This window comes from Camellia sinensis, chromosome 7 (genome assembly GCF_055761805.1).
Source record: "Camellia sinensis isolate YWXY chromosome 7, ASM5576180v1, whole genome shotgun sequence".
Taxonomy (NCBI): Eukaryota; Viridiplantae; Streptophyta; class Magnoliopsida; order Ericales; family Theaceae; genus Camellia; species Camellia sinensis.
In genome coordinates, this window is record NC_138967.1 from 54,907,579 (window position 1) to 54,979,667 (window position 72,089).

The 72,089-nt window shown below is 35.8% G+C and overlaps 3 protein-coding genes across 3 annotated transcripts; 1 reads left to right on the forward strand and 2 right to left on the reverse strand.

Annotated features, from left to right (window-relative positions):
- Window positions 1–9,260: 9,260 nt before the first annotated feature.
- Window positions 9,261–15,171, reverse strand: LOC145794661 (uncharacterized). Its single transcript, XM_082877064.1, has 3 exons — window positions 14,837–15,171; window positions 10,151–10,567; window positions 9,261–10,063 (listed from the first exon to the last, which is right to left on the reverse strand). Exons 2-3 carry the CDS (start codon window positions 10,565–10,567, stop codon window positions 9,473–9,475), a joined length of 1,008 nt encoding a protein of 335 aa, XP_082733190.1. The 5' UTR covers window positions 14,837–15,171; the 3' UTR covers window positions 9,261–9,472.
- Window positions 15,172–32,379: 17,208 nt separating this feature from the next.
- LOC114298289 (UDP-glucuronate 4-epimerase 6) lies at window positions 32,380–34,405 on the reverse strand. Its single transcript, XM_028242833.2, has one exon. The coding sequence runs from the start codon at window positions 34,056–34,058 to the stop codon at window positions 32,694–32,696; it is 1,365 nt and encodes a 454-aa protein (XP_028098634.1). The 5' UTR covers window positions 34,059–34,405; the 3' UTR covers window positions 32,380–32,693.
- A 3,895-nt stretch (window positions 34,406–38,300) lies between these two features.
- LOC114298293 (putative 2-carboxy-D-arabinitol-1-phosphatase) lies at window positions 38,301–42,242 on the forward strand. Its single transcript, XM_082877961.1, has 6 exons — window positions 38,301–38,471; window positions 38,811–38,900; window positions 39,438–39,543; window positions 39,682–39,898; window positions 40,003–41,067; window positions 41,696–42,242. The coding sequence occupies exons 1-5, from the start codon at window positions 38,446–38,448 to the stop codon at window positions 40,119–40,121; spliced, it is 558 nt and encodes a 185-aa protein (XP_082734087.1). The 5' UTR covers window positions 38,301–38,445; the 3' UTR covers window positions 40,122–41,067; window positions 41,696–42,242.
- Window positions 42,243–72,089: the final 29,847 nt, after the last annotated feature.

Below are 72,089 nucleotides of genomic sequence, written 5' to 3' on the forward strand. Positions count from 1 at the left end.
TCTCTCTTCATTGAAGTTGCTTCCCTCTTCATATCAACCAATCTTTGACGATTCTCAAAGGATTGCATTGAAAATGAATGGGCATGTTGGATAGCCTGAAAGAAAACAAGAGTATCAGAAAGTGTTCTCAGAAAGAAACAGAAGGAAAAAACACAAAAACAAATAGAAATACTTACTTGGGCAGAGTGTTGGAGCATCAGAGCGTAATTTTCATACTCACTGAACTTGGCATTTCGCTCCAAATCATTCGGTAGAAGAAGAACGGTACTAAGGGCGACAGCAACGTTGATATCATCAGTACTTTCACTAGCCATGATAGGCCTGTCCTCTAGAGATAGATCAGGGGCCCATGGGACGTCGGGCTTCTTTGAAGCCGAGGTCGTCGCAGACGATGACCTTGGCCTCTTTGTTTGTGTAGATCTTGAGGGTTGGCCCTCAGCAGACCTTTTGGTTGAAGTAGAGGTCGATTTTTTGCTTTCAGCTAGCTTCGAAATCGGCAGAGCATCCTCAGCCTCGGCGTCTGTAGCCTTGGCCTTAGGCTGAGCCTTTTTTACTCTCTTTTGTTTGGGAGGGAGCGTTGATTGCGCCGGTGCGGCTTCGGCATCAGTTGGAATATCGGCGAGAAGGTCTTGGACGACAGGCCTCGGACGAACCATCTCGGCAGTCTTTACTAGCCTTCGTCGGCGTTTACGTTCAGGAATTGGTATTAAGAAGGGAGCCGAAGTTGATGGAAGATCGGCTGGGTCAGATGTGGACTCTTGATCTGTCCGAGATGCAGAAGCAGTTAAGGTTGTGGCTGTTGGTGGAGAGAGACTCTTCTTCCTTTTTCGAGGGACGTCGGGTAAAATGGATCTGTGTGTGGGGACAAAGTTTAATAATACTGGGGCTTTTCGTTTAAGGATTGGAAGACCAAGAAGTGTTCTCAGATCTGGTCCTGGGAAGAAGGATTGGCGAAAATTTTTCGGTGGTTGATGAAGATCTGCAAAGAATCAGACGTCAGAAACAACAAAAGTATTTAAGTGTTGAATGAAAACAACTAAGTGTTGACTCAGGGCTCTTACTCTTGCCCTCTGTAAGTGTTCGAGGAAGAGGGTAAAGGTGGACATCTTCATCTGGGCCAAATTCCCAATTTCCAGAGGCAATAAGATAGTCATCTCCAGCCCCCTTGTTGGAGTCTGGAAGGTCGGCTATAATCTTGTACTGAGTGGATCTCGGCTTAAGGTAATATACAAAACCCCTATCCTTCAGATGAAGAGGGCACATGGTATAACAATATTGAAGGTCGGCGAGGGTGATTCTGAGGTTTTCTTGCCTAGCTAAGGCTATAATACCATTAATTATCCTATAGGAATTGATAGTAAGTTGCATGGGGTTTAGCTTATAGAAATAGAGAACTTGACGAAAAAGGGGATCGAGTGGAAGCCGAAGTCCACATTCGATAAAAGCAACTACTGGAAAAGGCATTGTATGGTCTGTAGGCACGATAGTGTCATTATCTCCAGCCAGCTTAAGATGAACGTCGGCTGGGATAGAGAATTCTTGCCTAAAGTATTCAAGACTTGTTGAGGTATTTACCCTGTGCCTCCACATACCCATTGTGTCGGCCTAAATTAAGAGGAATATGTTTCAGAAGACGGGCGTTTTTCAGGTTTCCCTAAAGATTAAGGGTTCTACAGACAAATCCCAAATCTACGAACTATTAAGATAAAGATCGAGGGCACAGATCTGGGGCAGATACAAAAAAGAGAAAACAAAAACGAGGTTTCAGATTCAAGAACAAAGGTATAATTTTCAGAAACAATAGAGGTACAGGAAAAAATCAAGAACAGCGGCGAAAAGAATGATGGAAAAGCATAGAGGTTCAAAATATAGCCACAAAATTCAAAATACAAATAAATCCCAGACCTCGAGTAAGATCAGCAATGGCAACAGACTGACAATAGCGCATAAAGAGAATGAAAGAAATTAAAGGAAGGGGACTTACCAGGAGAAGTGAAGCCAAGGCAATACTCGTTGAATCCAGAAACCAGTTGCGACAGCAAAAAAGGCTTTGCAAGAAATACGGGACTAAGAACAGTTCCAGAGAAGAAATTGAAGCAATGGCAGATTTGAAGAGGAAGAACGAGCTTTCGGAAGAGAAAGAGTAAAGAAGATGAAAAGAAAAAGTGAAGAAAAGATAGAGGCAAAAGAAGTTTTGTCAAAAATTTGAAACGGCGGCAAAAATAGGGCAATTATTGCGCCTAGGGTAACGCACGCGTCAGACGGCGCAGACGAAACGAACAGACAGCTTCCAGGCGCGTCACTTACACGCTCCAATAAAGACGAAACACGTGGAAGGAACAGTTAGACATGAATGACAGCTCATGTGCATAGGGGAGTACGACCGAAGCCACGTTCTCCGAAGAGAACACGTCGGCTGAAAAAAAAAAAAAAAAAAAAAAAAGATAATCTTGGCAAAGCAGTCTTCTTGAACCATTATTCAGAAAGGAAGAAAAAATTCGGAATAGGTTCCATCACCTCAGAATGCCGAGGTAATAGAACCTAGGGGGCAGTTGTGGGGACATATTTTTTGAATACCAACACGTGGCATGGTGACGCCGACGTGTCAGCCGAGGTGCCACGTGCCCTGGTAGTTAAGCCGAGGTAATCTCGGAGAAGCCGAGGTAATCTCGGATAAGCCGAGGTCATCTCCGAAGATGTCGGAGTCCGAAGATAAGGGACAAGAGTCCTAAGGCAAAGAGGGGACTTAGTTAAGATAAGGATAAAAGCTCTTAGGGAGTTTATCTCTATCTCTTAAAGAGTCCAGAGTAAGCACTAAGATTGGAGTTCATAGAAGTCGTACTTCTAGTTGGACTTGGATTGAGTATATTATAAAAGAGAGGCACCCCCGTGGGTCTAAGGTATGTGATTCATACTTTGAGTATTCAGTTTAATACTTGATTATCCTTGAGAATCATACTGACTTGATCGTCGGAGTGCCCCCGGGTGGAAGAACCACCGCCGGAGCTTTTCTTTTCTGTTACAGGTTGCTGGAGCCATCTATTCTGCCGGTGCTTAGCTGCTGATCACTAAACGGGCAGTGTGGTCAGATTTTTACCCACACACTTTTTTAATATATTTAATGTTAACAACTTTTTTTTTTTTTTAAGGTTCACAACAGAAACTAAATATACCTTCAATTTTTTTCTTTCTTTTTTAATATATATAATGTTAACAACTTTTCTTTTTTTCTTTTTTTTTCTTTTTTTAAGGTTTTAGCTAAATATACCTTCAATCTTTTTTTCTTTATTTTTTAATATATTTAATGTTAACAACTTATTTTTTTTATTTTTTTTTAAGGTTCACAACAAAAGCTAAATATACATTCAATCTTATTTTATTTTATTTGGTTCAACAACAAAATCAAATACACATTAATTAATTAATTAAAAAGTTTGTTTTATAATAATCAAATATATAATTTTGAGACAATCAAATAAGTTTTAGTAATTGAAAAAAAAATGTGAAAGAACGTGAAAGATTAAAAAAAAATTAAAACCATCTCTGTCTCTCTCACTCTCACTCTCTCCCCTACATGTTATAAGAACCTGTTTACAATGTTATAAGAGCATGTTTGGAGAAATAAAATGTGAAAGAATCTGTTTGAAGAAAGTGTAATAAGATCCATATTAAATTATATCAGGGCATAAATAAGGAATTGTTTGTTAATCTTTTAGCCACGGATATTTTAGACATTAAACCATCTTTCTCTTAGCAAATTTGAACCATTCATTTTAATTTATCCAAAATCTAATTATACCTTTTAACAAATCTGAACCACTCATTTTAAGATATCTATGCCTTATCACACCCAACCCATCCTCCATCATCTTCCTTTAGTCCCCACGAATTTTGTTGTTTGTTACTTTTAAAAAACAAAAAATAATTTTTCAATTAAATTTTTACTAATTTCACAACACCATCACCACTATTCTCACATTCACTATCACACTACCATCAACATAGCCACTACCATCATCACTGCCGCCATAACCCCACCACTATGTCACACTCTCTACTTTCACCTTCGTTCCATCACCACCACCACCAAATATAAAAAAATATTTTTTTAATTTTTTTTATAAAAAATATTTTTCATTATTTAAATGTAGCATAATATTGGAAAACAAGCTGATTTTAGTTAAATCTGCTCATAACTAAGAAAAAATCTTTTATTTTAAAAAAAAAAATTATTTAGTAAAACTTTGTATTCTCTTTTTGTTTTTCCAACAAATAAATCTTTGTACCCATGCTTTCTAACCAATCACGACTCATGCTTGTTTCGATTCTCTACAATTTCCTTATTTTCAAATACATTCATATATATATATATATATATATATATATATATATATTGTATAAATTGTGTAATAACATAAAACAAATAGATTCATACTCGGTAATTAAAATTTCAGAACAATCAAACCATTCTGAAAATTACAATACATAAAAAAATAAAATAACATAGAAAAGCAAACTGAAACCTGCACTAGACAGTGTCCTTAATTTTTTTAAATAAATTTAAAAAATTCTAGATATGCATAAAATTTGACAAGAATAATGTGACAATATTAATTAATATGAATTTGATTTTATTGTTGAGCCAAATAAAATAAAATAAGATTGAATATATATTTAGCTTTGGTTGTGAATCTTAAAAAAAATGGTTGTGAACCTTAAAAAAAAAAATTAAAAAAACAAAAGAAAAAAGATTGAATATATATTTAGTTTTGGCTGTGAATCTTAAAAATTAAAAAAAAAATGGTTGTGAACCTTAAAAATAAAAATAAAAATAATAAAAAAAAAGATTGGAGGTATATTTAACTTTGGTTGTGAATCTTAAAATAAAAAAAAAAGTTGGTTATGAACTTGAAAAAATAAATAAATAAATAAAAGAAAAAAGATTGAATGTATATTTAGTTTTGGTTGTGAATCTTAAAAATAAATAAATAAATAAAATAAAATAAACATATGGCGAAATTAGTGAGTACTCATCCCCAACCAATCCCCTGTGGATATTTAAAGAATATCACTTACCCTATTTAATGAATAAGAAAAAAAAATTTATATATTTAAATTGAATTTTCATAAATACCAACAGAGTAAATTATCCATTGCCATTCTTAAATGACAACAATGTTCGCACAAGAACAATACTTATTACTATAGCCTATTATTAGTTAAGCAACTCAAAGAAAAGAAAAAAGAAAAGAAAAGAAAGTGTGGAATGGGATGTTGGCTATATTATTCTAAAAATATGTGAATTATGTATGTCTTTTTTATTATGTTTGTATTGCTAAAGTGCCTTAGACATGCAGGAACAGAATTAGCAGAATACTATAGAGGACTATGACTAGTGGCAGAAGCACAGTAGAGCCAGGGGTTCACGTGCCCCTCCCCTCCCCCCGGGTTTTGAATTTTTTTTTTTTTTTTTTTTTTTACACACATAAAGAAAATATTTTAAATAAAAAAATTATAAAATATTATTTAGAGTAAAATATCAATAATATTTTTAAAATTATGAGAATAATAATGGTTGTTTTTTTATTAAAAATAAAGATATTACGATAAGTCAATATTATTATTTATGAAAATTTCAATACAATGGTGATGTCTATCATTATTGATATATAATTATTATTAATCTCAATAAAGATATAAAATTTATTGAATTGTTAGTAACATTTTATATTTTGGGTTCATCTTCTATATGTTTCTTTACTATTAGTTGGTGATATCATATGTCAATGATGACGTGATATTACTATTATATTGAATTTTTCCTAAAATTTTGTATAAAAAATTACTTTATCATTGTACAATTTATTTTAAAACTTATATTCACGACTCTTTTTTTTTTATTATTGTTCATGATATACTTGTTACAAATAATATATATATATATATAATGTTTCTTGAAGTCAATTGTAAAAATTTATGTGAAATAATTTTGTAAAAATTTTTAATGTTATAATTAATAAATGCCCTCTCTAATTTAATTTCTTGACTTCGCCATTGGCCATGACCCTGCTGTTTTTATGAAAAATACTGTTTGTCATAGTATTTTAAGAATATATATATCATTTTATATGTAAAATGGTCCTCCAATATAAAAAATATATACATATCTCATTTTTTTCCATCCCATTAGAGATTGCTTCTATGGTATACAATTTTTTTTCTATGTATATATATAATTTATATATCATATTATACATATATATGTATTTGTATATATGATAAAAAAAATATTATTATTCTTTTGGCCCATCCGATAATAAAATTATGATTCCATCCTTGTAGACAGACATGGCACATAGGGTAGCCAAGGCAGCATCCTCACATACTGCCTAGCTGCTTTCTTTTTGTATCTAGTCTTATATATATATATATATATATATATATATATATGCATCTTATCTTTCCTCTAAAAAATAAAAAATAAAAAAATAAAAAAAATAAAAAAATAAAAAATTGACCCCCTAATATTGTAGTTAAAAGTGTACAAGATTGACCAACTGAGATACTCAATTGATATAATTGTTTATACTTCAAGGAAGCAAAATCTTCGTTTGGGAACAGGCTAATTTAGTAATTTTTTGGTTATTTGGTTAAAAAGATAGGTAAAAAAAATTTGTATGTTTGGGATGACTTTTTGGCTAATTACGAAAAGATGTGCAAAAAGTAGAGAGAAAAGAGAATCTTTGACTTTTTGGTATGGATTATTGACTTTTTGGCTAATTTAGTAACTTTTTAGCTAATTGGCTAAAATAGCCTCTTGCCAAACGAGAAAGGGAATTGCTACACAATGTGATAATCGCAAACTAGCATAGCCTTATCCTTGATCACTGCATACACTTCTTTCTTTTTAGGTTGTGTTTGGATCATCAATTTGAATAGAAATTTTGAATGAAATAAAAAAAAAAAAAAAAAAAAAAAGAACCAAAAAAAATAAGTAAAATGTGAATGATTTTTTTTTTCCATTTCTTTTTTTTTTTTTCAAATTCCCTGCAAATTTATCCAAACATGGCGGCTTTAAGAGCATCTCCAACCACACTCTTTATTTTTCACTAGCTAAAGTATAAAAAAATGACACTCTTTATTTTACCTAATTAGTTTAGCTATTGTGTGTTCCAACCATACTCTTTATTTTAGCTAGTCATTCAAACTAATTTAACCAATTTTCAAAACAAAAAATGCTACATATATATATATTACTCTTTTTCATAGAATACCACATATGCACCTACTTTCTAATATGGTTGCCAATGTGACATTTGCGATAATATTTTTAAAAATAATATTTTTTAATATTAGTTTTAAAAATATTATAAAAAATAATTTTAAGTAATATTTAATTTTTTTATTATAAAATTTATAGTATGTGAATACATTTCAACATATGAATTTGGTGGAACCATCTTGAAAGGAATGGAGGGGAAGAATAAAAGAAAACAATAAAGAATTTTTTTAAAAAAATAACAATACAAAGGAAGTTCTTCAATAATTATAGTTTATAAAATTAAGAACCGAAAGAACACAAATTAACTAATTAAAAACCTTACAAAGGTCAATGAATAAATTTCAAAAAAAAATCATAAATAGCAAAGTTAGGAATAAAATTCAAAATAAATAAACTATTTCTAACACTAATTGTTACAAATCTCCATGTAGATGCCACAAATGCTCAACTAGGTCTGCTTGGAGTTTAGAATGAGTTTGTCTATCTCTAATGCGATGATGATTTTGAATGAAGTCATAAAGTTCGGGTGTACGCTCGTGTGACACTGCTGGAGGGAGAGTTTCATCGATTGCATCATAATTACAGTCTATATTTTGTTCATTTCGCTCATCCTCAACAATCATGTTATGCAATATTATACATGCCTTCATAATAACTTTAAGGGTTTCAACTTTCCAAAAACGTGCAGGTCCTCGCACAATTGAGAAACGTGCTTGGAGCACACCAAATGCTCGTTCGACATCCTTCCTTGCTGACTCTTGAGCCTTAGCAAAATGTATTTGCTTATTGCCTCGTGGAGATGGAATTGTTTTAACGAATGTTGACCATTGAGGATATATACCATCAGCGAGATAATATCCCATTGTATAGTCATTTCCATTGATTGAGTAATCAACTTGGGGAGCACGCCCTTCAGTAAGGAGAGAAAATACAGAAGAACGTTCTAACACATTGATGTCGTTGTGAGATCCCGGTAATCCAAAAAATGCATGCCATATCCATAGATCATAGGAAGCCACCGCTTCTAAAATAATAGTTGGTTCATGGATATGACCACAATACATACCTTTCCATGCAGTAGGACAATTCTTCCACTTCCAATGCATACAATCAATGCTCCCCAACATTCCAGGAAACCCACGATTTTTTCCCACCTCTAGTAATTTAGCAATGTCATCTTTGTTTGGTGCCCTCAAGTACACATCTGAAAAAATTGCAACCACTGCCTGAACAAACCTTTGTAGACTTTCTATTGCAGTGCTTTCTCCAATCCTCACATAATCATCTACAGAATCGGCCGCTACTCCATAAGCGAGCATCCTCATAGCCGCTGTCATCTTTTGAAGGGAAGACAGACCAAGAACTCCAATAGCATCTTTCTTCTGGACAAAATAAGGATCATATGCTTCCACCATAGATAAAATACGAAGAAAGAGATATCGACTCATCCGAAACCTCCTCCTAAATAAATTGGGCGGATATATAGGCGTTTCAGAGAAGTAATCTTGATAAAGTCTCTTGTGGCCTTGAATTCGATTACGATAAATAACTGTATGACCTTGAATAGAACCACGACGTAATCCCAATTGCCTCTCATTATTTAGCCGCTCTTCTTCTAAAGCAGCTATTGCAAATATCTCCAATTCATTATCAGAATCAGAGTCATCAATAATCATCTTCATTACACTATTGCGAGCCATGGAAATTAAAAGAGAATGAAGCTGAGTAATAAGCAACTGAAAATAAATATTAGGTTGTGTTTTGCTTCTTAAGCTTTGCAAGTTTCTGCCTAACAACTTCAATTTTCTGCAAAGTCAAATTTATAAAACATATCAAACAACTTCCAAAATCGAAACACCAGCAACTTACATAATCTGTATTTAATTGATCAACAAATAGAAATGTCCTGTAAATAAGAAGCACTCCAATCCAACATACAATAAGAATTTTATTTAGCCATGGAGTACTTCAGCAAGCATTCAACGAGAATTCCACTCAGTAATTAAATTACTACTACTTCAACCATTCAACAATAGGTAGTTCCAAAAAAAAATTAACATATAATAAATAATTCCAACATAAACTGCATAAAAAACATAGTTCTGCCTACAATGGAGAATCAAATCCAACAATAAATAAAGTGAAAAACATAGTTCCAACAACTAAATTTTTTTTGGGTAGTTCCAACAACTAAATCTTTTTTTGGAGAATTTCCATTTGGCGGCGATGAAGGTATTCTGCTTGCAATGAAGGCAAACCACTTGTATCTATTGACATTATTCGCTCTTCCTCCTTCAATTGTTCCATTCGTATCTTCTCTTTCTCATTATCAACCTTTTCTTGTTCTGTTTGCGTCCTCTTTTTCTCATTATCAATCTTTTCTTGCTCTTGAAGATACGACCTTTCATACATCTCTATTTTCTTGTCATTCATTTTCTTTCTATCTTCCTTTAAATCCTCTAATAATATTAAAATAGGTGACCCTCCTTCATTTCCACGGTCTTTATTCTTTCTTTTATTCAAACGTTCCTTTTCAGCTTTCCTACCCGGTGGTCTTTCCAAGTCTACATTGTCATTATGTGAAACATCATGGTCCTCTAAATTGATTGAATCCGGTGCACTAGGAGAACAAACGCCGGGAGTTGCCACTTTTTTTGGTTTTTGTTTCTTCATGCTATATTCCTCTCGCCATTTTGGTTGATCTCTTAACTCATGCCAACAATGTTCAAATGGAAATGACGATTTGTACAACTCTTTGTATAATTTCTTCGCATCAAGAATCTGAATAATAGATAAAAGAACACTAATTATCATGAGATTAGACAATTCCAATGATAATAAGTATAAAAAACTCAATGGCATTAATACCTTATCTTTGTCAGTCTTTCCACTTTGATTCAACCTTTGGATTTGGGCGAAGCACCCACTGAACTTATTTGTGGCAAGTTGAATTGCTGACCAACGATTCATTAAAGAAGTTTGACTACGATTAGATGAAAAAGTTTTGTACTGGTGGAAATACTCCCACACTCTTAGCCAATAAGCCTTTGATTTTTGTTCATTCCCTTGCACTGGATCTAAGCTAATGTTAAGCCACGCCGATATGAGCATACTGTCTTCTTCTGTAGTGAAGTTGCCACCTCGTTGTGGTTTCTTGGTGGTTTCTATTTGAGGAGAGATTGGGGAAGACTGATCCCCTTGGTCAAGAGGTTCATCCATAAATTCATAATCAGTCCCATCATTCATCAAGTTGGTGAAATATGCATCATTTTGTTGCTGACTCATCTAAAGACAAGGTAAAGAAAATTATGTCAACATATATTGGGTTGGAGAAATAACTAAGATTCCCAATTGGGAGCAAATTAATTAATAATTGGAGATCATGTAAATTAAAACAGTAGTTGTTTTGTTGAAAATGATTCAATGATAATTTTAGATAAATAAATGGAGATCGTGTAAATTCAATGAAAAAGAATTCAATGATAGTTGCAACCAACTCTCTATCATTGATAGACAACTTAGATCAGTTCAACATGTGAAGTTTTTAAAGAACATGTGGAGTTTTTTACAAACTATCCATGTCTCTTCCCCACTTTCATTCCCATTCCCAAACTCTTTTTCCACTTTATATTCATAATTTGAGCTAGTCATAATTGGGAGTAAATTAATGTCCAAGTTGAAAAGACATCTGCTCTAAGAGGGACACTACAGTCTACACTATAATATAAGCATGAAATATGAACAATCCAACAAGAGTGACACTACAGTCTTAGACTTTGACAAAAAGATAGCAGATCAATAAGCATATCTTTTACATAAGCATGAAGCTTGAAAGAGTCCATCAACACTCTTTATGAGATATATATTAAATTGGGCAAGGCATGTGCGAAGTGCACCTCTGTCAATACAACAATGACAGCAGATCTTCTATGTCAAAGCAAATCACAAAATTCTATCTTCTTTCTATGCTAGCATTTCATTAATTTTGCATAAGAAGATAGTTGGAGCACCTCTTTAGGAGAGGTCAAGGATTCAAGTCAATTAAAAAAAATAACAAATATATAATGTTTTGATACCATCCAAGTTGATTTCTGGTCCTGTTGGACCCATCAATGCATGTCAAAAAGAAAAATAAAACCAACAATAAAGCCCTCTGCTGGACATCAAACCATAAGCCCAATACACCATTATTCTTGCAGCAGCTACCAGCAGAGGATGAAAAAACTACCAACCAGCCACCATTCATCCAAGCACACAAAAACGCCTATGCTAACACAGGACCACCTTACAACCAAGCCCACAAAACTCCTTTGCTAGCAGAGAGCATATGACACTCAGAAGGCCTCTGCACTGCCTTCACAGACCAGAACCTAGCTGATACATACCATTCTGCAACCAATCTGCATACATACCAATCTGCTAAACCATCTGCTACCAATCGCACTGCTACCAATCAGCAGAGAATGATCTCTTCTTCCTTGTTTCCATCAGCAAACCATATCAGCTAACCAGCAGAGGATGGACATAACCTCACAGCAGTGCAAGACTATTAAACAAAGGCACACAGCCATCCCCCTGGTGGCCAGAAACTCCACCCTACTGCTGCTAGGCAGTAGGACACAGCAGCAGATTTAGACTGAAGGAGCACCTGCAATGTTAGACTGAAGGACACTTCTGTTCAACCCAGATTTATTTAGAGCTAACTCTGCAGCCTATAACCAGAGACAGAATTACAATGTATCAGCTAGGTTCTGGTCTGTAAAGGCAGTGCAGAGGCCTTCTGAGTGTCACTAAAGACCAAGTGATTAATAGAAAGCTCCACCTGGGTTGGTGAGGCTTTGAGCCACATAGGTATATATATCTCATTCTTAATATATATATATATATATACATATAGGCAATTCATACAGTGAAGCCATTCATCTGTACACTGCATTTCTGTAACAAGGACCACATCCAACTATGCCTTGACTCTTCCGAGCAGTCAATTTTCTACAGAAAAAGATTTGTTTATTTCTGGTGCTTAAGTTTTTAGTTTTAAACTACTTATTGCTTCTACCATTATTTGTCACAACAAACTAAAACGACATTATCTGGTACTAAACCTCTAATTAGCTAAAATTAAAAATCCCAGGTAAAGTCATGGACCACCAAGTTTCTTTGCAAGAGCAGAACCAAGATTCAAGGCATCCACAAGTTGCTAGGCAACATGCCAACACCCAAGCAATTGGATGCATCTATGGTAAATGACAACCAAATAGACTGCACAAAGCTATCTATACTCAAACTATATGTAATTGTCAACCATTGGCTCAAAAGAATAACACCCAGGCAAGAGTTCTCGAGCAACAAACAGCAATATTACAACAATTAGTTTATTCCATCTTCCACTCAGATCAAAATCTTTTTCATATGCTCATATCAGCTGTATGTAAAAAAATATAATGTAAAACATCTAATCATTTAAAACCAAATTCTAACTCATCTGCATACCATACTGTAATCCAGTATCTTTTTTAGCAAGTTTCGGAATTTCTTTTGGCAGGTAATACTGAACAATAAGCTGTATGAAAATGGGTCAGAAAACTGGTAGCACACAGCATACTTGAGATCAAACAACCCCCAAGAACAATAACAACGATGATGTGTTTTGCCCTCTATTCAGTCTGTACTTATGAGCAACTAAAGCTAATGACCTTGCCATTTAGTGTACACTTAGATGAGTATAACTGAATAAAGCTCTTTGTTCTAGATCTATGTAATTCATAAGCTTATACTTTCACTTGTTCCTCCTGGGCTATGAAGCACCGACATTTCAAAATGGGTGTCCAAGTTGGACACATATGGGACAATGACACTCCAGAGACACGCATGACACATTTTTTTGCATGACAATTTGGGGACATTTTCACGGACACGCCGATCTTGTGTGGGGTTGGACTTGTATACTCTGGTTTTTTTTTTTTTTTTTTGTTCTTTTTTTTTTCTTTTGGGTGCAAACTCTGTTTTGAGGTGGTTGTGTTTCTTGATAGTTTGGTCTCATGGGGATTTCAATTCAAATTAATAGGGTAAGCCCAAGAAAATGATTTCCTGTTTATGAGGCACTAAAAAAAGCAACTGGTGAAATTAATTAAGGAAGAAAAAATAGGAGGCAAGGCTATGGTGACATATGATTTATAAGCAAAGAAATGACAAGGCTAAGGAATTCTGAGAAAATAAAAAAGGTTAATTAGTTCACCTAACAGTCTTACTCCCCACTGCCCAGGGGCAATTACTCAATGCCATGTTGATCATTCATGTTAAAGAACAACATTTTTGGGGAAGCTTATGATTTCCATGTTTGTTTTGGGAAATTAGCATTACCAGAGTTAGCCAACACCGCATGATTTTTCCCCCTGAGTTTTTGCTAACCCTAGTTTATATAGTGATAATCATTTAGAATCCCCTTACACCAAAAAAAAAAAAAAAAAAAAAACCAACCAACAAACTCTTCCCTCTTAAATCATGAAAATTTATAATTGCATTCCAATTCAACAAATTCCCAAATTTTATATTTTGCTTCTTGATCAGTTCTTCCAAAAAGATTTGTAAATTTATCTTGTAATTTCACCTTTTGTTAATTTCCTTGGAACATATTCGTCTGCAATGCACAATTCAATTTCTGTCTTGGTTTTCTACCTTCAGACTGTAAAGTATCTGATTGCCCCTCACTGTGATCTACATGGCACATGGGGGTTGTTGGCTGGCACGTTCTTTGAGATTTTTGCAGCCCTATGCTTTATTATATATACTTAGTTTGGTCTATGTGATGGAGCAGTTTAGAAGTTAAAGCTTGTTTGAAAGTTAATTAGTGGGATTGTGGGTGTGTTGGGGGAAGCTCATCCTACCTGATTGAATGAAGAAGGCTAAAAGAGCACTTGCATTGATAATATTTCAGTCCTGTCGTCTTCAAAAGAGACAAGATACAGCTTGAACTGAGATTTAATCACCATAGCTAGTTGCTTGTAATGTATCATACATATAAGTATTATGTGCATATAAATGTGTTTGTTCATGTGCCCGTCATGTTCGAAAGATGCATGATACAGCTTAAACTGAGACTTAATCACCACTAGTTGCTTGAATTTGATAATGTCACCACTAGTTGCTTGAATTTGATAATGTGTCATACGTATGGGTATTATGTGCATCTAAATATGTGTTGTTCCTGTGGTTGTCAGTTCTATGATTTAATTTGTTTCATGAGGATAAAATTCTTAGAATATGTATAATTAAGGTCCATCTTGCAAAATCATTCGCAACACAAAAACACAAAACACAAAAACAGAACAGTAAAGTATCAATGTATGCTTGAACTCACAGATCAGACCCTCAAGTACACATATAAATTGTTTACAGATTGTAAAACCAAGAAAATGGGAGAGACCCAGATTACAGAGGAACAAGGAAAGTTTGTGCTATACATACATATATATATATATATATATAGAGAGAGAGAGAGAGGGTTTATGAGTTGCATAGAAGGGGAAGACAGAGAGATAGAAGGATCCATACCTTGAGGAAGAGGTCGATGGAGGGAGTTGCAGACAACGTTGAAGGAGAAGATCAATTTCACTGAAAGAGCAGATCGATTTCGCGGGAGAGACGTGTTTGGAGATCAATTTCGCGCTGAAGAAGTAGATCGATTTCGCGGGAGAGACGTGAGTAGATCGATTTCGCGGGAGAGACGAGTTTGGAGAGCATTCAATCACTCTCCAATTGAAGCCAGCGAAAAAGCCGCGAGGGAAAATAGGAAGCCATTTAGCCAGCCCGTTGGAGTGCGAATATTAGGCTGATATGAGCTAAAATAGCTAACAGTACCAATATACCTCTTCCCTTGGAGTTGCTCTAATAAGATGTTAGCCAGTTTAGTTGTGTTTTGGTATTCTATTTTTGCTTTTAGAAAATACATAAAATTTGGCTGGAAAACTGTTGTTTTTTTTTTTTTTTTTTTGGGGGGGGGGGAATTCTACTAACAGACAAAACTTCTTAAAAATCATCAAATAATTGTTTCAAAATTTTGAAAATTATTTTGGATAAATTACAAATACACCCCTAAGATTTGTTTAAACTACAAATTGTCTCCTGTGATTTAAAAAATTACTAATACCCCCTTGTTAAAAAAAATTATTTAACAAAATTAAGTAAAAAGTAAAATTCATAATTGTTCTCCTATACAGTAATAAAATTACCTAAATTATTAATTGAAACATATTTTTAACATCATTAAATACTGTTAATTAACTTCATGATTTATTAATAAAATTAGCGATTTGTTATGAAATTAAAAATCTCAAGGGTGGAATGTAATTTTTTAGAACCACAGGGGTGATTCATATTTTAATCAAATTTCGGGGTGTTTATAATTTACCCTATCATTTTTATACAAAAATAAAAACAATTGGTGTTTTTAATTTTTTTTTTCCAAAAAATAAAAATTTAAAAATAAAACACCAAAACACCGGCAAATAGGGCCTTAATGACCGACCATATCATAAGAGAACGAAAAAACTTCTAAAAAAAACAAAAAAACAAAAACAAAAAAGAGGGACAAACCAGAAGAAAATGGCACAGAAAAAAACACAAGTTTAAGAAAAGGACAAACTAGAAGAAAATGGCATACATAAAACTAAGTGCAAGTAGAGAATAGGGCCAAAGTACATGCAATTTGATTCATTGTCATAGCAACAACTAAGGTCTCATTGCAATAATTCACCTAAAATTTCGAATACAATAATACAGAAAAAAAAAATAGAAAATTTAACAGAAGGATGTCCAATCTCATTCCAAGGCCCCACTTTAACATTCAAGCATACTTTGAGCATGAAAATATTGAAGAAAAAAAATGGGAGATATTGGTGACAAGTTGAAAAAGAAGAGTGCATGTGGCATTAAGGATAAGGTTAGATCTTTTGAGGATAAAAGGATATTTTTTTTTTTTTTTTTTTTTGGGTACTTGTTAAGTGAAAATAATATTTGTGACAGTTTGTTAGAATTTTCCATCTTTACCTTCACCTACTCCACTACACACTCCACTTCACCTACCTCCACTTCACCACACACTCCACTTCACCTAACCCACTATCACCTCCACTACACCTACTACCACATTTTCTTCTATATATAGATTGTATAGGAATTGTAATCAATTAAATCTTGTATCTATCAATCAATCTGGTAATTACATCAATCAATCAATATCAATAATACATATATTTTTACATGGTATCAGAGCAGGTTTAGAACCTAATTTTTCGCTTCCCCGGCGGGCGGCAACCTCACCTTAGCCGCCCGCCGGACCTCAACCTAGTCCGCTAAAATTCTCTACACATACCGTCACTCTTCTTCACCAATGTCTGATATTGATATTGATTGATTGATGTAATTACCAGATTGATTGATAGATACAAGATTTAATTGATTACAATTCCTATACAATCTATATATAGAAGAAAATGTGGTAGTAGGTGTAGTGGAGGTGATAGTGGGTTAGGTGAAGTGGAGTGTGTGGTGAAGTGGAGGTAGGTGAAGTGGAGTGTGTAGTGGAGTAGGTGAAGGTAAAGATGGGAAATTCTAACAGCCTCCCGCAAACTCAAGGAGGATAGAAACTAACCAACTTGAGTTTGAAGAGGGGAACAAAACAAGAAAATACATAAAAATAAAAAAGGATAGGAGACACTGTATGGTCGTGTCAGACCATTGGTGAAGACACTGAATGGTGGTGTCATAACGTTGTAGAGGACACTGTATGATGGTGTCATAACGTTGTAGAGGACACTGTATGGGGGTGTCATAACGTGGTAGAGGACACTGTATGGTGGTGTCAGACCGATGTAGAAGACAGTTTATGGGGTCATGTCGGACCGTTGTAGAAGACAGTTTATGGGGTCATGTCGGACCGTTGGTGAAGACAATGTTGTGACAGTTTACGGAGTCTTGCTGGACCCTTGTAGAAACTAACCGGAATCAATGTCGGGACAGTTTACAGAGTCTTGTCGGACCCTTGTAGAAACTAACCGGAATCTATGTCGGGACAGTTTACAGAGTCTTGTCGGACCCTTGTAGAAATTAACCGGAATCTATGTCGGGACAGTTTACAGAGTCTTGTCGGACCCATAAAGGAGCTAACCGGAATCAAATGTCGGGACAGTTTACAGAGTCTTGTCGGACCCATAAAGGAGCTAACCGGAATCAAATGTCGGGACAGTTACAGAGTCTTGTCGGACCCTTAAAAAAGTTGCACCCTCAAAAGGTGTGCCCAATTCATAAAAAGGCGGGCCATCAAAAAGCGTGCCATCAAAAGACGTGCCATCAAAAGATGTGTCCACTTTATCAAAAGATGTGCCATGAAAAGGCGTGCCAGTTTGTCGGGCGTCAAGAGGCGCGCGATGCGCGTGGCTGGCCCTGGCTATTTAAAACAAGGTTGAGGCGAAGGCTGTGCATACGAGTCTGAAACCTCTGAACGCTCGGAGAGCTTGTCTCTGCAAATCTTGAAACACCCGGAAACCAACCCTTCTCTGAAACACTTAGCAACTCAAAAACATGGCCTCGTCTTCCCGTCCAGTTACCCAGAACCTGCTCACGCTCTTTCCAGAACTGAACGAGCCCACAAGAGAAATAACTGGTGCGGTGGCCAGTGAACCGCAACCAAACACCTCTGGTTTTGCTCCATTGAACTTTCCGATGCGGTCGGTGGAGCAAAAAATGGCGATGCAAACTGATATTGAGGCTAATCAGTATACTCTGAAGTCATGCGTGGAAACCATGACGGCGGTCACAAATTTGTCGAACCGGCTGCAGAGTAGGACAAATGAGATGCAGCATTTAAACTCCCAGCTGGCTCTGCTCCAACGCATGTATAAGGATGCGCGAGCAGAGATCAGTGTGCTAAGGGCAGAAAACAAAGAGCTGAAGCGGAAGGCCACCGTGATGTTCCGATTTGAAGGGCCGCCATATGCTGCAGTGGAGGAGTATGGGGGAGTGAACGTGCTCGGTGGACAAGGAAACACGGAGACCGGACTGGCACGGGACACCCAAGATAAAAGTAAGAAGAAGAGACCTGCAGTAGAGTAGAGAAGGGAAAAGAAAAAAACCCACTGTGTGGGTGGATGTTTTGTGTGTTTGTTGTTTTGTTTTTTTTTTTTTTTTTTTTTTTTTTTTTTTTTTTGCTGTAAAATGGGGATCGGGGTTGATCCTAGTGTAAAATTGTGATCGGGTTGAAAACCGAGGTGGTGAATGGATTGTGGATTTGTTTTTGTTTGTTTGTTTGTTTTTTTTTTTTTTTTGTTTTTTTTTTTTTTGTGGAATAATAAAAATAAAATAAAATAAAATAAAAATAGATAAAACAATATATATATATATATATGTTAAATTGTTTTTAAAATAGAAATATATTTTATATACTCTAGTGGGATGAAAAATGGTGGGAACAAAGAGAATAAAAAAAAATAGAGATAAGAAAAATAAGCACCCGGATGAGACATGCCCAGGTGGGGTGATGAATAAAAAAATAAAAAAACAACAAAAACGAAAAAGTAGAAATATTAAAAAAATGTGATGGGTATGTGGTTTAGTGGAAAACATGTGTGAAAGGGGCTCACCAACTAAGTGTTGTTGTTAAAGAATAAAAGAAAAAGAAGCACAGGGGGCAGACCCAGTCATGGCGATGATGATGTTTGGTGGGTGGTGGAAAAAGTAAAGTGAGAGAGAAAATGTGTTTCCCGGATTTGAGAGAGGTGTCTGAGGAGTGGAAGAAGGACCTCCAGAAGCTGATCATCATGTGGTTGTCTTGCAGAAAAGGGGATGCATGGAATTCCAGTCACTGGTGGCAATAAGAAACTGAATGGGTTGTTATTAACAATAACTGTTCGGCAGAGATCCTGTGAGAGGCAAGACAGATCCTTCACATCATATACACATATATACCAAGCTGGTACAATCTTCATTCACTTTTGTCACCAAGAACAATAGCAGGTTGGATTGATTCACTTCAGGTCGCGAGTTGATTGCAAAGGTTCGCAAATTCGACTCAGGACTGTGAAGAAGAATCGCGAGTCGCGAAGGAAGCCCCAAGATCAGATCACGAAGGAGTCTAGATTCGAATTTCAGAGTTGATGAAAGGTCAGCGATGTCTGATTCAGCGACGAACTGAGTTGCAGGACCAAACTCTGATCAAATCTTGATCTGCAAAGTCAGATCGCAAACTCAGTTTGTGATTAGATTCACATGCCGACAAGAACAGCTTCGCGAAGAACTCCAGTCAGTTCGCAAAGAGCAATACTTTGATCGAAGGTGTCAATCAACTCGCATGTGGGCTGCAAAACTGATTTGCAAAGAAGGCCCATGAACTGGAACCAAGTTACAACATTGAATATAGGTCGAATCAGAGTGGAACATCAGCGAACCATATGCTCAATTGCTGCGCATGATGAAACCATGTACAGCCAAATTAGGCACAGAATCTCAAGCTCCGAAACCAAATAATAAAGATCAAATTGAGAGAGAGAAGACAAATGCCCCAATTAGGGGTAAAACCCCCAAGGTCTAGAGAGAGAAAAAAATTGGTTGGAGAAGAGATGGCCTTCTGTTTGGTAATGAAGGGTGTCCCCCCTGCATGGTGTGTGTGTGTGTTTTGCCCATCATTGTTGCAGACATGGTGTTCGATGAAATGTCTCAGAGAGATCTGATTGTTTGCAGACATTGGTGAAGAAGAGTGACGGTATGTGTAGAGAATTTTAGCGGACTAGGTTGAGGTCCGGCGGGCGGCTAAGGTGAGGTTGCCGCCCGCCGGGGAAGCGAAAAACTAGGTTCTAAACCTACTCTGATACCATGTAAAAATATATGTATTATTGATATTGATTGATTGATGTAATTACCAGATTGATTGATAGATACAAGATTTAATTGATTACAATTCCTATACAATCTATATATAGAAGAAAATGTGGTAGTAGGTGTAGTGGAGGTGATAGTGGGTTAGGTGAAGTGGAGTGTGTGGTGAAGTGGAGGTAGGTGAAGTGGAGTGTGTAGTGGAGTAGGTGAAGGTAAAGATGGGAAATTCTAACACAGTTTTATCCTTGCACTTATTTATTTGTAGTTTCCACTCTGTAGCTATGACACCACCGACTCTGAAAAATTTGTTAAAAAAGTCACCAATGACAATGAATAGATAGATGAATAGATAAAAATAACATAATCTTTCAAATTATATTGTGTTTATGGCCTCAAAATAATAGAGTTTGGGATTACTCAAAATTGGAGCTTTTCCCCGAGGGTGAAATGTCTAATTAATTTGAATCAAAGAGGTGAAGCAGCACATTCAAGTAGGAATCGACGTCACACCCCTAGTTGTGCCAACTTATCCCACTAATTCATTAACATCCTAACAATAAAAAATAAATAAGTAAATAAGTCTTGCTAACAAATACTTATAAGGTACAAATAAAAGACAAAATATTTGTAAAATACAATACATTTCAATGCACTTTAATTAAAATCGGTACATTTTTTAATATTTTTACATATTTTTAAGAGATTTTTGACATACTTTTTAACATTAAATAATACACATAAGACACTGGTTAGTAATTATCTAAAAAGAAAAAAAAAAAATAATAATTGACAACGACTGGTTGGAGCTGAGACATTGCTCCATAATTTTTGTGCTTCAACCTTAGGAGGCACATCACCAATTTAGTATTGATTTTCAAACCTTGAAATCAGCGTTGAAATTAATCTACTTGTCTTGGTAATGATAATAATGAAGGAAAAAGAACATTAGTTATTTTTCCATGACGAGACTAAATTGCACTGGGAAATAAACGTGGAAATAACATATCAGTGATACTTCGAATTAGGGCTGAGGATTAGGGCTGAGTAAGGAATCCGTGAAATTCGTAATTCGATTCAGTTCAGTCTAATTCAATAGGTTTGGATTGATTTTTTGAATCCGTGGTTCGGTTCAGAATTGAAAAATTAAAAATCCGTAATTCACGGATTGGTTTCGGATTGAACCCCATGGTTCCGGATTGGAACCGATCCGGACAGTATACAAATAGTTTATATTTTTATTATACACCCTCTTGCATAGTAACTTCTTTGATTTCATATAAAATTTAAATCTAAACCTAAACTTACATAGTATCTTCTTTTATTACTTTTGTTTGCTAGTTTTTAGTGTTAATTTATAATGGTCTAAATACTTATGGTGGAACTAGTTTTCTTATGGTTGTTTAAATTCTAGAATAGTTTGTCGCTATTATAAAAAGACATGTTGCTATTGTGAAACTAATATGGTGCTATATTTATATTTTTATGAAATTAAAGTATTATATATATTTTTTTGTTATTTAATTATGTAAATCCGTGGTCTTAAACCGATCCAATCCGTGTTTAAATGGATTGGTTCGGATTTGTTCCACGATTTAAACGGATTGGATTGGTTCCAATTTTTCAGGATCCGTAGATAACGGATTGATCCTGATTTTACTTCAATCCGGTCCAATCCGGACCATGCTCACCCCTACTTCGAATAGTATTTATAGATTAATAAAAATTAATTGATTTTAATTTTTAAAGTTTCTAAGATTTATCACTAATTTGAAATTTTAAAAAGACACCGTAATTGTAATTTTCCCAAATAAAAACAATAGATGCTGGAACACAAACTTGGTTCATGCAACTCAACAAAATCTTGGGAAAAGTAAAAAAAAAAATTAAAAAGCATGGCCAACCAATAAATGAATGATGAATAAATTATAATAACCTCTCTTAATTAATGAATATTACGATTTTAACATAGCTATATTTTGTTCTCTTTAAAAATAAATTTTATTAAGCTTTGACCCATACTATTAGTCATTCGGTAATCAAACAGATGAAAAATGATAACATCATCATTTTTTGAATATGTTTAGTAGCCCAAAATTTTGTGACTTAAATAGCTTAAATCTATCAAAACGACGTCGTTTTACCGTCAAAACGATATCGTTTTGAATGATTTGAGCCATTTGAGTCACAAAATTTTAAGATACCTATCATTGTTTATCATTTTTAGGCTAAAATATATCTAACCATCATTAACATTGATGTACTGATGTTCTATATTCAAATAATGCACGCTATTAAGATAACAAAAGTAAATTAGGTAAACTGATTCGGTAAGTGGAGAGTAGTTATAAACTTATAGTATATGATTAAATAAAATACATATATATAGAATTCTCATCTCTTCTATTCACATGGTTAAAGCTGTCGTTATGGTAAGGGAGAGGTCAAAATAGGACAAGGGGTGCCTGCTGTGCTTTAAGCACAGCAGGCTGTGCCGTGAATGTAAAAATAAGGGGCTTCAAATATTTTTGTTTTTTTTTTTTTTTCTTTTTGCCCTTTTGGCTGTACAGCAGTGCCTGCTGTACAGCAGGCACCCCTCTCCCGTCAAAATAAGCGTCTTTTTTTTAAAAAAAATAAATGTGATAAAATAAAAATATTATAATTATTAAATGAATTTAATTTTTTTATAAATAAATATAAATAAAAAAATTAACAAAATAAACGATTTAAATTATCAAAACAGCCTCGTAATAAATCTCATAAACTCACGTGACAGTCGAGCTCAAATTTATAGATTTGAAAGAAACCCCATCCAAATCGTAGACTCTAAATGCATTATGGCAACAACCAAACTAAAGGGCAATTTGTTTCCCCACACACTGAATTAGAGAATAAAATATAAATTTTTGATTAATACAAAAAAATAAGACATCCCCGTTTATCTAAGATCTCGTTTGTTTGAAATTATAGAGAGGAAATTAAGATTGATAGTAAGATGAAATCTATTATCTTTGTGTTTATCTTGGGAGATAGAGAGGGGATTCGTAATTCCCTCCAAATTATGAATCTTCTTGGGGAGAGAATTCGGATAGGCTCTCAGCACTTGATATTTGAAAATAATCCGCTAAACTATTTTTTTTATTTTTTTTTTTATTTTTTACATGTTGGGCATTTTTTTTTTTTTTTGAACATTAATGTTTAATATTTTTATATTTCTTGTTAAGTAAAAATTATTGTTTTATTTTTTTCTATTTTTTTTTAAATTTTTTGCATGTTGGGTTTTTTTTTTTTTTGAACATTAATGTTTAATGTTTTTGTATTTATTTATTTATTTATTATTTTATATAAAAATAATTTAAAAATCCTTACACCAATAACTATCATTAAAATAAATACAATTTTACTTAATCATCTCACTAACAATTTCTTTACTATTAATCTCTTCACTAATAATTCATTCATTATGAATTTCTTTTATTCTACCTCTAAAAATAAATAAGATCTAAAACTAATAAACGATTATAAAATAACTATAAATCTTTTCTTTAAATGGAATTTAAACAAATCATATATCGTTGAAATTTGAAAGTAGTAGAAACTAGAATTGACCAATTTTGAAAATTCACAGTCGATTGAGCTTAGTCCGTGGCTCATTTCATTAGTAATAATTATAAATCTTTATTTTACATGAAATTCAAACAAATCATTTATCGTTGAAATTTGAAAGTAGTAGAAACTAGAATTGACCAATTTTGAAAATTCACAGTCGATTGAGCTTAGTCCATGTCTCATTTCATTAGTAGCACAAAACTCGCCGTGCCTTGCGCACGGGCAGACTTTAGACACCAATTTCATGAGTCGCGCGAACATAGTTTGATGTCGATCGTTAACCAACTACACTTTGCCACATCACCATAAAAAATGCAATTGTACTTTCTTCGTCAATGTTGCCTTTTAACCCTGATGTAACATGAACATGCCAATATATTAGATATTGGGATGAAGTAGGTCAGAGATCTCAACTAATTTATTAAATATTTTATATGGACGTAGAATTTATATATATGTAAATTTGTGTAGATTTCACATTCATATGAGTAGTTTGATAGAAAAATTTGATAAATTATTTAAAATTCATAGAATTTTTTTTAAAGAACTTACATATAGATCTTAATAAATTGACTTATTATTTAATAGGTCTTATAATAATTAATAGTATTTTTTATCAAACACTATTAAAAAATATCACTAATTATTAATTTTTAGTAACAATTTAAAATTTTTATTACAAAAAAATGTCACTAATTATAAATTATAGCGACAGTTTAAAAAAATCATCACAAAAAAATTTATTAATTTTCAACTTTTAACGACAATCTGAAAAATTTGTCACAAAAAAAATCACTAATGGTAAGTTTTAGCTACAATTTATAAAAATTGTGATAAAAAAAGTCATCAATTGTCAATTTTTAACGACATATGTAAAAAAATTGTCACAAAAAAATATTTTAACAGTGATTTTATTAGAATTTATTTTTAATAAAACTTAATAAAAACTAAATTTAACTATTAAAACATATTAATAATTTATCATTTTCCTATTGGGGTCGTTTATGCTGTGTTTGGTTGGAGGATTTTGGGAGAGATTTGGAAAGGAAAAGGGTAAAAGTGTGTAAAACTATGTGAAATTTAGGCATATTTTATTCTCATTTCACCTACCTTTTTCATTTCTCTTTCCAAGCTCCTTCTCAAATTCCCTAACCAAACACAGCATTAGTGGACTTGGATTGGAAGGGAGGGCTCCGCTAACTAATGGGGCCAATAAAGTGACGTCTTTTTTATTCTCTTTTCTTTCTTAAGACCATCTCCAACGGTTCATCAAAGTTGACATCAAATTTAAATTTAGTGAAAAAGTTACTGTTTGGTGCTCCAACGGTTGCACCAAATCGATATCAAAATGAGATTTCACCAAACAATTCATCAAACTGAGGACAGAATACTGATTTCATCAAAACACTGTTTGTGACCGTTGGGGGAGACTAATCGGTCAACCAGCCGGTTGCCCGGTCGGCTGACCAACCGGTCGACCACCAAAAGGTTCAAACAGTTCCAAGAAAAGGTTCAAACAGTAAAATCAAAAAAAAAAAAAATATTTCGCCTAACCAGTCGACCAACCGGTTGTTCCGGCGCAAATTTGATGAAAGTTCACCGTTGGAGCGAGTGATATCAGATTTGGTAAAATTGATCATTTTTTACTCAAATTTGATGAAAAAAGAAATGCACCGTTGGAGATGCTCTAAGAGATGAGTTTTTAGAATTTGTCTTTAAAAAAATTTCAAAAAATTACATATTAGTTTGATAAAAATAAGTCTAAAAATTTTAATTTTTAAATTTTGTAAAATTATTTTCATCCAAAAAAAATAGAAAATCATATGAAAACAATAATTTTTTATTTTTTAAAATTTTTTTCAGCAAAATAGTTTTTGAAAAACTTTGAAAACTTAAACAGACTGAGAGGAGATCTAATTTAAAGGGGTGGGCATGGCTACTTAGAAAGTGGTTGAAGATCGTAAATAAGTTTTTGGTAAATCTAGAGCGTTCCTTAACTTGATTCTTGTTGAAACAATTTTCTATGTACAATAAATAAATTAAAATAAATTAAACAAATAAAATAAATTACTTATCAAATTTATTATACAGAACCAAATAAATATTTAAAAGATCAAGTTGAGTGTGTGACATTATGTCCTTAAGACAGATTCGTCCCGTTATAGTGCTTACGGATAAAAGGCGTCTATCTCTCAGGATACAATGATCTTCACAAATAGGAGTAGCACTCCAAACAATTTGTATGGCAAACCAAACCTGTGTTCTATACTCTCTGAATTTAATTCTAAAAATAGTATGAAGAATAATGAAGCAAGAAAGCAAAATGAAAGCAACAAAATAAATTTTTCCTGGATATTTTTCAACCCCCAAACTGCTGGAATATGCTGGTATTTATAGGCAAAATCATGACCAATAGATCTGTCCGAACAGATACAGTTTTGAATTGAACAGGTATAGATATGAATGAACAGATACAGTTCAAATTTTGAATAGATTTGCAGCAATTTGAAACTGCATAACTGCTCGCAGTTTCTGGCAGTTTTAAACCTGTCAAAAAACCAGTTTAAATCTGTTTGAAATTTTAATCTGTTGTGGAATCAAATGAACAAATACAATTCAAACTCAGATCTGTAGAAACCCAGTTTGAATCTATTCAAATCTGTCTGGACAGATTTAAATCTTTTTGGGAAATAACAGAATCTGTCAGGTGCAAAACAGTTTCAAAAACTGTTTGGACAGATTAATCTGTTTGGAAGAGGCACAAATTATAGAAAAAAAAATTGAATTAATTTTAATTTGAAATTCAAATTATTTCCTATAAGAATTTTTAAAAATTCAAATAAATTTTGTCCAAAAAATTAAAGTTAGAACCGACCCGACCAACAACTCCTCCCTTCTACAAACTTGGGGTGCCCCTTGGGGCCCAACCCAAGTGCTGCTACCTAGAACTTATATACACACATAAGTTCTCTTAAGTTTTCAATGTGGAACAAACCTTACAAAGAAATTCACATATTACTTCTTTAAATGTCCATTTCATGAATCCGAAAACGACGGCAAGTTCTCATTCACTCATAAATGATTTTGACGAACCGTTTTCACGTGTGACTTGCCATGCGGTAAGGAACACGTCAGCTCTTTGGGCTTACCCCAAAAGATGCTTGACCCACTCAAATTTAGGCTTAAAATTGGCTCAAAATAACCCTATATAAACCAAATTCTAACAACTCTTTCTTTGCTTTCGTTAGTCAATGAGGACAACATTTTTTATTCATTACTCATCCAATTTAGATATTAGTTCTTTTATTTACACACAAAAATAATCATATAATTAAATACAACTTTATCATCTATGTGTAGGACTTAGGGCTGCTCGCGGGTCGGTTTTGGCCGGGTGCGGGTCAAAACCGACCCGACCCGCACTTATGCGGTTGGGGAAAAATGGACCCGCAACCGCCCGCGATGCGGTTCGCGGTTTGTGCGGGCGGGTGCGGTTCGGTTTGCGGTTTAGTGTTTTTTTTTTTTTTTTTAAACTTAAGTAAATTTGACATTTTTTGTTACTTTCTAAACATTTTTTTTTTTTAGAAGAGTTATAAATTAAATTACAAGATATACAATTCATGATCATAATAAATAGTCCACATGTTAGATAAGATGATATGGAACCATGCTTGAGGATAGTAATTAATCTTCCTCCTTAGCTTGCAAAAACAAACCCTTAAAAGTCAAACTAGTAACACTAATTTAAATATGCAAAAACAAACCCTTAAAAGTCAAACTAGTAACACTAATTTTAATAGTGGATTAATCTTCACTGTTTAGTTTTTAATATGCAATAATGTAATAATAGAATGACAATTCAAAATATCATATTTAACTGTGTCTACTAGACTAATGGAATATAATGATTTTTTTTTTATATATATAAATAAAAGTCAAACTAATAACACTAATTTAAATATTATTAGATCATGATAATGTATATAAGTGCCCATATAATAAATTTTACTTTCATCCAAAATGTAAAAATAAAAATAATAACTAGTTATTTTTTCTTTAAAAAAAAAAAAAAAGAAAAAAAAAAGATGCGGGTTGCGGGCGGGTCGGATTCGACCCAAAACCGATCTTTTACCAAATTCTTGACCCGCACACGCCCGCCTACCTACATCGAAACCGCCCAAAGCACTGCGGGTAGGGTAGGGTCGGGCGGTTTGTGCGGGCGGGTGGGTTTGTTGCCCAGCCCTAATAGGACTCATAAAAAGATGAAACTCATGTATGAAAAAATTAAGTCACAATTTATAATCAATTTTTTGTGTTTTTAAATTTTTTCTTTAAATCCAAACGCAATGTAAAATATAAGAAATGGATTAAATTTGGGCATGTGCTTTCTCTCAAATCCAACTCTATCTTGCTCAGTGATACTCTCTATTCATGAGCACATGTATTTTGCTAAGAGTAGATTCCAAGGAAGCAAGTAGTGAAGATAGACAAAATTGATCAGCCTTATGATTTATGTATCACCGCTAATTTGTAAGCCAAGTGGCATTAGCTTAGATTCTCAACTTAATGTCAAAGGAAACCCAACCTCTTCTTAGCTTGCATAAAAACAATAATTAAATGAATGACCATATGGATAAAAAATAAATAAATAAATACATAAAAATGCATGGCCATATAATCTTGGATGAATAGTGATACATACACTAATTAATGTATTAACTAATGTACTAATACTAGTTATGCCATTATTATTGACCCCTCTTTATACAAATTACAATTACCAAAAATATTTTAAATTATGCCATATCATTAATTAATACACTAGTCAGTACATTAAATAGTACATATGGTCGTGTTTGGCAAGTAATTTTGGGGCTAAAATAGCCACAAAAAATAAAATAGGTTATTTTAGCCATAACAAACAAAACATCACATCCAACCCATAATCATTACGCTCTTCTCTCACAAAAAAAGTCAAAAAAGTTAAAAAGTCAAAAAATCCTTCCCAAACCAAACTTTTTAACCCAGGCTAAAATAGCTAAAAAAATTAAAAAGCCAAAAAGCCAACCCACTTCCCAAACGGAGGCTAGTATTAGTCAATCTTGAATCAATACTATATAAGTTTGAAAGATTAATAAGACAAAAGTTTCTCTTCTTTTCTTTTGTTTTTATTTATTTATTGTGACAATGCCATAAATTAAGCAAAAGTTGTGGTAAAATGGAGTTTAGAAAGACATTACAAACATTGCTATAGGTAACTAACAAGTACTTTATAATATTCTCCAATTTTAATGATTTTAAAGTTAATTTTCTCTTTATTTTTGTCATCTTACTTTACTAATTAGTCATAATATATGCCTAGAGTTGCCAATCCAAAAATTTCACCAAGTTCACTAGTTAGAATCTAAAGGAGTGTTTAATAACTCAATTCAATTAGGTCCTGTTTGTTTCACTGGATATAAAAGAAAGACATAATATAATGTGGGATTTAGTCAGGATATATAATGAATAGGATATAGGTATTGGATAATATATCCCCCAATTCATGTTTGTTGACTTGATATATAAGATTGGATATATATTATCCATGTTTGTTTTACAAAATATATTGTGGGATATAAACAAGTAATTTTCAAGATTGCCATCATAATATTATATTATATTATATTAAATAATATTATATTATATTAAATTCAAAATTTATATTAAATTAAATTCAATAATATTATATTATATTATATTCAAAATTTGTATTAAATTATATTATATTAAATTAAATTAAATTAACTAATATTATATTATATTAAATTAAATTCAATAATATTATATTACATTAAATTCAAAAATATTAAATTAAATTCAATAATTATATTATATTAAATCCAAACGCAATGTAAAATATAAGAAATGGATTAAATTTGGGCATGTGCTGTCTCTCAAAGCCAACTCTATCTTGCTCAGTGATACTCTCTATTCATGAGCACATGTATTTTGCTAAGAGTAGATTTCAAGGAAGCAAGTAGTGAAGATAGACAAAATTGATCAGCCTTATGATTTATATATCACCGCTAATTTGTAAGCCAAGTGGCATTAGATTAGATTCTCAACTTAATGTCAAAGGAAACCCAACCTCTTCTTAGCTTGCATAAAAACAATAATTAAATGAATGACCATATGGATCAAAAATAAATAAATAAATAAATAAAAATGCATGGCCATATAATCTTGGATGAATAGTGGTACATGCACTAATTAATGTATTAACTAATATACTAATATTAGTTATGCCATTATTATTGATCCCTCTTTATACAAATTATAAATACTAAAAATATTTTAAATTATGTCACATCATTAATTAATACACTAGTCAGTACATTAATTAGTGCATATGGTGGTGTTTGGCAAGTGATTTTGGGGTTAAAATAGCCACAAAAAACAAAATAGGCTATTTTAGCCATAACAAACAAAGCATCACATCCAACCCATAATCATTACGCTCTTCTCTCACAAAAAAAAGTCAAAAAAGTTAAAAAGCTAAAAAATCCTTCCCAAACTAAACTTTTTAGCTCAGGCTAAAATAGCTAAAAAAGTCAAAAAATTAAAAAACCAATCCACTTCCAAACGGAGGCATAGTATTAGTCAATCTTGGATCAATACCATATAAGTTTGAAAGATTAATAAGACAAAAGTTTCTCTCTTTTCTTCTTTTCTTTTGTTTTTATTTATTTATTGTGACAATGCCATAAATTAAGCAAAAGTTGTGGTAAAATGGGGTTTAGAAAGACATTACAAACATTGCTATAGGTAATTAACAAGTACTTTATAATATTCTCCAATTTTAATGATTTTAAAGTTAATTTTCTCTTTATTTTTGTCATCTTACTTTACTAATTAGTCATAATACATGCCTAGAGTTGCCAATCCAAAAATTTCGCCAAGTTCACTAGTTACAATCTAAAGGATTGTTTAATAACTCAATTCAATTAGGCCTGTTTGTTTTACTGGATATAAAATGAAAGATATAATATGATGTGGGATTTAGTCAGGATATATAATGAATAGGATATAGATATTGGATAATATATCCCCCAATTCATGTTTGTTGACTTGATATATAAGATTGGATATATATTATCCATGTTTGTTTTACAAAATATATTATGGGATATTCCAAGATTGCCCTCATAATATTATATTAAATAATATTATATTATATTAAATTATATTATATTAAATTAAATTCAATAATATTATATTATATTAAATTAAATTAATTAACTAATATTATATTATATTATATTAAATTCAATTCAATAATATTTATATTAAATTAAATTCAATAATATTATATTATATTAAATTCAATAATATTAAATTAAATTCAATAATTATATTATATTAAATTCAAAATTTGTATTAAATTATATTATATTAAATTCAAAATTTTATATTAAATTATATTATATTAAATTAAATTCAATAATATTATATTCAAAATTTGTATTAAATAATATTATATTAAATTAAATTAAATTAAATAATATTATATTAAATTAAATTCAATAATATTTATGTTATATTAAATTCAATAATATTACATTAAATTCAATAATTATATTATATTAAATTCAAAAAATATATTAAATTATATTATGTTAGATAGACAAAAGGGTAAATTGGACTTTTTAAATCATATCCCAGCCAAGGGGATATCATATAATGGGGGGTGGTGGTATTGTATATCCTCCACTTTTGGGGGATATACAATCCCATGGAATATTATATCCTTTTTGAAAAAAAAAATGCAAACATGAGATATGTGACTCCCACATGATATAATATCTAATCTCACCCTTTATATCCCAGAATCAAACAGGACCTTAAGGCCATATTTATTTGGGTGGACATGAGTTTGGGATTGGACTAATAGTCCAATAAAATTATTAATCCGATGTTTGGTTAAACAATTGAAGTACGGACTAATTATTTTAAACTTGACTATTAGTTAAGATATGATATATAATTCAATGGATTCGTAGTCCTAAGACTATTAGTCATGGGAATGCTAAACCAGTCCGCCCAAACAAACATGGCCTAAGCTCTTAAAATAGAAAATATTAAGTATTTTACGTGTGTAATGTTTAGTTCATTACAATGAAAGTAGAACTGAATAATCACTTTATAAGAATGTCCATTGTCGCATTTTAGTTTACTAAAAAAATGAATAACATTACAAACAAATGAAATTATCTTTTACTATTGTAAGTGAATGATCATTTAGAATACAATTCAAAAAAATATTTCAGCAAACCACATATAACAGTAAGATTAATCTAATAATTGTTTTATATGTAGGCGAAAAATTAAGTACCCACAAATTAATCGAAGCTAAGCACTAAAAAGAATAAATAAAAAGAAAAAACTGACACTATTTGCACCCTACTCCTCATCATTGATGAAGGCATCTTTTAAAAAGCAATATTGAAGATCTCATCTCATTCACAGGCAACCCAAAAAAGGGCAAAGCTAATTACACCCAAAAAAAAAAAAGGAATAAAAAAAAGTTAAACTACAAAAACAAAATGAATGAATTGAATATTAACGTAACACAAAAGGCATGATAAGAAGAGTCATCATCATTTTGATTTCATCATTGAAGTCCAATTCAATCACAAATCTTGATTTTATTCTCAAATCCAACTGTTGATCTGCACCTTTTTTTAGCAGAATTCAACCTCTCTCACTCTCTACCTTACAATTAAAAGTACATTATTACCCTCCACCTCACAGATCTACACTTCTCCCACCCTTTTTCCCTCCTCATTTTATGGTGTAGGTCCATATAAAAATCTATGTCTATATAGTACAAACACTAATAACACCCAATTTTGATCCAATACAACAATAACAACTTAAAAAAAAAAAATTACTATTAATTAGTTTTGGGGGTATTGTGTATTTCCTTTTTTACCCTCGATTCAATCCCATAATAACTAACATACCACTTTACGAACTTTCTCAACCCAGTGGCCAAGTCGGTGGTGGGCTTGTACCCGAAGTCCTTGTACGCCAGGCTCACGTTAGCATGAGTGAACGGAACGTCGCCGTTTCGCGGCATCTTGATCACGTGCTTCTTGGCCTTCACATTCAACAGCGACTCCAAAATCGCCACCAGCTTCGCCACCGTCACCGGCGCCGTGTTCCCGAGGTTGTAGATCCTCAGCTCCGCCGCCGCCTTCTTCTTTCCGCCGCTTCCGGTGCTCTTCTTCGCCGTATCGATCGCTCCTACGCACCCTTTAACCACGTCGTCGATGTACGTGAAGTCACGCGCCACCGCAGCGCCGTCGTGAGACTCATAAATGTTGATGGGTTTCCCTTGAAGAATGTCCTTGGTGAAGAAGAAATAAGCCATGTCTGGTCTTCCCCAAGGTCCATAAACAGTGAAAAATCTCAACCCAGTGATCGAAAGTCCGTAGATGTGATTGTACGTGTGAGCGATTTCTTCGCCAGCTTTTTTCGTGGCGGCGTAGAGGCTCGCCGGCTGGTCTGTTCGGTCTGATTCGGAGAATGGGTTTTGGGTGTTGAGTCCGTAGACAGAGCTCGATGAAGCCCAGACAATCGACGGTTGAGGATCGGCCGATTTGGCGATCTCGAGGAGGTTCACGAAGCCAGCGATGTTGGAATTGATATAGGATTGGGGGTTTTTCATGGCATAGCGAACGCCGGCTTGAGCGGCGAGGTGGAGGATGTGGGTGAAGGGGACAATGTCGAAGAGCTTGGAGAGCAATTGGGCGTCGTTTAGGTCTCCTTCGACGATGAAGATCTGGTGCTGAGACAAGAGCTCTTGGCGAGCTCGTTTGAGAGATGGGTCGTAGTAGGAATTGAAGTTGTCTAAGCCAAGGACACCGTCGCCGCGTTTTTTCAACGCGAGGGAGGAGTGGGTGCCGACGAAGCCGGCGGCGCCTGTGACGAGGATGGAGAAGCCGTGGGGGCGGCGGGGGGTGGCGGAGTGGCGGACTTGTTTTTCCCAGGCGGCGGTGGCGCCGGCGTAGAAGGCGGAGGAGAGGAAGTTGCGAGTGGTGGTGTGGATGTGGTGATGTTTGTTGTTGTTGGTGGTTGTGGAGAGAGGAGGGTAATTGAAGGTGAAGAAGATTATGAGGAGGAGAGAGACGAAGAGAGTGAGGCGGAAGAGAAGGTTGGAGGAAGCGGCTAAGAGTTTAGTGGTGTTGAGTCTTCTGATGTAGCTGTTGTATCGCTCGATCTTTGTGGTTTTACTGGTGTCTGGGGGGTACGCCATTTGATAGAATTTGTGTAATGTTTTGGGGAGAGAGAGAGAATGTGTGTATGTATGTGTATAGCTGTATATATGTTTTTGAGCAATGAAGTGGGAAGAAAGTGTAGATGGATAGATGGGTATAAGAAGGAAGATCAGAGAGGGAGAGGGGTTGGGTGGATTGGAGAGCAGTGGTTGTTGTCTATAAATGGTTTCACTCGCTTACAGATGGAAAACGGAGAGGAAGCTTCTATTAGTGCACACCAAAAACACTTCCCCCCCACTTCAAACATATCACTTCACTCGCTTACAGATTATAGTACTAAAAACTAGGTGTGGAACGTCGATGCACTCAACCCGAGCAATTCCACTTCAATCTGAATTTTTTTTTAGAGAAATGTTAGGGATTACGAAAACAAATTTATGAAAATAATCATGAAAGATTTGTAATTTTTGAATTATTTTAATTAATGTGTGGTATTTTATTCTAAGTATAATTCAAAGGTTATAAATCTTTTATGATCATTTTCATGAAAGACTTTTCATCATACCTAGCATTGCTGATTTTTTTAAGGTTTAAACCATATATTTTTAATTTGGTACGAATTTGAGTAAAAACTTAAAAGATTGAATTAAGTTTGGATGAGATACGAAGATATTATATGCTCCAATTAATATATCAATTAATGTATTAATATATATTATATCTTTATTATTGATCTCACTTATTATATAAATTATAAATATTTAAAATTACTAAAATTATATCACATTATCTATTAGTATACCAATAAGTACATATAACATTATTCATTTAGATAAAGATATCAAATAATCTGACTAACCCGATACTTGAATTATACATATATAAATATATAAAAAATATTAAATAAATATATATAAATTATTAATCATTACATGATATTAACATAATTTAAATTATTAAATCATATTTAATATATATTATATATATAAGTAATACAAAATCTTATATTTTTTTATTCTTACTTATCAATTGCAAAGATTACTATAGCGACATCTCTCTTACATAATATAAATTATTTATTCTACTGTTATTAATAATTTTCTTAAATAAATGTAAATAAAGTCTAATTTTAATAATTTAATAATCTCGTTGCAAAAAAAAATACTAAAATTCATTTACAATTCAGACAACTCGAACAATTCGGGTTTAACTTGGGTCGAAACTTGGGTCGAAACTTGGGTCGAACTTAAACAAACAATCTCATGTTATAATTTGGAATTGGACAGGCATGGGCAAGTCTCGACACAACTTGGATTAAATTTAAACAACCTCACAACCTACTCGAGTTATACCCCTAATTAAAACAAAACATACAGTATGGAAGTCCACCATGTGTACCTTAATTTACCCTTAAAAGAATACATAATTTTAATTTTTGAGTTATAATTTAAAATATGTTATAATTAAACACAATATAAAGTATAATTAAAAAATTCATGAATCATAGCTAAAACAATATCATAATTAAAGAACAAAATAATACAACTAGAGGTGCATATGGTATACCTTTTTTTAAAGGGTTTATATTAGAATTTGCCGGTATAAAAAACGTAATATAAAAGAAAAAATACTATAGGCCCAATATTTTTATCAAATATTTGATCAAATATCTCACATGAAAGACTTGATTGCCATTGGTCCCACCTCTAAACTAGAGTGTTATTTAAGGTCATAAATTTATCATATCAAAAATGCTAGACCCAAAAATTGTACCAAAAATTTTACCAAATATCTTATATGAGCGTGAGACCCACATGAGACTCACATTTAGTGAGTCACACACCCATGTGAAACATTTGATAAAATTTTTGATAAAATTTTTAAGATTTTTAGCATTACTCTTTTCATATATCTTGTTTTAATAATGGGACATTTATTAATAGATTTTTTGTATTTATTATTTATGGATCGTTTGCTCTCTTAAATAATCTTATGAACTCATCAGTCTTATTTCACATTAAAACCTTCAAAATGAAGTATGCTCACATTTAGAAATGTAATAAGACAACAATACACATATTATAATGATATCTCATTATCACATTTTAAGAATGATACAGTTGACAAAAGTTAAGTAAGATAATAGTTCACAAATATCTCATTGTCACATTTAAAAAAAAAAAAAAAAAAACACACATTTCGTAAAAGTCTAATAAGACAATAGTGCACAAATGTGTCAATTGTCACATTTTAAGAAGACTCGTTGTCATATTTGACAAAAATTTAATAAAATAACAGTGCACATATTACAATGATGTCACATTTTAAAAATGACACATTTAGCCTCCGTTTGGGAAGTGGGTTGGCTTTTTGGCTTTTTTGACTTTTTTTGTGAGAGAGGATTGTAATGATTATGGGTTGGATTTGATGTTTTGTTTTTTGTGGCTAAAATAGCCTATTTTGTTTTTTGTGGCTATTTTAGCCAAAAAAGCCTGGGCTTTTTCTTGCCAAACGGAGGCTTAGTAAAAATTTAATAAGACAATAGTGCATAACTGTTCAATGTCCCATTTTAAAAAAGGCTCATTGTTACATTTGACAAAAATTTAATAAGACAATAGTGTACAAATAAAACATATTGACATTTATTGTCTCTAAAAAATATAGTAAAATGATCTCACAGTATACCATTTCAAATTCAATAGGACATTTTAGTTTACAAAAAAATTCTTGGGACTTTCATTTATTAAAAATAAAAATAAAAAAATTAGATTGATTCGATAATCGTATATTATTTAATATATTGTATTTATGTCCAAAAATTAAGTTATTATTATTTTTTTTTTAGTGACAAATGCATTAAATTGACTAAGTTATGAATATAGAATCGAATTAATTCTTTTTATAAATAATATACACAGAAAATCTTACAAAACTAATGGTTTAAATTATTAAAAATGACTTGTGATGGACCTCACGAGCTCAAATAACACTTTTCAGTTTACATCATGAAGCCAGTCCTTACAAGAATGATGAATGATAAGGCCACATTGAGAATTTTATAAATAAAAATTATTTTTATAAATATTTTATTTGAAAGTAAAAAATTTATATTAAAGCACATTATTCTGTTTTAAATTATGAATTTTTTTTTTTTATGCGATATTTGTTTATTAGTGGGATAGTCCCCCCGAAAAAAGTGTTATATATGAAAATCTTTTAGGTGTAAGTTTGATAAACCAAAAAAACTTACACTAGGAAATGACTGACATGCATCCTAGCACCCCCTTACCTTCCCCCTGTGCTTCGGTGGTTTTTCTCCTGGGCAGCTGTTCACCATTTTGTTCTTGTCAACGCAGTCCCCTACAGATTTCATTATCGAGATATCTGTTTTTAACTGTCTAACATATTTGAAATTTCTCAATTTTTCTATACACAACAAGAAAATACATTTTTAGCGACCATTTTTTACTATCAAAAAAAATTTAGTCGGCAAAAGTGTCGGAATTGGCTACCAAAAATAATATTAGTCGGCAAAAGTCAACTTTTTAGCTACTAATTTTTTTTAGTAGGGGAATGTTGATTATTGGCGACTAAAAAAAATTTAGTAGCTAAAAATATTACAATTGACGACTACAAAAAATTTTAGTAGCTAAACATATCACAATTGGCGACTAAAAGAAATTTTAGTAGCTGTAGAGCTACTTTTAGCTACTAAATTGTTTAGTAGCCGAAAGCATTTTAAAATTTTATTTTTTATCTTTTGGCGACCAAATAGTTTATTTTCAGCGACGAAAAAAAATTTTAGTCGCCATAGGTAGAGATTTGGTTACTAAAATGCTTTAGTCGGCGATTGGAAAATAAAAAAAATATTTTTTACCTTAGTCGCCAATAGTTTATTTTCAGCGACGAAAAACAATTTTAGTCGCTGTAGGTAGAGATTTGGCTACTAAAATGCTTTAGTCGGCGATTGGAAAATAAAAAAATATTTTTACCTTTGGCGACTAAAATATTTTCATCTACGAAAAATAATTTTAGTCACCGTAGGTAGAGATTTGGCTACCAAAACGCTTTAGTCGGCGATTGGAAAAAAAAAATATTGGAGGGTTTTACAAATTAATTGGCGGAGATCAATTGAAGAACCAACGGGTGAGATCAATACCTCTCCAATGAAATATTATGGTCATCTCTTCGTTTCAGAAGATGAAGGGTTGAGGAGTCCAGTTGCGTCGCCGTCCCGCCGCCGCTCCTCCTCGTGTTCGCCGGCAACCGGAGCACCTCCTCCTCCTCCTCCTCCTCCTCCTCCTCCGCCAACGCCATCATGACTGCTGCGACCACCACTGCCTTTGCTACCACCTCCGTCAATGCCCTCTTTTTACGCCGCCGCCTCCTCCTCTTTCTCCTCCGCCGATCTTCACAAATCTGCAAATGTCCCTGAACCAGAATTGCTATATGTGAGAAAAATGATTGTTTATACATTTATTCATTTATTGTTAGATATATATGTAAACACTTTAAGTATGATCATATAATTGTTACAAAAATGATTGAGAGGTACAGTTGTGGCTCACTAATGTATTTGAAGTCAACTAAGATGATAGAATTTTTGTAAATTGAAGGCTAGCATGTTTATTGAGTCACCTAAGTTGATTTTTATTTTTTGTTTTTTGATTTCTTGTTTTGATGAATCTGTAAAATTTCCTTTACTCACTCACAAGCTTACCTGTAAAGGTGGATGATATTTTTTACCCCATTTTGTTGCAGTTTCTAATTTTAGATTCGTGGTGCTTCAGAAAATCAAGAACCCTAACTATAAGGGCAAGTGGTGCTTCAGAAAATCAAGAACCCCATTTTGATGACTCCTTCGATGTCTGCTTCTCCAGGTCAGCTTTTATTTTTTATTTAACTGGTTACATTATTTTAGATTTTTTGAGGGTTAATTTCGCTTTTTGTTAATTAGGGGTGGTCTTGGGGCGAATACACATGTTATATAATTTTGGGCTATTTATTAGGATTTTGGAGAATAACTTGATAAGTGGGGTGCTGGAATAGTTAGATTGGTAGATACCAAACCTTTAGCAATATCTGCAGAAAGTGGTTGCCCTCAGGTTCAAACCCGCATTGTCAAACTTGACATCCGAAGCTTTTACTATTGCATGAAGAATTGGTCCCTGTTAGAGAATGGGCAGTTTGAGCTACAATTTGATTTCTAGAAAATGGGAGCCAAAAATTATTTATTTTTGGTGATGATGGCTTCAATTTTTTTTTGTTGAATTTTGATACTATGTACAACAGAATGGTTCAATCCATTCTTTATATGACACCCAAATTCATATTGAGTTGATTCTTGAGTGATGATCAAGAATTTATTCTTTCATATTCTTCACAGTCAATTGACCATATGGGTTTGTTTGTTTCAGTCCACTAAATAGGTCAAAGAGAACAGCTAAAATCATTTGGAGTGCTCGCAAGGAGGAGATTATTACTGATTCTGATCTGAGGGAAATTGACCTGTACTCTTTTCAAGTTAGCTTAATTTCTCAACATCTCTTCCATCAGATGTGCAGTTATATTATATGCTTCAATGATTTTTTAATGATAGGAAGATGTAACATGCCAAAGAAATGGTATAGTAATGGTTGCTGATTCCATTATTGACTTCAGGGTCTCCTAAAGCATGAGGGAAAAGCAAAGTTTGGTGCGGCTTTCCATCAGTGGCAAACTGATGCGGCAAATTTTAATATTGATGGTCATTATCCAGTGATGGAGTTATGGGATCGTGCTAGTTGCTGCTGGACCAAAACCTTAACTCACGAAAGCAGGTCTGTTCTTGTGGTTGCTCACAATGCTGTTAATCAGGCCCTCGTTGCAACAGCGATTGGTACTATCTACTTTCTCTGTTATGACTTGCCGACAGAAATTTTAATATGTCATTGTGAATATAGTTTCATCTCTTTTCCTTCATTGCTTCTTTCCATTTATCAGGCTTAGGCACCGAGTATTTCAGGATTTTACTGCAGAGCAATTGTGGTGTGAGTGTGCTGGATTTCACCCCACGACTAGAGGGTGAGTCTCCATATACATGTCTTAATTGCTTAAATTAGGTATCCCTATTCATTCTTCAATATTACTTAAAGGGTGATCCAACATTATCTTTATAATTTCAATGCAGTAATGACATTGAGTTGTCTATTCCCTTTATGAACTGAGAAATTCTGTATCCAATTTGCTTAAATCAATCAACAATATCTGTAATGACATTATGACATTGAATCTTTTTTTCTAACCTACAAAATGGTTGGTTTTGATCATTAAGCATTTTGTTCATCAGAGTTGTGGTCTAGTATAGTTGAATGCCTAAATTTTTAGGGTAAAGAACCCATTTATTGTGAGCACTTAGCATACATTATGACATTGAAACATTAAGCATTCCATTCATAGATTCCCCATCTTCTATGCACTCTTCATTCAAACATACATTTCTCCAACTTCGATAAGGCAAGTGTGTCATTAAAAAGTGTAATAATGACATTACACCTTGTATGTTCTATACTGTTTGGCAATAAAAAATTGTGGGCCCTTTAAGAGTTGCTACCAACTACAATTAGTTCATTTTTGTTGTAAATTTTTTAGCTTTGCCTGTAATTATTGGAGCTCTTTTATTGCATTGCAGGTAAAGGCTGGTGAGAATCACTCAAATATTTTATTTACAAGTTTTTATCATGTGAATTGCTCTTTATAGTTGATTTGATAGTTATATTATCTAATTTGCAAGTTTTTATCTTTATGAAATTTCAGATTGAAAAGGATGCCTTTGAGGAGGCAGAGAAAGCAAGAAGAGCTAAGGAAGAGGAGGTGATTGACAAGAATTAAATTATTAATTGAGTTTTGTGGCTTGACCTAGTGTTTCTTCTGAATATTCTCCTGCTAAGGAACAGGATTCTGGTGCAGAGATTGTTATCACTCTCACAGTCACTGAAGGTAATTGGATGCCACTTTCAGAGCTTCCTATGCATTCATGATTAACTTCAAGCTTTCATCAAAATTCAGGTGATTGGCAATTTTTTTTGTTAATATTATGCCTGACTTCCAACTAATCCCACTTTTGACATTCTTTTGGTGAATCTTTATAGTATTGTTGATGCATTGAAAGCAAAAGAGAATAAATGTACACTTGCAATTCAGAGCTTCCTATGAATTGAGCATATTGCAGACCCACATAGCAATTAAGTGTTCATCCAATTTTTTTTCTCACAAGTTTCTATTTACATCAGCACTTTCTCATCATTGATACTTCACAACACTTCTTTCATAACGACATATATGCATGTTCTATATTGGAATAAATGAATAGTAATGACTTTCATTATTTAATATTGATGAGTTTTCTTTTTTATTTACTACATCTGTTTCCTAACTCAATTGCTGAAGGTCTCATCAGGCTCTGGAGATGCAAGAATCTGAACACAAGTCCAATTGCAATGCAAAATATTCTAAATTGCAATGCAAAATATTCTAAATTACAAGGGACTGATGTCCATGTTTAGAATGATGACTTTGGACTGTGACATGATAGCCGTGTGACGCTATCCTTTCATTTGACCGTATCTCATTTTTCCATTTATCCTCATGTTTTTGTGTCTGATCTTTTTATGTTTTTTGAGCCTCCTTTTCCCAGGTGCGAACCATTGTGAAACCAGGGTGTTCACAGGATGTTCTCAAGGCAGCTTTGAGTGCCATGGCTTCTGTGACAGAAATTCTCTTAGTAATGACCTCGTCTTCGAACAGTGGGGTGACACCATTTTAGAAGCACAAATTAACCACTTTGGTACTGGAATTCCAAATTCCTTTTGATTCTTGTTTTACTTAAGTAGTTTCATAAATTTCTCTTAGGTAAGGTTGAGGATTTTATTTTTTTCCCAAAAATTTGCAAACTATGTGATGCAAAATAAATGGAAGCTGTGTTGAGGCTTATTGAAAATTGAGATTTTTTGTTGTCAGAAAAAAAAAAGGTGAACCATGTTCTGTTCCTTACCGAATGAAATTTGTATGCATCAAGCCATAAATAGTGATTTGATGTTTTTTTGCAGTAATTTTTAAAATTTGAACTCTTAATAAGAATAAATATGCTTTTATCTTACTAGCTTACATGATATGTAATCCTAATAGACATGTTTAAAGTCTTACCTCCACCATATGAATAAATACCCTTTTCTGTGAATAAACATTTTGCAAGATCAGCCATTCAATTAGATATACCACTTGTAATGGTAGTGCTGCCCATGAATACTTTTGGTTTTGATTTATGACTGGCTCGCTATAATATCAGTTGGAGTGAGATTATTCAGGATATGTAGCCCTAGTACAAAAATACTTTTCTCGTGTCTGGCAAGGCAACACCATAACCAAAGAAGTGAATTTTTTCAAATTTATGTAGAAGACATCCAACATATTTAGAAATTTTATTGTCTCTTTTTGAAGAAACTTGATTGAATTATATTTTGAAAATAGGCTGCAGGGCAAAAACAACAAAAGAAAAGAAAGGTTAGTGGTATATATATTTTTATTATTTAGACAATATAGGAGAAAACATAAAAGAGAAATTGATAAATTTACGCCGTCCACCCTAAAAATTGTGCACATTGTATGAAAGTTATGTTTTGTGTAAAAGTTATGAATATTTGTGGTGTTATGATATTTTGTGATAAAATTACGAATAATAAACTTATATGCACTATAAAGTTTTGAATGGTAATATTATAATACTTTGTGATTTATGTTATAATATTTTGTGATAAAAAAAGTTGTGATTATTGTGATGAACACTCTCATTGATTAGTGTTATATTTCAGAAACATATTGGTGCCTGCATGTTTGTGTTTGGGATATGATTGCTCCATATAAGTCCTTGCTTGCTGTTATGATCAAGAACATGCCTAGTTGTTTATAGTGGCAGTTTTTTGTTGTGCGCGTTGGTTACATTCTGGCTGATGCACACTATTGTCTGCTTGCTCCACCCAGAAAACAATCTTGGAAAGGTAATGCAGAAAGGCATTTGCCTAGTTGGGATGATGGGTTCAACTTCCATGGTACTGCAGGTAAGCACGTCTTTTATTTTTTTTCCTATGCAGTAATTTTACATTGTTTAATTGGATCGAGGACACTATGAATATGTATTTCTATATTTTTATTAGACATGCACTTGATTTCACATTCATGCAATGGTTCTGCAGGTGCCAGCAGTAGTGGACGAAGGGGATGGGCGAGTGGGAGTAGTTGGCCCCTTCCAATCTGAGGGTTTTATGGAAGGACTCGAACAATGGGAGCTTATAGTGATGCCAGGACGACATTTTGTACTTATTAGTACTTATTTTTGGATGGTTGGAACTAAAATGTGTAGTGGGAGTAGTTGGTTATTCCTGTATTATGTATGAAATTAAATTATTGACGTTGGATTAGACTGGTTCTTATGGAATTTGTAATATATATATATATATAATTGGATGTTTAATATTAATTTTTTGGATGGTTGAAACTAAAATGTGTGCACGTTGTTGAATGCTTGATAACATATATTAGTGTTGATGGATTATATTGTTTATACAGGGTACAGGTTGTATTAATAATGGATACAGGTTGTTTAGAAGAAATTTTTTTTTTTTAAAAAAACACGTTAAAGTATTTGGCCACCAAATATTTTGGTAGCTAAATACGTAATCAAATGTTTTGGTGACTAAGAATTTAGTAGCAAAAACATAACCCAATGCACTTTTAGTGACTAACACTTTAGTCGCCAAATGCACCTTTTGCCGACTAAATACAGTTTCGTAGCCAAATGTGTACTTTCGGCGACTAATTATTTAATAGCTAAAGGTGACACATTCCCCAACCACAACAACTTAGTAGCCAAAAAGTCTCATTCTGCGATTAAAGGTTTTAGTGGCGGAAACATAACATTTGCCAACTAAACTAAATTTAGTAACGAAATGTAGTCATTTTCGGCGACCAAACAAAGTTTTGTCACCGATACTATCGCCGACAGGGTATAGGCGACGAGCTTGGTGACAAAAAAATTTAGTCGCTAAATTGTTTCAGCGACTAAATATTGGACTTTTGGCGACCAATCTTTTCGTAGCCAAAAGTGACATTTCTTGTAGTGATATATAGCTTCTGTTTACACACGCCCATGCACACACACACATAAAAATGGTATGGACGGTGAAAATTTAGCTCAAATTTTATTCCAAAAATGAGTGTGGTGTAATTTTAAAGTAAGTAGATGAGGCCACATTCACAATGGAGGTAGATCTTTAATTTTTTTTCTAAATAATTTTTTTTTTGAATTTGTAGCAGCGGCGAAATTTTTTTTTTTATCATTACACCACTTATTTTTTATTTTTTTATTATAATTTTATCCCAATCTAAAATTACCAAAAAGTATTACAACTCCAACCCTAATTTTCTTTACACCCACCCATTCACCACCACTTCTACCCGCCGACACCACCCCATAACTCCTCCCTACCACCCTTCTCATATATCCTCTCCCTATCGCTACCCTTGTCATTATCTTCCTTATCCTTATTCTTCTTCATGTAAAATAAGTTGAGAGAAGGATATTGAGAGAGTAATCTCTGTATTTCAATATATCAGAAACCATATAGAGAGTCTCCATTATATAGGAGTTTCTGTGTTACAAACATCATCATGTCACCAAACATAATTATAAAAAGGGATCGAAAGCATACTGACAGACCGAAAGCAGACTAAATCATATTTTAACTGTATTCTATATATATTAATATATTATACATTAATATATTAACACTTCAAATTTGTAAACTCCCTCTCTTGCAGGGGATGAAGTGTTGCATAGCAAAGAGCGACTAAGTCAGAGGCGGAGCAGTAGTGGTCGAAGATGTTGGTTGGGAAGTGGGGTAGAGTTCAGATTTGAGAAAATAAGGGTGCAATGAGAAGTTGGGAAGCAAGGAATGGTAATATTAGTAGAATTTTGACATGTATACAGAGATAAAATAGGTAGAAAAAAGAGGTAAAAAGTCTTTTCTTTCTCTTTTGGTTGGGGTTTGTACTAAAATATAATACTCATCAGTGTATTTGGTTTTAGTTTTTTAAATTTAATTTTTTTAAAATTGAGTTTTTTTTTTGTGTTTTTTTTTTGTTTTTAGTAAATATTTTTTAAATTTTAAGCATTTTTTTTTACTTTTTTAGATACACCTTACTTAGATATATCTAAATAATAAAATATTTGTGAAAAAATATTTTTAAAAAATTAACAAATACACAAAAATACAAAAAATATGCTGAATTTTTATATTTTTTTGTATTTTTTGATATTTAGTGTATTTTTTGAATTTTTTTTCACAAATATTATACTTTTTAAGTATATTTATGTTAGATGTATCTAACAATTAAAAAAATTACTTAGCATTTTTAAAAAATTCATTGAAAACGTTAAAGTATGAAAAATAAAAATAAAAAGTAAAAGTAAAATTTTCTAAAAATCATTTTTAGAAAATCAGAACCAAAAGCACTCCAATATTTACTTTGAATCCCCTCATTTCTTTATTTATATATTTATTTATTATACTTTTTTCCTAACATCAAATTACAAATTTATTTCCATTCCTACTCTCTCAAATCCTAATCCTCAACCCACCACATTCCCACTTTAGCTGGCGACCTTTGCCGCCGTCTTTTCTTGAGTTTCTTACTTTACTTCTTACTTGTCAGGTTATTAGGTCTAATTTTAGGCTCAATTTCGATGATTCGAACTGTTTACATTTTAAAATTTATTGAATATATTATATCTATAAAAAATCAAATTGATTAGATATCAAAAAACATGTGTTCGAAAAATTATTTATTAAATTTTTTAAAAAAATAATTTTTAGTTTAATAATCCAAACACATATTTTTTTGATATTTAATCAATTTAATTTTTTATAAATATAATATATTTAATAAATAACCGCTCGAATCATGAAAATCGAGCCTAAAAGTGAGCCAATAACCTTACCATCAGAAACTTAAGAGGGGATGATGATCCCCATCACTAATAGCAGCTCCAACTCTAGCTACCATCACCCCTACCCCCAATCACCAACCACCACCTGCACCGCTTTTAGGCCTTTCCTCTAAGTTTCGACGACTCTTTTCAGTTCATCTTCACCCACCACCACCGTGATCGATCTCTCTCTCACTCTCTCTCTCTCTCGCACGTGCGAGATTACAATCGTGATTACAGAGGATCAGTCGCGGTGGCGACCCTCTCTTTTCGCGCAACCGTGACAACGACTACCTCCCTTGCGATCTCCCCAGGTCTAGTTTGTTTGTCCAGGTCTGAACCACCACCATTTGTTCGGTAGTCTACGTCTAAACTACCACATTTGTTCAGCGGTTTAAGCTGAATTTCTACCATTTGTTCGATACTGATTTTCCAAACATGTGTGATGGTTTCAAATGAATAGGAATCAAACATGAGCAACATGAGGGAGGGCTCAAGGGTAGTTGTGCTGGCGGCAACAACAACAAATGGGTGAGATTAGTGGAATGAGAGATTTGGATGAAAGAAATGAGGTAGAGGATCGCCAATGGAGGAGGAAAAGGAAGAGAGAGAGTTAGGAAGGTGGGTCGTCAGAAGAGGGGGGATTGCCGGTGGGGAAAGGGGGCTGGGGAGGGAGCTCCCTATCATTCATCTAAGTAAATGAACCCATGATCTTGTATAAAATTACAGATATATCACTTGCAAAGCAATTTTGTTGTGCAAAATGCCAGCAATTTTTTGGTCTGGAAACCATGTGACACACACGTGTAGTAATGGGAACACTCCTCCAGTTATTCAAACTTGGACGACCATACCTTCCATGTGCTCAACTGCATTATATAAATTTAGGATAGGATTGTTTTTAGGTCACCAAGTAGGTACACAGGCTGGCAACTGGTTATCGGGTCTGATTTCACGGATGCAGGGATAACACTTCAGAATATTTAAATTCAAGTTAGGACTGTCCACTTTAATAGACTGAACCATGTAATTAGGGAAATATATATAGGTTCACCAAGAATTTTATAATGTTGATTTGAGTTACTTTATTTTTAAGATTATTATAAGTAGATATTAAATGAAGATAAACATGATAAACTCATGCAAATTATCGGATTAATACAATTTATTTGTTTATTTTTGAATGATTTACACATTGGAGTGTGACTCGTGATAAAATGATATATATATATATATATAATCTTACAATGATCGAATTTTAGAAATCACACTTCAGAATTCACAATTGTGATGGCTGATTCGTGGTCATTTTTATACATAGAAATCATTACATTTTTTTCTCTCTTGATAACGCAAATTCTTGGTAAAGTAGAAAATTTAAGGATATTTAGGTTTGACTTCTAGTGTGCTGGTTGTAGTCAAACAGCAAATTAAATAGGAGCTTTCACTAGTAATCTACTGCATGCATACTATCTATTAAGAAGAAAAAATAACTCTCTTCTCTTTATAGATATTTTGAACAATAGCAATTAATATCTAAGCAAATGTTGAATTTTACAATAATATATAGGATAAATTACAATGGTAATCTTTATGTTTTGTCATTAATCTTATTTTGGTCCTTATAATTTCAGTTGGCTTAATTTTGACTATAAATTTATCATTTTATCTCAATTTAATCCAATTAATTACAATTATTAATTTTTTTGATAAAAAATGAGCACATAAACATCCTATGTTATCTTTTTATCGACAAAATTGTAAATTTATTCAACTCAGTGTGTTGACTCTAAATAAACTCGGTGACTTCTTTAAAAACTCATATTCGATGTTATTAATTAGATTAAATTGACAAAATCTAAAATTAAGAGTTAAAATTAAGTTGATTGAAATTGCAAAGACTATAACAATTCAAGGACTACTAATATAATTTATTATAATTGTTATTCTTCTTTCAATTAATAAAAGTTTAGAATTATTTTATATTTAACTATTCACAAAAAATTTGTATGTGTAAGAAAATAGGGAAATTATATTAGCATATGTCCCAGGTATGCGGTTGTGTATTTGGCTATGACTTATTATGAGGTTAGTTATGACTTAGTTATATAATGGTATTGGTTATGACTCAATATGATGTTAGTTAGGACATTAATTTAGTTACATTTCATGTAGTGTTTCGTTATAACTTATTTTATTTTATTTTTTTTATAATTGAAGAAGATCTAATTATGATGTTTGTAATAAATAACACCACAAATATCATAACTTATTTATAAGTATATATCCTTTTAGCATTACGGAAGAAAGTATAATAAAATTATTTTACCAAATCCTGCAGCCAAACAGCAACTGAGACAGCCTATCCTGTACAGCGGGACAAAGCAGCAGCAGTTAATAAACCTTGGCAAATTGCTCAAGGTTGTAACTGCGAAAGTTCTGTTTGTTTGTAGCGAAAATACAGGAAAATTCACGTGGGATGAGTTATTCTCAGTTGATTTTTTTTCTTTTTAATTTTTTGGATTAGAGGGCATTGTTTGAGCTTGTAAGATTTATCACGAGTCTCATTTTAATGATTCAAATTATTCATTCTATATATGATTCATACAAAAAATTATATCGATTGAATCATTATAACATATTTATTTTATCGTGTTTGTCACCAAAAATATATATATATATTATTCATAAAAACAAAATTATTGTCTATTTTTTCTTAATGACGGTTGGTTTGAGATGATTTAAATAAGTACACTTTTTGACTTTTTGTGAAATATGGGTTGGGTTTAAAATAATGTGGTAGAGAGGTAATGTAACTTAAATAAAATGATGTGACTTAAATAAGATAGTGACTTTTTAACTTTTTTAGAATACCCCAAACAAGTAACAATTATTAGATTAACTTAATTTTTTAATAAAATAGACAAAATACTTAACAAAATAATAAATTCAAATTATTAAATCAAAAATAATAATGATCCCACCAACCTGAACAGTACTCTCCGGATGAATCCACCTCCTTTTTCTAAGGGTGATGCTACGTAGAAGAAAATCATAAGGAGGAGGAGGAGGAGGAGGAGGAGGAGGGACTGGAGGGGGCCAACAAATTGGGCTGGAGGCAGAGGAGGGGCGGGGGCTGCGAGGTAGAGGCTGCGACGACGATCGGCGGAGGCGGGGCTGCGACGATGGGCAGAGGCGACGGCGGAGGGCTGCGACGGCGGACGGAGGGGGCTGAGACGACGACCTGCCTCATCTCTCTCTCTCTCTTTCTCTCTCTCCCTCTCCTTCTCCTCTCCCTCTGTTTCAGACCTGCAAGACGAAAAAGAAGAAGAAGAAAAAAAAAAAAATGACCAAAATGACGCCGTTTTGGGCATTCAAGAGATTAGGAAAGGTAAAATTCGAGCTACAAATTATTATTCTTTTTCTAATTAGAGTCAAAGAAGTTGTCCTTTTAGTTTGTCACTGGCTGCATGTGTGAGACGGGTTTTTCACCGACAAAGTGCGCATTCAAGAAGGTTGAGTCATTAATTTATATTTTATTATTTTTATTTTATATATTGTCAGTTTTATAATATTCTATAAAATAAAAAGTGATAGAAATTCTATTAATTTATATTTTATTAATTGGAATTATATTTTTATTAGTTAACTGTCATCCATGGGCCGAATCATGCTTCTTAATGGAGGAAGTTTCGTTGCAATTTATCTTGTAATTTTTTCCCAAATTAAAATTAACAATATATATAGTTCAAAATTAAAATCATTGCTTATCCTTATATAACAATATATTTTTTGTTTAAATTACTAGGCATTCTTGTATAGAAATGTAGAATAGGAATTCAATAATGGTGCTATTGATTGTTCATACCCTTTCCTCTTCTTTCTCCCATTTTTATACAATGTCATCATTTCAACAAATTTGCTTGAAAGTAGCTCAGTCGTGATTCCAACGTTGTCAAGCCTCTACGAAGAGCTGCTCAAAATCCAAACCTCAGTCAAATTTAGAGTTATTTTAAAAAGATGGTTAAAGTTTAAATTTTTAATTTTTTTTTATTGTTTTTTAAGAAAACGTGTAAAAAATATGAGGAATGATCTAATTCAAAATGAATTAAAAATTGAAAAATGATTTTTAACCCACTTTTCAAAAAGTTCGTGTAGGAAAGGGTTCAAGAAAGGAGTTGGAAAATTCGAAGATCTTCGAAGATCCTTGAAGAACAATTTCGAATTCTCTAGAATATGATGAGAGGCTTAGATTCTTCAATAATCTCAACTTAGGAACACGACAACAAAGGAGATGATGGAGATAAGAGATTGGGTGAAGAAGAAGGCAAAATGGCTAGAGAATAGAATAATGGCAAGGCTCTCCCATGGATCTCCCACTTTCACTCTCAAAGGTTGATAATGGAGAAGGGAAATTAGTTCTTTCCCAAGAGTTAAAGATCTCCAAAATCCATTCCCTGTAAAGCTATGGGTGGGTGCTATTTATAGGCACCTCATGATGTAGGATGGAGCCCATGTGCAAGGCACATGGAGGATATTCTCTCTAACCACCTTGTCCGAGGGGGTGACCTCTCCGAGGAGGTGACCTCTCCGAGGATGAGAAAACCCCGAAGAGGAGATCAATCCCTCGGCGAACCCTTCTTCTTAGCCACACCTAACCAATGATCCCCAATCATCCCAAAGGGTCAGGGGTAGTCCCAGAGGACGTCCTGCCGCAAAATATTGCCGAGTCTCATGGACCCCCCGTGGTCGTGCCACCTCGACCCGGGTATAGGCTAGTTTAACCGAAGAGTGAATTTATCTCCACTCACCGTCCTCGGGATCGGGTCCTTTGTTCGAACTCCATTACGCCCATGGTTCTGGTGCGTAGATCCCGGAAAGCTCCGAGCCCGCAAGTGTTCTGGGACTCATTAACAGAGCGACTTCTAGATTGCGTCTGAATCCGTTCGAAGCCAAGTATTTCGGACCTCTAGGTTCGTGGATCCGAACCCTTTCGAGTCCGAGTGCCTCGGATCTCTAGGCTTGCCTAATACCCTTTCGAGTTCCGGGCCTGAGTAAGTCTCTAGGTTCGTGGATCCGAACCCTTTCGAGGCTTAGAGCGATTCAATCCGTTTGATGGCGATAAATCTGGGCCCACCGATTCTTGGACTTGCGATAAATTCGGGCCCACTAATCTTGGGCTATTGGGCCTAAATAATTTTGTGGGCTCAAATTAGCCCCTCTTACAGTTCGTAATAAACAAAAAGTCTAGCTTTTATCACCCAACTTGCATTCTTCCTTTTGATCCCTAATTTCTTCTGGTCATGGTCTTGTTCTTCTTATCCTGACGAATTTAATTCACACACCTTTTTCTAATTACCAGTCCCGTTCAGTTGGCCTTTCTCTTGCTTTGTCGTCTGGACATTCTTTTCTGGTCTAGTCCATTCTCACAGTGCCGTATTTAATCACAATTGCTCCTTACCATAGCATGGCACAGTGCAACCAATATATATATAAGGTTGGTTGTGGGAAATTTTTCGACCACACTGTCAACTCAGTAATTCAGTTGGAGAGTACTGGCAAAAATAGATGGCACCTGACTAACCTACAACAGAAATATAAGAATCTCGCGGTGGTTCGTCCACCCGGGGTACTCCGACGATCAAGTCAGTATATCTCTCAAAGATAATCAATTATTCAACTCACAAGCTTGAGCCTAAAAATCATACTTTAGACCCATGGGAGTGCCTCTCTTTTATAGCTAACATAAACCTAGTCCCAATAGAAGCCTAACTTCTATGGATTCAGGATTACTACTATTCTTGGACTCTCAGTAAGATTAGGATAAACTCTCTAAGAGTCTTATCTTAATGCAAACTGAAGTCTTCTCTCATTCTAGGACTCTTGTCCCTCATCTAGGTTGACTTCCCTTTTCATTCTAGGACTCTTGTCCCTTATCAACTTATCTAGGATTCCGATATCTTCGGAGATAACCTCGACCTTGCCGAGATCACTTCGGCGTCACGACCAGGACACGTGTCACCTCGGCTGACACGTCAGCGTCACCTTGCCACGTGTTGGTACTTAGAAAATATATCCCCACAACTGCCCCCTAGGTTCTATTACCTCGACATTCTGAGGTGATAGAACCTACACTGTTCGTTCATCTGTGCCCCTCTATCCGAGATCAAACTCGCCGACCTCAAAGTTCCCTGGACTTTACTATCCACTGGTGTTAAGAATCAAGTTTCATACTTTCCAAGCTGCTTGAAATCGCACCTTTTAGCTGAGGTTCTGGTTCCATTAATTCGTAAACTCCAAAAGCTTTGCAACTGCTCCACTCAGACTCTTTGGTGAGTTCCCGATTTTCAGTCATCTATTTGACTCCGGCGATTTTCATATCGGCGTTCATTTCACTTGGTAGGTTCATAAACTCTTTATTTGCTATTAAGCTCAATCTTTCATAACTCTTCTGAATCTGTTTACTTGCCATCTGTTGCCTTCTATTTTCGTCTGTCTTCAAGTTTTGAATTGTTTGAATGTCTGGCACTGTTCTTGTCATATTCGCTTTCTGTTGCTAGCGTCGTGTCTGGGTCATTACTTTCTTGTTCTTCACATACTTACTTAGTGCCTGTGCACTTGGCTTTCTTCTTGAACTTTGTCGTCTTCTTGACTTTGATTTTTCTCTTTTTTCATTCAATCCTCTGGCTTTTTCTCTTTCTAGCTCTTTTGCTTAAATCCGTCATTGTTCCAAGCTTTCAAGCTCTGCAACTGTTTTCGTTCCTCTCCTCCGGTGAAGCTTACGTCATTCTGTCATTGTCGACAGACTTCGGCAATTCTCATTCCGGCTTTCCTCTTTCTGGTAAGCCACTGTTCCTCTTGGTTTTATTTCTTGTTGCTTTCCAAGAAGCTCTGTTTCATTGTTAATCACCATTGCTGTTTTACCTGTTGTTTCCAAATCATCTTCTTGAATACACACTGTTCACATATCTGTTGATTTCTGCCACTGTTCTTGGCTTGACACACCTATGCAATCTTTTTGTCTTGATTTCCTGATAGCTTCATCACCATTCTTGATTACGAATTACATTCTTGTTTCTGTTTTCTATGTCTTTTTTCAGATTCTTGCTTTCAATCCTTGCCTTCAAACTCCGAGGTGCCAATCACCGAGAAGAGCCTTGATCAAACTCTTCGGGAGATCGATGCTGAGCTCGAGGCCGAGAAGGCTGCTGAGAAGTCTTCCCAACTGTCTTCTATATCCTGCCATTGATGTCGAGTAGTTTTCTTTCTTTCTTTTACTCCTTGTACCTTGTACCTTGTACTTTGTCCATCTTTGTATGCTTTTAATCCGGCCGACGTGCCATTTTTGTAGTCTGAATAATTTATTTTTCAATATTCAAGCCAAAGTGCCTTCTTTCTTCTTTAAATGCATTTATCTAATTTCTTCTTTGAATGTATGTCTTTTTTTCTGCTCTTGTATGATTCTATACTTAGAATAATTTGCATATCTTCAAAGTACACCTTGACTGTGCAATCTCTTCGGGTAAAATACCTTTGTCACAACTTCTAATCTTGCTCATCTCGGCCTTGTCCTAACACTTGAAAATATTGTAACAAATATTTTCACAAGTGTTGCTTAGGACTTGTCACTTTCTCAATGTCTTCTATCAAGACTTCAGTTTTCCATGTTTCAAGTTTTGACAACCTGGTAGTCTCGGCAAGTACGCAGATATTGCTTGAACTTGACTTTAAGTTGTAAATTTTTCTCAAAAATTTCAACAAGTGTTTAACCATCATCCTTTATCATAGCCTCGTCTTAACTTCAGCTTGTAAATTTTTCTCAAAATTTCAACAAGTGTTAAATATCACATCGATTTAACTTCAACTTGTAAATTCACACAGAATTTCAACAAGTGTTTAAATATCACATCGGTTTAACTTCAACTTGTAAATTCACACAGAATTTCAACAAGTGTTAAATATGATCTCGGTTTAACTTCAACTTGTAAATTCACACAGAATTTCAACAAGTGTTAAACATCATCTCAGTTTAACTTCAACTTGTAAATTCACACAGAATTTCAACAAGTGTTTAAATATCACATCGGTTTAACTTCAACTTATAAATTCACACAGAATTTCAACAAGTGTTAAACATTATCTCGGTTTAACTTCAATTTATAAATTCACACAGAATTTCAACAAGTGTTTAAATATCACATCGGTTTAACTTCAACATGTAAATTCACACAGAATTTCAACAAGTGTTAAACATGACATCGGTTTAACTTCAACTTGTAAATTCACACAGAATTTCAACAAGTAGTAAACATCATATCGGTTTAACCAACTTGTAAATTGCTACAAATTTCAACAAGTGGTAAACATCATCTCGGTTTAACCAACTTGTAAATTGGTACAAATTTTAACAAGCGGTAAACATCATTTCGGTTTAACCAACTTGTAAATTGCTACAAATTTCAACAGGGGGTAAACATCATATCGGTTTAACCAACTTATAAATTGCTACAAATTTCAACAGGCGGTAAGCATCATCTCGGTTTAACCAACTTGTAAATTGCTACAAATTTCAACAAGCGGTAAACATCATCTCGGTTTAACCAACTTGTAAATTGCTACAAATTTCAACAAAGGGTAAACATCATCTCGGTTTAACCAACTTGTAAATTGCTACAAATTTCAACAAGCGGTAAACATCATCTCGGTTTAACCAACTTGTAAATTGCTACAAATTTCAACAAGTGGTAAACATCATATCGGTTTAACCAACTTGTAAATTGCTACAAATTTCAACAAGTGGTAAACATATTCTTCTTTTCTCTGCCCCCTGCATGGCTTCCACATACTCCTTTGCGAACCTTATAAAAGGTCTTTAACCTGGCTAACTGCAGTCTAACCTTATGTGTTTTCTTTTTTATCTTCTGGGATCTAAGATTTGCTCACTGAGCTCTTCTCTTTTCGGACTTAAGTGCCGAGATCTTGTCTGCTAGAATCTTGGATTTGCTCACTCAGGTTGAGCTCTTCTCTTTTCGGACCTACTCATCTAGGTCGAGATCATGTCTTCTAGGATCCGGGATCTGGGATCTGGAATCTGGGATCTGCTCACTTAGGTTGAGCTCTCGTCTTCTCGGGCCTACTTGTCTAGGCTGAGATCATGTCTTCTCGGATCCGGGATTCGGGATCTGGAATCCGGGATCTGCTCACTCAGGATGAGTTCTTCTATACTTGAATGTTATCTCCTTGGGAGCGCTCATGCCCCCTATCTTTGCATCCCTTCTGGAAGGGTCTTCGTTCTTCCGCAGGTATCTATCCTTCCATACCTGGAGGTCATATTCGTTGTAGTATCCGCTTCGATCTGTTGTCTTTGGTGCGTCACCTTCCTGGCCGGCGTCTTTCACTCCGTGACTCTGGTCACGAGTTTCTGTGTTACGGTTGTCCCCTTCAACGTCGAGGTTGATAGATCTCCCATTCCCAGCAGAAGCGTTGTCTCCAATCTGATCTTTCTGTCCGTTATTGGCCATCTATTCTTCTTTCTTTCCCACAGACGGCGCGAAATTGTGTGGGAGATTTTCCGACCACACTACCAACTCAGTAATTCAGCTGGAGAGCACTGGCAGAATAGATGGTACCTGACTGACCTGCAACAGAAATATAAGAATCCCGCGGTGGTTCGTCCACCCGGGGGCACTCCGACGATCAAGTCCATATATCTCTCAAAGATAATCAATTATTCAACTCACAAGTTTGAGCCTAAAAAGCATACTTTAGACCCATGGGGGTGCCTCTCTTTTATAGCCAACATAAACCTAGTCCCAATAGAAGCCTAACTTCTATGGACTCAGGATTACTGCTAATCTTGGATTCCCAGTAAGATTAGGATAAACTCTTTAAGAGTCTTATCTTAATACAAACTGAAGTCTTCTCTCATTCTAGGACTCTTGTCCCTCATCCAGGTTGAGTTCCCTTTTCATTCTAGGACTCTTGTCCCTTATCCACTTATCTCGGATTCCGATATCTTCGGAGATAACCTCGGCCTTGCCGAGATCACTTCGGCGTCACGACCAGGACACGTGGCACCTCGGCTGACACGTCGGCGTCACCTTGCCACGTATTGGTACTCAGAAAATATATCCCCACAGGTTGGTTGTGTAGTTTCTGTCTATCAAAAATCATATTAATCAGATATTAATAATTATATGATTCAATTACATTTATCATAAAAAAATAAACAATAAATTTTTCTTTTGAGAAATAGCATAAAAAATATACAATCTGATTGCATAGTTATTGATATCCGATGAATATAATTTTTTGCAAGTATGAAATACTTAACGAATCCTATAAAATGAACGGTTCGAATCATAAAAATAAGACCATAATAAACTTCCAATTGAGGCACAACAATTACTGTTGTGCCATGTCCTCTTAAATGAAGCAAAGATCCTCTGTTCTCAAAAAATTTTATCCATCTGTCTCAAATTACTTACAACCATTGGATATGTTTTTGAAATTCTCATATAATTTAATAATTATGAGTGATTTGGGATAGAGAGACAATTTTTTTTTTTTTTTGGAGATAGAGAGTCCTTGGGCCCTTAAATGGGTCTTATCACATTACCTCTTCTTTAATGCATATTGAGTGTTGTTGATTTTGTTACGCAAGTGTAATTTGAGCTTCAGTTTTACATCATAAAAAAGGTTTCGTATTTACAATAGTACACAGTGAGTATTTGATATTTCCTTATGATTGTGATCATCTCTATTTTAAAGGGGTTGGGAATGGGGGTTGTCACAATAGGGTGGTGTAACGCAAACGGCAATATTTTATTATTAAAAAGAAAAAACTCATGTCGTGAGCTCAGAAAAAGGTACCATGAAGGAGATATGGGAGCACCAATGTTATGAGGCTCCGTGGAAGTATTTTATGAATCTATTTTAATTATCTAAATTATTTATTTTATAAAAAATTTGATTAATTGTACATTTTTAATCTCATAATAATATCACATTTTTGTTTTTTAAAAAATAAAAGGTTTAGTATAATTTTATTTAAAAAAAAAAAAAACAATTAGCACATGATCATAAAGTTACATATGTTCGGTTAACCTGTTTTATTTTATTTCTTTATTTTTTATGGATGAGATGCTTGATGAACATTGCATTATGAATGTGTGGATTATCGAAATAAGTTTAGGACACACACAAGATCTCACAACACGGGTGCTTGCAACAATACCAATCCCAAATTCCTATGAATGGGTTTGATTAGGTAAATGGGTTTAGTTTTTAAAAAAAATAAAAAAATAAAAATATTGAATGAAATTCACATCTATTAAAAAAATGAATGGGTTTGATTAAGGGAAAAAATAAGTAAAATATTATATGAAAATTGAGTTCTATAATATTTTTATTTATCTCAAAATCATTTCTGTGTAAAAATAAATTTTAAAAACAAACTAATGTTGAAATAAAAGCACTTGAAATAAATAGCACTTTAATTATATAACCTGTAGCAACCATATAATACAAAAAAAATACATACATACAACTACCAAATAAAATCAATAAAAAAAATAAACAAACAAAGAATTCGAAGCTTTTTTTTTTTTAATGAAAATTTCAAGTTCTCTAATGCCGTGTTTGGTTGGGGGATTTAGGGAGTGATTTGGAAAGGGAAAGGGAAAAGGTGTGTGAAACTAGGTGAAATGTAGGTATAATTTATTCACATTTCACCTAACTTTTCCCTTTCTCTTTCCAAATCCCTCCTCAAATCCCCCAACCAAACACAACGTAAGTTTCCAAGTTTTCCTCATCTATGTATAATGGGAAACAAATAAACATTTTGCTTGACTCTAAGGTAGTATTTCGTTCACTAAAATAAAATAGAATGGAATAATTATTTCATCAAAATATTCATTTTCATATTTAGTTGACTAACAAAAATTGTGACAAAATGCATTACAAAGAGAATCATTATTCACCATTTTAAAGGAATAGTCATTCCATATAAGAGTCTAAGAAATGATCATTCTATTCCATTTCCACTCATTCCTGAACATAACAGCTTGCGTTTATGTTTCTATTTTTTTTTTTTTTTTACTAAACAATAAAAGGTTGTGGTTTGCCATGACAGCACCCTCCCCCAACCCATTTCAAAGTTGCAATGTTACATTATCTAAGAGTTTGTAATGGTTCTTTCTAAATTTAAAATAGTGACAAATTTTTATAATTATTCCACAATCCTTAGATGATGTAATGTATATCTTCCACCATAACCATGTAATAAAGAGGACCTCAGTTCTTTGCTTTTTTATGACTGTCAGTTGTTTTAGGAATTAAAAAAGCTAATGTGTTTATTGCTATAAAAAAATGTGAATTAAAAAGTTAATGTGATATTTGATTTTTTAACTGATGACAAATAATTTAGTGACTTTCCAGAATTTTATCATTTTAAGCAAAAAAATTAACATTTTTTTTTGCTAGTCTCCAAACACCCCTCAAATTAGAATTGATTGAATAGGGGATATGACACCAAATTTTTGAACCCATAACCTCACATCATATAATTATTATATAAACTAAAAGTGTTGGCTTTATCTAGCTAACTCTCTTCAAAAATCTCGCGCTATACTTTGATTGATACTAGGCCACTTCTATGGCACGTGGCTAAACTCCATTAGCTGCCTTAGTAGTGGGTCCTTCCTTTGGATTTGATTAAATCTAGTCGTCAACCGATTACTTGGGTCAGGGCTCTGTAGACCGCCCGAACTCCACTCCGCTCCGCGTGCGAGGGCGCGAATTGTGGTTCTTAGCTACTGCAGTTCGGACTCATTTCACGGTTCTGAATCTAATCTCACAAAGTGCAATGTGAGACTGATAAATCACAAAATAGTCCAAATCTGGTAAATTATTTTGGAAAACTGATTTTTATCAAGAAGTGCCAAACATGGACTGCTTTGCCAGATTTCAGAGTCGTCACCTAAATATTTTGTTTTGAGAAATTTAGGAAACCCTGACTCGTGCCTAAGGCCACGTGTATATCATCACCAAAGTTGCCTCGGCTCGAGAACTTGGGTACGAAAGGAGAAGGTCATGAAATGAGCACCCCTGCTCGCCTGATCAAAGGATCGGTCTCTACTAACAAGATATGTTATTTTTGAAAACACATGTGTTCTTAGTCCGGTTTATTAGCTAGCTTACTATGTGATGCGCATAGCATACAAGTATAGACTCAATCACGCGGATTGGAACAAAATAACTCATGTTTGTATTTGAAAGTAGTTTGAAGGTGCTACCCGCAAGTAAGTGTAGACACCCCATTTTTGACCGTCCTCAAGACTTGGGCGTCACCGTTTGAACACTCGGTGATCATCCATGTTCGTGTTCGTCTCGAGTTCTCGGAGGTCTCGGCCACGCGACTTGCCTCAGGATTTCTCGACTCGATTGTTTTGTGCTTGGTTTTGCACCAAACACTTGTGTTTTTGCTTTGGAGGATAGGGAATGGCTTGTTGGCCACCCCTACACCTCACCGGCCATGGCTTGAGGCCACCGGCCATATATTTGGCTGGTCGGCACTATTGATGGTCGGCCGACCATTGTTTTTGCCAATTTGTCATTTTTGGCTGGCCGATCACTGTGCATCTGCTTTTACAGATATTTTTATGCCAACTGTGCTAGCTGGCATACACTTTGCACCCCCTCCATACACGTGTATGGAGGGATTTCACTCTTGCATAGCTTGTTTTGTAAGCTTTGCAAGAGTGATCCTCGATAAGAGGAGGGCTTCTCCTCCCTCCTCTGGGGTTACAAAAAAGTTCCAGAGAGCTCTGGTTCTAGGGTTAGCATAGTGTATCTATTCTATCTCTATTTCTCCCTTTCTTTTGCTCTAAGTGTGTGTTTGTCCTTAGTTTTGCACTAGGACATCTACCATTACACCTTACCTTGATTGCTGAGGCATTAGGGGGCTGTCCTTGAAGTTCTTGAGCTGTTTTGGAGCTAAGAAAGCTGCTGGAGTGATCCTTGCGAAGAAGGTCTTCAAGGGTAAGATTCTTGCCCTTTTTACCCCATTTTCACATAGTCTTTTTGCCTACCTTGCATGCTGTTTCAAGCTTAGTGTATAGCATATAAAAGTCTTATTTTTACTTGCTTAAAATAGTTGTTTAAGGTTGCTTTGAGCTTTGGGGTTGCTCGACCCCTCTTAGGCCTTGTTAGGCCCTATTTTTGTGCTATTTTGGTGAGCTCCGGGACCACCTTGTTTGGGCCTCCTCACCACTGAAATCTTAAGGGATTTTAGTGGTGAGGATGGTGTCTTAAGGTCCTAAGGAGGAGAGGGCCATCCCCTCTCCTTGTGGCCTTCAAAAAGTGTCATGTTTGCCTTATGTGTGAGCACCATTTTCAAGTTCATGTTGGCCATGTCTTAAGTATTATTTGTACTTATTTTTTTGTGATATAGCACTGTTTTTACTTGGTTTAGACACACCATGCTTGCCTTGCATACATGTCTTGTAATGCCATGATTTGCCTTAACATGTACATAGCACTTAGACTACCATGCTCATGTGTTTTGGCCTAACTTTGTGAAGCTTTTATGCTTGTTTTAGTGTGCTTGAGGTCTATTTTTAGTCATTCAGGTCGTCCATGCTTCGCTTTGCATAGCTACCGTATAATCCCTCTTGTATGCCTTGAGCATTGACCCCTCTAGCATGCCATCCTTGCTTTGTTTCAGTGGTTTGGAACCACTTGCCATGCCATTTCAGTCCTACTAGTGTGCTCGTACGCTTGCATTTGATGCTCCTTTAATGCTTTGAAAGGGTGTTGTCCTATGCTCCATGTTTAGACATTTGTGTATGCTTCCATGTGTAGGTCATTTAGATGCCATCTAAGTGGTTTTTGAGGCTCATTTTGACATGCTAAAACTCTAATTTTAGTTGTTTAAATCATGCCATGTTTGGTCTTGCCAAGTATAGTTCGATGTCTCTTTGGTGAGTCTTAGGCTTTAGGCTTGGTTACATGATATGCTTGCTTTGCTTGGTTGGTTTGGAACCTCTTATAGCATGATTCTCAGAGCTTAATATGCATGCCATTAGTCCATGTTTGTCCCTTTTAAGTGTGCTTAAAAGTTGCTTCATTACGCTTAAGTCTTGAACCATGTATCCATGCATGCTTGTATGTGCATTTGGACCCATTTCTTTAGCATTGGCCACTGTTTTGGGCTTGTTTGAAGGCTGCCTAAATTAGTTTAAGACCATCCTTCGCATGTGTTGCATGCTTGCCTTATGTGTTGTTGCATATTTGGCCTTGTTCCATGCTTATTACATTACACATTTGCATGCTTAGGTTGTAATGCATTTGGCATGCACTGTACTTAACATGTTGTCCATGTTGCATCTTGCATGCTTGCATGGTTAAGATTATACTTTGCATGTTTGCTAGCTTGTATACTTGCCCACATGCTCATGTTGCATACTAGCTCACATGCCTAGGTTGCATCGCATTGAGCATGCATGCCTTGCCTCTTGAATTGAGTATGATAGAGGTAGGGCTTTATGTGTTTATTTGGTTTTCATGTCATTTGAAATCAAAATGCACAACTTGGTTCTTTGGGCCATCACACATTGAAATGCGCGATTGGTGTCCGAGAATCGAGTACCATGCTCCTTTGAGTCATGAATATGATAAAGAGTGTGGTTGGTGCAAACATTGCTTGAAATGCATTGCCATGCCATGTTTTGCCCTCTGCTACTGTCAAAACAGGTTTCTGTAGGAAGCTTTGGCCGGTCAACTGAATATAATGCCGATCGACCAAAAGTTTGTGGCCGAGAGCTACATCAATGGTCGATGACCACCCTGCCATGGCCGGTGATGATTCCCATTGGCCGGTGGTGTTCCACAGTGTCCAAAGAGTGTACCTTGGGATTTGTGCAAGTCTTAGAGGAGCAAAGCAGGGTAAACAGAGGCAGATTGCGCATGGCATTGGATTTCCGGGCGAAGCCAATTCGAGCATGCGTGCATCCCTCCTTCCCCGAGGCCTTTTACAGCTTTCCTTACCTTAATTGATTTGTTAATTAATTAAGTGGTTTGTAAATTATTTAATTAGCTTGTAGGTTAATTAAATTTTATTATTCTTTTGGTCCCTCCGAGCAAGTGTGAATGTGTAATAAGTGTGGGTGCGTGTGCGCATGTCTTCCAACCCCCACTTCTTTCTCCCTTTTACTTACCTGCTTTTGATGGTTAGTTTTAGGGCATGTTTAATTTAGCCTACCTTATGCTATGCATGCATGCATTATTCATCAGTCTTGCATGCACCGGGCTCGGCGCATTATGCTAACCGCATAGTATTTCAATTCCAAACTTGAATACGTACATCGAGTTGTTCCATTTCACATGTCATTCTTAGATTAGCCGAGCCTGTTCTAATGACATTCTGTATACGATGCATTAGCCATTTGTTAATTTGAACTAGGATCATGCATGATTGCTGACTAGTTTATTGTTTTGGCATGGAGTACGATGCAAGTATTTATGCTTTAGCATCTCGCATGAGTGTGAATGTTAACATGACAGCATGCTTACCATGTAGATATGTGCTTATGTGATATTACTGTCTGAATGCCTATGGGTGAAGGTTGGATTGTTTGAGTTGGAACAACTCATTGAAATCCATGTTTTAGCCTACTTGCAAGTAGCAAATTTCAAACCATTTTCCAAACATACGGATATGCAATGCTTTGTTCCAAATTAGGCGATCTAGTCTATACTTATGTGTTGTGCGCATCACATAGTATTCTAGCTAATTAACCGGAATAAGAACGCATAATGTTTTCAAAACTAGATATCATGGTTAGTAGAGGTCAATCTTCGGATCGGGCGAGCGGGGGTGCTCATAGCTGACCTTCCCCAATCGTACCCAAGTTCCTGAGCCGAGGTAACTTTGGCGATGACGGACACATGGCCTTAGGCAAACAAGTCAAGGTTTCCTAAATTTCCCCCATAAAAAAATATTTAGGTGGCGACTCTGTATCTGGCAAAGCAGTCCATGTTTGGCACTTCTTTACAAAAATCTGTTTTCACAAATGATTTGTCGGATTTAGACTCTTTGGTTCAGATTTAGAACCGTGACAATTCGAGAGTTCAAACTATAGTAAGCCCAAATGAACAGAACGGGACTCATCCTCCCAGGGCGTTCGGGGACGTCTACAGTTTCTGGCGACTCTACTGGGGAGTTAGAGAGCTTGACTCAAACTCATGATATCCTGTTTTGATTATACTTATGTGTTTCTTTGCATTGCATGTGCATTGGTGCGCCTAAGCCACAGTGTTTGTCGTCTGCTTTTCCTGAACGGTTTGCCGGAGGCTCGCTTCAAGAAGCGTGCCATAAGGCTGACCGGTTACGGGCTCTGCCACGATGGGAACACAAACCCTGGTTGTTACCAGGGCACCCTTTTGACCATTCGACCTAGTGCATATTCGGAATCCATAGTGACCATTCCAAACTAGGACAGGTTGCTTACCCGATGTTAGGTTGTTTGAAACCGCTGCGTGCGTAGTGAAACCCTAGCTCCTGACAAAATAGGACAGGGAAACCCTACCCCAACAATGGGGTGTTTTGGCTCTCATTTACTCGCTATGTGCTTTTAGAGTGTATCTTTACAGGGAATGCGCATGTCAGTTTGCAAGTTCGAATACCAGGCCCGAGGGCACCAGTATTGGTATTTTGAGAATCAGTTATATCCGCGGGTATCAGACTCAGTTTTGGGGCAGTGATTTTGGAAAACAGTGATCAGTAGTAGAGTACAGTTATTTAGCTATGCTCGTGTCTGTTCTGATTGGGCTGAAACGCTGTATGTTTTCTCTTTCAGTTCAGAGAGTTAGTTTAGAATAGCCAGTGTTCTCCTTTGCTGAGGCAAGACAGATATCTGATCCGTCAGTTACCGTTCAAGTTCAGCGAACTTATGATGACCCAAAGTTCAGAGAAAATTGTGCAGCCGCATTAGACCAAGGAATCATCTTGCAGGATGAGACCAATGTCGATGTACCGCATCTACCCAAGTCGCTTGTCGCACACCCGATCTGGACACCCCAGTTGTTTCAAGCTCGTGAGCCCACCACGTTTGAGTTGATGGGAATGATTGGTGACCTCCAGAGGTCCGTGACTGATCTCGCCTATGGAATGTCGGCTTCGCCACCAGCTGCACCATATGCCGGGAATTTCATACCACAAGAGCCCCCGCTACTGGGACGAATTGTGATCGAGCTCAGCCAACCTGAGGTTGTCTCCAGCTATGGCAATGACATGTCAACAACAACCGGGTTCCGCTCTGATATAGTAACCCAAACCCTCGATCAGGCTGAGGCTAGAGGTAAGAATAAAGTGGGAACAGATGCTCATCCCGTTGAACAACTGTTGTGGGCGGTCGAGGCTTTGAAAGCCAGGGGGATGAATAAGCAACAAATACTCGCAGTCATAACTAAAACTGTGGATGATGCTTTCCCCACTCCAGCCGAAGGCAGTTCAAGCCAGGCAGAAAATCGGGATAGGCCCCATCCTGCCAGAACAGTTCCTTCCGCTCCCAACCCTACACCAGGGAAAGATCAGAAAGCCAAGGCAGTGCCTGTTGACCCTTTCGCTAGTGCGTCTAGCAAGAACCCTCAGACTTCGAAGTACCTGCCTCGAGGACGCAGAGTCTTTCATGCCCTCTACATGCCTTTGTCTAGGGCATTTCAAATTTTGGCTAAAAAGGGGCATCTTAAACCCTTCGAACCTCGACCCCTCCCGAAGAATCTCCCTCTTACACATGATGTTGCCTTGTACTGCGCATACCACCCGCAAACCGGTCACAGCACCGACGATTGTTTCGCCTTCGCCACGAAGTGCAAGATTTGATCGACAATGAGATCATCCTCCTACCTACCTCAGCAAAGTTTGTTACCACCGAGCTATTGGACTTCGAGGATACTGCGAGTATGTGATCAAGGGTTGGACCACCTGCGGGCAGTGCTCGGTGTGTAACTTCCGGCTCGGGTGTTGAGTCAGTTCTTTGTTTTGTTTTAGGGTCTGTCTCATTGTCTTGAGTCAGACTTTTTGCTTAATGGTCTGTCTTGTTGTGTCGAGTCAGTCCCACTGTATAGAAATCAGGTGATTCCAGGGTTATTGCCTCGGATATCATTATTTTGTTTTGTAATTACCCTTTTGCTTTCTTTTGAGTCTGTCTCTGCTGTGGAGCCAGTTGCAACCAGGAAATCTAAATGAAACAGCTGTGGCTATCAAGTTTTCTGTGCTTATTGCTACTTTGAGCTAGTTGTGCCAGAGCATTTGAATGAAACTGCGGAATATCTCACTTACTCTTCTGCACCTCGAATTCATTGCATTGACCTAAGTTTTTCAAAACTTTTAAACATTGTGGTGTTGAAAATGAAAAGGAAGGAATTCCTCAGGATTTGCAAAACTTTGATCATTTGAGAGAAAGAAAGGCATGCTAAGCCCTTAATGATTGAAATCTTGTTTGTCAACGTGAGTACTGAGAACGACCCTGACTTAATCCAGATTGGTTCCGCACTGTCTTCAGCACGAGCAATTAGTCGCTTTCTTAAAAATTTTAAAAAAAAAAATGTTTTGCGCAGTCCTGCGAAGACCTGTGTGGAATCGCTCTTGAGATTGTGCAGCTTAGGATCGCTCTCAGCCTCAAGATTTGAGCCCTTGCTTTCAAATCTTGGACCTTAGTTCAGAATGTTCAACGGTCGACTATAACATAAGGCTTGCGTGGCCAAATTTGAAGCAGCCCTCGAACAAAAGGCCAAGAAAGTCAGATCAAGAAGATCATACCTCATCAGAGGAAGCTTGCGAAGCTAGAACAGAAGCACCCCTCGAACTAGGGGCAAAAGTGTCCGATGTGCTCGAAGAGCCAAAGATGGATCCTTCTGCAAGTCAATACAACAGCCACTCTCCTGGATACGGATGGCTTCAAAATCGTAAAACCATTTGGCATGGACTTGTTACACTTTTACCCTTTGAGAGGCTTACTGGGCCGAAAACCCGGAAGGGCGACCCAGGCAAAAGTTAGAGCAAGAAAAAGAAAAGAAAAGAATACAAAAAAATGCAAAAAAAGAATGGAAAGATTTGAAAAAGAAAAGACAAAAAAAAAAGAAAAAAAAAGGGGAGGAATTAAAAAGAAAAGAAGAATAAAGCTCACAAGGTTGAAAACCCGCAAAGGACGGCCTTGGCAAAAGTTAGAGCCTAAAAAAGTGAGGGTTAATACACGAGTGTACCTACCCCAGAACTACGTAAGGCTTGATTCCCATGTTTGGGATACGTAGGCAACTTCATCCCGAAGTCCAGCCCAACGAACTTTCAAAGTGACTGTGTCCATATATTGGTTTTGACCATCTTCGTCTTCTCTGTATCTGAGAGTTCGGTTGCGATCATCACTAATGAAGACTGACTACAGTATGCTGCGGCATTATCCAGACAAGGGGCAACTTTCCGTTGCCATGAGTCGTCGTCCAAACCAGGGACAACTTCCCGTTGCCGTGCTGTGCCCTCTAAGACAAGGAGCAATTTTCCATTGCCTCCAATCCAAGGTTGTGCATCTCAAGAGTAGGTTCCGTGCTCGTTGAGCAGTGGCCCTTTGCAAAAAATGATTTTTGAGAATTTTTACTGAGGCTGATTAATTTTCGCGAAAATTATTCCATCTTTTCCAAAATTGGACCATTTTCTTGGACCCAAAAAAGGAAAATTCTCAGTGCTCATAGCCTGACTTGCATGATTTTAAATCAGAAAATCGAACAAGTATGTTAATCTAACTCTCATTTTGGTTAAAATTTGTTTTAGTAGAAAACCAAAACAAAAAATGGTCAAAATGATGAACTAGGGGCACAGTTGAGTCAGGCTTCCTGTCTTTCCCCCGGTCGTCAGCATAATTGCCGAAAGGGCACAGTTGAAGCTGTCATTAAACGGCTGGAAGCTCTCTCAACCTCCGAGCGACGAGGTATCGAGCCAAGTGCAAAGCACGAACCGGAATGGATCAAGATACTCCACTTCCTTATCACGAACATCGACGAAATGTCTCCAAAGGAAATAGCTGTGAGCTAACAGTGTTGGGTGTGAGCCCACAACCTCTTTTTTATTCACCGACCATATCTGGGGAGGGATAAAAAAAAATGAGAGAGTAAAGAATAGAGAGATGTGCGCTGAGAAAAAAGTGAGCAAAAAGGGTTTTGAGAGAAAAACCGAGCCTGAAGGCCGAGTGATAGGAGAATCACAAATGGGAAGAGGGGGAAATAATACCCGGAGAAACTGGCTCCTCGTGATCTGAGAAGTCTCTCATTTTTATAATGCGTCTGTGTGTCGTGTCTTTTGTTTTGCTTACCTCGACTCTTGTTTTGAGTCGGTTCTGAGCGTGTCTCGTTGGGTTTTGGTTGTTTACCTTTTTGTTTTTTTTATTATTGTCGAGTCTTTTTCACTGTGTTCAGTCATAGGCTCAATACCTGGTTGAAAACCCTTTTCTCAAATCGCTTTGTGCTCAGAGTGCTGTGTCATTCTCTACATTTGTGCAAAACAGGTTTGGTTCTTTTGTAAAACCGCAGGGGTTCAAACTGGGTCACTTGGAAATAGTGAACATATGGGTTTCGGATTACATATGAGTGTGTTTCAACTTCAGCAGCTTCCACCTTTGTATTCCGTCTTTTCAGATTGGACTGTTTGTTCAAGGATCCGCCGTGTGCAAATGAATAGAATATTGTGTTATGGGCTATGAGTTCAAAATGAGCAGTGTTCAGAACAAGCAGTGCGTTGTATGAGCTATGTGGATCCGCTATGTGCAGAATAAACTAAGCGCTGTGTTATGGACTATATGTTCAGAATGAGCAGTGGGTTGTGCAAGTTGTTTTATCGATAGCTGGTTCGTTACCTGTTTATTACAGTACAAGTGTTTGATTTTCAGACAAGAGATCAATCTCATTTACATTGAGGTGTAACATGATGTAATGCAGTGCGATGTACAAAATTTACAAATGTAACACTTTTTCAGACAAAAAGTTTGTTTCATTTCATCATCTTTTCAAGTACACAGTTTTGGAGAAAAAAAAAAAAAAAATCTGTCTGCGGCAGTATAAGGTACTCAAGCTACCAGCAAAAAGAAAAAGTAAAACAAAAAAGAAAAGTATTAAAAATCTGGATCAGCGTCGAATGGTCTCAGGCCTGAGGGTCTGTCCTCCTCCTCTTCCTGGACGAAGGTCCAGGAGTATCATCATCAGCACCACCATCTGAGCTCGAGCTCGTGCCCGAGCCATCGCCAATCTCCTCCTCGGACGACTCTGTCTCCGCCTCCTCCTCGGACTCATCATCATCATCTGGGACTGGAGCTCGAGAGCTGCTCCCAACATGAGTGCGCCCCGCTTTGGTGCGGGGATGTACTGAGCCACCTCGCCCTCCTCCTCAGGTAGGAACAGAAGGCCCAGCTAGAGCACCTCCTGCAGCCGACATCTGGAATGGAGGCTGAAAAGCACAAATGGCAAACGCATCAGTATACTATGCAAAATAGAGTATAAATACAGAGTACAGTGTATGAGTGTATGAATACTGTGAGCAGTGTATCAGTACAGAATGCAGTATATGAGTACAGTGTATGAATGACACGAGCAGTGTATAAATACAGAATGCAGTGTGTGAGTGCAGTGTATGAATGTAGTGAGTAATGCTGTGGACAGTCTGTGGCTTACAGTGTATCGAATGCCGTGAGGGCCGTATATCAAGTACTATGTTGATGGTGTGATGCATCAGATTATGCAAAGTTTGAAATTGTGGTCAAAAGAACGTACCGGGATACTGTAAATGGCCAACAGGTCGAAACTCCGCTATAGCATCCCCATCATGGAGGCGTTCAACTTCAAGGACTGGCGAGTATACTCGGATGAAGCCTGCAAAAGTGTTAGAGGCATCAGTATTCTGCGGAATATCAAACGAAATTAAATGGAATGACAATGCAAGATGCAAAATGCAATAGTACATACCGGGGGCAAGTCGTAGAAACCGACTAGCTCGTGATCAGCCGGAGGGGGAGCGAAGGGGATCTAATAGGTCTCCCCACCCTGCCCTCGACATGTCATCATCGTGGGTAGTGCTAGCCAACTAGCCCCCCGTCCTCTTCGGGCCCCACTCCTGCTACGGACCCGAGCCACCCTCGGCACTCCTACTCCCGCTCCTGCCTTAGCCACCGGCGCCACTGGTCTCTCTCTCTCAACTCGACGGCCACTGCTCAAAGGCCGCATGATGTAGGTCTGGACGTACTCTGTGTAGTCGCCCTCGCCCCTAAAGCCCTCAGCATCCCAGCCGATCGTGTTATCGGCCATCTCCTCCAGGGTGTACTTCTCTGTGTCCCTTATATAGATAGCAAGCGGACGTGGAACTATCTGATCTAGTAAACCCAAGGTCTGGCGCAGGAAGCGCTCGCCTAGGTACCAAGCCTGACAGACCGGGCCTTCCAACAGAAGCCTAAACCAGGCGAACTCCTCAGCACCGGCAAATCGCTCTCGAATCGCAACTGGCAATGGAGCCCAGGGCTGCCAGGTGATCTGAAGGTAATGGTCAGTTATCTACTGTTATTGAAAATACAATGCAAAGCGAAGTTTGAAATAAACTCTAAAGTTGAAAATACCTCTGCGGCGGTAATGGTGTCGAAGTAGCGGTAGAAGAATATGAACGTCTCCCGGGGTCTCCGCACGCATCTCACATCGAAGCGTCGAGAGAATGGGACGCCGAGGGGAGTCTCCTCGTCGGGCACTGGCGCAAGCCTCGGGAAGTAGGCGTAGACCCACAATTGCAGAGCAAATACCAGTATGCTTATCAGATAAAGTAGAATGCAGAATGAAACAGAAATTGCAGAACCATGTATTGTGCAGTGTATTGTGCAGAACGTACAGTTTGTGCAGTATGCAGTCAGTGTAAAGCAGATTAAATGTGTACCGTGTGTGCAGTATATGGTCAGTGTGAAGCAGGCCGCAGTATGTGCAATGTATAGAGTACAAATAATGTAAAGCAGAAATGTAAAAGAGGAAAAAGGTGTACCTCCCAAGCTCGCCAGTAGCCACCGAGCAACTGCCTGCTGCATTGGGAGGATGAGCTCATGTATCCATAGAGTGTGACCAAGGCTGCCCCACCCCAGTCGTAGCACAGAATCCGCGTTACGTCCATGAGCGCACTCAGCAGACAGAGAGGCACGGTGTTCGCCCGATCGGCGAAGATGGTCATCCCCAATAAGAACATGAGAAAGCCGCGTGCATGCTGCTCTACCTCTTCCTGAGCCATCGGCGCCTCCTCAGCTAAAGCTGGCTGAATCTGGAAGTGGTCCTCGAACCACGAGTATCTGACAAAGCCTGGACGAGCAAGAGGCGGTAGGTCGCCAAGCAAGTACATCTGAGTGGCCTCCCACTCATCCATGTCTGTGTCAAAGGGGATTAGATCACCCCCTACCCCGATGCCAGTGAGCATCGAGAAGTCATAGGAAGTCATCGTCATGTCTCCCGTGGTAGAGAAGTGGAAGGAGTCGGTGGTGTCCCACCACCTCTCCACCAGAGCGACAAGAAGAGGCCTGCTCGCGGTAAAGCGTGAGAGTCCCCTGCAGAAGGCGCCGAAGCCGGCCTGGTCAACAATGTGACGGACTGCGTCTGGTAGCTCCATTACCAATTTCGGGCGGCAACGTTCCCATACCCACGGAAGGCATGGGAATCCCCTTGTATTCAAAAGCAAACAGTTGCGAAGCAATACTCAATATACAGTTTTGAAGAACAGTCAAAATTGATGCAGATATAGCGTGTGTGCACGTGTTCAAATTCAAGCAGACATTGGGTGCTGGTGTGCTCACAATGAACTACAGCATATGATATGTCAGTGTGTTTGACTGGTTTAGTACAGATACAGCGTGTGTGCACGTGTTCAGATTCAAACAGACATCGGATGCCGGTGTGCTCGTAGTGAACTACAGCATATGATATGTCAGTGTGTTTGACTGGTTCAGTACAGATACAGCGTGTGTGCACGTGTTCAGATTCAAACAGACATCGGGTGCCGGTGTGCTCGCAGTGAACTACAAGGTATGATGTGTCGGGGTGTTTGAGTGGTTCAGGGCAAATACAGTGTGTGTGCACGTGTTCCAATTCAAATAGATGCTGAATGTAGATGTGTTCATAGTCAACTACAACATATAGTATATCGGTGTATCCGGATCAAATAGTTAAAGGCAGGATCGACTATGGCAGTTAGGTATTCTACTTTGCAGAAAATGAAATGGGAAAGAATATACCTCGGAAGCGCCATATGAAAGGTGCGTCTCTGGCTCGCGCAGAAGCAGCTCTAGTGGCACCCTCCTGTCAAAACTTCTGAACTGGCAAAGTCCGTCAAGAGGCAGCACATGAATCGCCGATCTGTAGGCCGCCGGATCGAACGGCCGGACGCGAAGCGGCAGGAGCTCAGCCTCTGGGTCCATATCTATCCCCAAGGGAGCTCTGCCGCTTGGAATGTCGTCTGCCATCTCGAGAATGGTGCGAAAGTGGTCGGAAAAGTGAAAACCGGGTGAGAATACGAAGAGTCAACCGAAAAGTCAACCCCGGGAGGGTGAAAAGTGGCCGGAAAGGCCGAGGTGCAGAAAAGGCACGGACATCGAGGAAAAGTCGAGGGAAACAAACCCCAAGTGGTGGAAATCGAGAAAATTATACCAAAACAGAGATTTGTTCAGTTCAAAATGTTCGAAACACGAAGGAGTTCGCGAATCGAACGTCGAAATGAGCCGTAAAACTGAGGAAAAAGGGGGAATGAAGGAAGAAAAGTGATCTAGAGGGAGTGGGAAAGAGATTTCGAGCAAGAGGAAGTGAAAAGAATAGGGCTAGAGGCCCTATTTTACAAGACCCGTTGCCAAATGTCCAAACTACCCCGATTTAGGCAGATTTGGCCGGTTGGCCACACTGTTGGCCGGTCGGTGGATGGCCGGTGACCTCCTCTAGTGGCCGGTGAGCCTCATACACCCTTGTTTGGGTCAGATGTATGGTTTGGGGCCTT

Excerpts from the sequence above, each read along its gene's own strand:
- LOC145794661 (XM_082877064.1), bottom strand. The coding sequence starts at position 10,567 with ATGAGTCAGCAACAAAATGATGCATATTTCACCAACTTGATGAATGAT. Across the intron at positions 10,064-10,150 it reads GAAAGACTGACAAAGATAAG|ATTCTTGATGCGAAGAAATT; the intron begins GTATTAATGCCA and ends TCTATTATTCAG.
- LOC114298289 (XM_028242833.2), bottom strand. The coding sequence starts at position 34,058 with ATGGCGTACCCCCCAGACACCAGTAAAACCACAAAGATCGAGCGATAC.
- LOC114298293 (XM_082877961.1), top strand. The coding sequence starts at position 38,446 with ATGTCCCTGAACCAGAATTGCTATAT. Across the intron at positions 39,544-39,681 it reads TTGACCTGTACTCTTTTCAA|GGTCTCCTAAAGCATGAGGG; the intron begins GTTAGCTTAATT and ends TATTGACTTCAG. Across the intron at positions 39,899-40,002 it reads CCTCGTTGCAACAGCGATTG|GCTTAGGCACCGAGTATTTC; the intron begins GTACTATCTACT and ends TCCATTTATCAG.